The following is a 72,089-nucleotide window of genomic DNA, read 5'->3' as shown; positions in this document are numbered from 1 at the left end:
GGATAGGTGTTATCCTGTCATGGAGACACCATTCTTTAATTATTCCTAGAGTTCCAAAGAGCATTTTGCATCATAGTACTGTGCTGTGACCTACCACATTTATTCACAGTCTTAACACAAAAAATCCTCAGATCTTTTAACAATAGTACATAGTGTTATAGTACATACTAGAACATACATCATAATCTCTAACAAAAATCCAACAGTGCACTCCTTAGCAAAAATAGCCACTATTCTTTACTTGTTCCAAATTATTTGTTCTAATTTGTGGGATGATGACCAATTTAGTTCATTGAATTTAAGCTGAACAATATTATATAATGTTTCTCTTTACCACCCTGAACAGACTTGCTGGATTCACTCAAACTTGATGTAACAACACGTTGGCATAAATATTGTTTGAAGTGTTGGGTGTAAGTACCGCCCTTATCTTAGAAGAGCTATAGGAGATAGATAAACTCAGATTAAAGGCACACATGGACATGGACTCATTGGTTGAAAAGGTTTTGCTCTGGAACTGTGTATGACAGAGTGAGAGGAGGATGAGAGGGAGTGAAGTTAGCTGGGTCATGGTTTAGCCACAGCCAGCAGCCAAGCCCCAGGCAACTGGATGGAGGAGCTGCTATTTATTGTGTCCCAGCACTCATGAACATCAACAAACTTAGAAAACAGTGTTCCTTCCCTATCTTTTTTTCTTATTTTTGTTTACCTCAAGGGTTAAAAACATCTTATATATCAAGAGTTTATGCAATCTGAACCATACTGGAAAATGTTATAATACTGCAATCTAATAACCTTGTCTCATGTGAATCAATATTTTTGTAGTTACATGAATATCTACAAGATTTTTATTTTTTTAAGCAGATGCAAAATGTTCATTAGTTGATTTTTTTACATTACAGATATGGACAGATGGATTTTTCTCAAATTCTTTATTTAACCTTGAGAGATTAAGAATACCCTTTGGCCATTGCTGGTTCTACTACAGAAGACCTCTTTGTATTTAATTTAAAAAGCTGAATCTTTAGCACAGATTTACTTTCTCTAAAGTACTGATTAAATACTATAGATCAAAGATGCTTTGAAATATTCATCTTTCTTAGTTGTCCAGCGTGTTGAATCCTACAGTGTCCTTTGTACTTCCTTGAGATTTTGAATACACCAGACTTCTCAAAGTTTCCTGCACTTGCCACTCCTCCTGTTGAGGAAATTTGTATCCATAACTTTGTGGTTTAGTAATGGCAGTAGCAGGATGAGCAGTAGTCTCTGAAATCCAGCCTACCATGCCATCAAGTTGTGATGCAAGAGAAGTTAAAGAACAGGATGCAAAACAGCATCTCCAGAAAATGTCTGTCTTTTCATACCAAGAGACATTAGCTTCCCCTCCTGCCTGATCTGTCCCTCTCCCAGAGGTTTCAATTTTGGACAGAAACAAAACAAAGAACTACACACAATATAAATAAATCCAAAACTGGTGGTCTTTAAAATAATCTGCCATGCAGTTTGGAGCATTGTTTGTGCTCTCTGTTATGAGGTGGTAGACATCAGCAAAATGGAAAAGTAGATAACCAGAGATGGAAATATCCTCTTTGACTGCTCCACATGAGTCAGTCAAGCTTCTCATGAGTACCCAGAGAGGGCAGAATACAATCCATGTTCACATTTGGTAATGTTTTGGTGAGGCAGTGATGAGAAAAAAATATTTTACTTAATTGTTTTGATTTTGAGATAGTTAATTTCATCTTTTCAGTAAGTCTGAGTCAGCCAAGTTGATTCCCTGTGATAGTTGCATGGGTCTTCTTCAAAGAAGGCAGAAAACAGAAATGTAATTCAGTGTCTCAGAGGTGGGAAAGGGAATTTCTCTGAGGCAACAGCTCTGAGCGGCTGGGAAACTTCTTGGAGGACTGTCAAGCTATTTCTTCTATTAACTAATTTTAGAGTTGTGTGTGTTTCTTTAAATGCATTCAGAAAATGTCACATCCTAAGCATAACAGGCAATAATCCAAATGACTATAATAAGAACAAAACTTGGCCATAACTTTTTAAAAAAATAATTTCAGGCTTCAGATTATTTGCTGTATAGCTCACATGAATTACGTCAGTTGCCAACACCACCATCAACAGCTTTTCCAAACAGTCGTTTTGTTTTGTATTATTACCAAACACTTTATCTTGACAGCATAATTAGTGATTTACTGCACCCAAACTGGGCTATGTTATTGCAGTCCCTGGACAGTAATCCCAGCTGATCACCCTGTACAGTCAACTGAGAGGTTGCTAGCTAATGGTCCAATACAAACTAAGTGCTGTTCACCATCTAATAAACACATTTGTTCATAGCACACTTACTAATAGGGGCACCACTAAAAAGAACATTCCTTAATCATGTATAATACCACTGGAGTATTTTTAGTGCATACTAAACAATCTTTTTACTCAAAAGAAGAACTAAGCATCCACTCTACTAAAAGTACACCCCACTTAATACACTCTGAGAACAGTATGTTCAAAATCGTGTTGAAATTAATTATTTCTGACATTTACCCCAAAATAACACTTTAACAAGCCTCTGCCTGTCTGCAGCTGCTCAGGTTGACATTATGGAAGAAGGCAGCTAGGTGGAGGAGTTGTTAATGTTATGGTGTTCACATTCTTGCAGCCACCATCAAGGCTGGACTAGAAGAGGTGTTAGCTTTATGCTCTGAGAAGAATTTTGGTGAATTGCTGAGATTACCCACAGGTTATAGAATTAAGGAGAAATATAATTATTTCTTAAGTCCATCATCCCATGCTCTGGGGTTTTTCTAGGCCATTTTGATTTATTTGCTTGTCCTTTGTACTTAAAATGCTGAAAGAAAAATTTAGCCAAAACTCTAAGAACTTGCATACCTGTAAATACTAACTGAAAATAGGGAAGTAACCTTCTCAATAGTAATTCTGTGACTTGAGCACCTTCTGATACCTCCTCTGCTGCAGTCTTTGGCACCAGAGCTGTGTGGCCCACTGCATGCTGTGGGTCCCTGTCCCTGCTGTTCTCAGCTCCGGATTGCAAAACAGTGAGGCTGCCATGGTATGAATTCATCACCCAAGCAAGGCTCATGGGACACAGAGGTAGAAGACAAATTTTGGAGTAGAGTCTGAAAAGAAAAGCCATAATCTCTTCAATAGACCCATTGGATAAAAAGGGGGTTGTAACTATCATGTATTATCAGTACTCAGAAGGGATCTGAGCCATCAAACCCAATTATTGAAGGAAAGAACATCTTAATTATGTTCTTCCCCCCCACACCTTACTGCTACCATAGATCTATTTAGGTGGAGTGACTGCAGGTAAATGCTCTCATTGCCCACAGCTCCTCAGTGAGATGTTGTCCTTTGTGGTCAGTGTCTTCTAACATTGGATATATCCTTGTGATATGCTTACACAGGATGGTTAGTGTCCATTTGTTTATCAGACAGATTCACAGAGTTCTTATGATTTGGAAGGACCTCTAAAGGTTGTCTGGTCCTACCTCACCTTGCTCAGGAACTGAAGCAGTTAAATCCAGTCACCCAGGACCATGTCTAGATGGCTTTTGAATGTTCCAGAGACACAGATAACAGTCTCCATGGGCAATCTGTGCCCTGATATTCAGAGAGAACCAGCTGTGTTTCAGGTTGAGTCTATTGTAATGGATTCTGTCTCTGAGCACCTTTGAAAAGAGCCTGGCTCCATCCTCTTTACACCTTCCCTGCAGGTGGGTGTTCACACTCATGAGATTCCCTGGAGCTTCCTCTAGGATAGACAGTCCTAGATCCCTTGGCCTTGCCTCCTATGTGAGGTATTCCTTTCCCCTTCTTCATCTCTATGGTCCTTAGCTGCTTTTCAGTATGAGTATATATATATATATATATATTTAAGCCATCAAATAGAATAGTTCTATAGTTCTATAAATTTCTAACTTTCCAAAAGAGCTAAGTAGATCCTATTAATGTCATCTTCCCAGGTTAGTGGAAAGGAAGCATTATAAAGTCTGAATAAAATAGCCACATTTCTACTGAGGGAGCACATTATATATTTTGTAGCTATTAATAATACTGAACTCTTAAGGGGAGTCAGTAATCACCTGCTCAATTCAGCATTAAAATTGTGGCTGATCTGTGGCAAACTTTGTATTTTCAAGTGGGTACACTGTCCACTAATGTTCTAAGCACATAGTATAAGAGTATTTATTTTTGCCTGCCAACTTCTTTCCAGCTGCTTTAAAGTCTATAAAACAAGTGGTAAAGAGACTTCAAATAAAATTTTTTACCTTTTTAACAGGTCCAGCACTGAGACTGCACCTCTGCAGCAGAGTTCAGCCAACTCCTCCAGAATGCTGGATATGTTGAATGTTTTCTAGGTCTGCAAACTCTGTTTCTTTCATGCCATTTTCCCTATCATTGCATCAAAATATTAGGTCATGTGGAAGGTTGATGTTGTGGTAGCCTGGAGAGCTCTGCTGCCAATGAAAGTAATTATTCAGCTTCCCCCACTTTCCAAAATATTTCCAAAATAGGTAAAGAACCATTCAAAGGCTGAGACGAAATTACCAAATGGAAGCTGCTGGCTTCTGGATGCTTCCTTTTTTTTTCTTTTTGTGATGGTAGTGATGGACACCTTCTTGTCCCACTTCTCAAAGCCATGCAGCAAGCTCTCTAGAGAGGCTGTTCATGAGGTGGCCCTGGAGCAAGCTGGATCTCTGGACTTGCATGCAGCAAGAAGAAAATTCCTGTGAGCCAGCTTGTACATGCTCCCCCTCCCTTTCTTCTCTCCAGCTCCTGGGAACACTTTCTGTGGCAGTAGTTTGTGGGCATTTCTGTGCTATTTTTTGTAAAGCAGATTTCTAAGTTTTAGACAGAAAATGTGGACTTTCATTTGATTCTGAACTAATAATTCTTGAAAATTTTAAATAGAAACAAAAACTGCATATGCTAGCTACAATTGTCCATATTTTTTCAACTACAGTTTAACTGTAGAACTGTGTAAAACTGTTTAACTGTGGAAAACGATGCAAAGTCGTTTTGAAGCAGGACCTCTTCCCCAACTGAGCATCAGGATGGGAGTTGGAAAAGCCCATCAGAGAACCTTCCTGGGGCAGCTCCTGTAAAGCAGGCAGCAAGCAGCTGTTGTACGCCAGCAGCAGCAGAAGGTGCCTGTTAACACAACCAGCCGCATGGTGGAGCTAGGTTTGAGGAGACGGAGGTCAAAGCATCCCAGGAGATGCTCCTTCTGGCTTGGGAAAAGAGGTGCTGTCTCCCAGAGTGCTGGCAGGTTTCCTGCTTGTTATCTTCCGAACATAAATGATCAGTAGGCTTTCAAAGAGAGAGCAAACACACAGAGAAAAAACAGTTGTCAACAAAGAAAAGGTTTAGCAAGCTCTCCAGCAAAGCCAAATAGCAAGATTGAGTGCCAGCCAGCACATTGCACCTAACTGCTGCAATGGAAACATAAGATTAGGGGAAGACTTTAATTTTCCATATATTGAATATCATTACTAATTTCCACCAAGAAACCATATTTCATCAGGATCTAAAACACAGCCTATGACTTGGAATAAGGCTGCACTTTATTTGAACATGGATGGCTGTGATTGAGAGGTTTGACTGAGAGGTAGTATCCCAAAAAAATGCATTAAAAATAAATAAATAAATAAATAAAGAGGATTACTGCAGCAATTCCTTTCAGACAACTTTTCTGTTCACTGCAAAGAAATCAGTTCAAAATCAATTGTTATGTTAAGTATCAGTTAACCACACCATTTGAAGGAGACATGGAATTTCTCTCTCCTGATGGACTTTCCCAGCAGCTAGGCAGAAGCTGTAGGTGGCACCATGGCACCTCTGCAGGAGGGCAGTCTGCTGCTGGGCAGTTCTGACCCATAACTGAGCTGGTGAACAGAAACCACAGACTCGGTGGAGACGCCACTTTTATGTCACGTTGCCATCTCCCTCCCTCCAGCAGCCCTCTGGCCCCTATACATTACCCATCCCTGGCTTTCCCCACCGGATAACCACTTATTCACCCTCTTCCTTCCACCATCACAAGCACTCCATTGTGCAGCTCTGATACCACTGGGTTTTGCTGGAGTTTTATTCTGGTTATCTTTTTTTAGAGAGGGCTAAGATCTGTGATTGAGCACAATGACTTGCTTAAGGAAAGGGACAGCCAAAGATATTATTAGTTCCTATTAAGTGGCAATGCCAAAACTTCACAGGATCAGGTTTTATATGACCGGATATATTTAGCAATTTAGCAGTACTGTAAGTGAGGAAGTGCATCATTTCCTGGGATTGTCCAGCCTTTGATGGAACTCTTGGAATGCAATGAATAATATTATTACAATACTGTACTTTCTTAAACATAGTGAACATAATTAAAGTCCCACCCACAGAGGTCAGATCCATCTGACTCACTATTGTTAAGAGTTAAGAGACTTCAATTTATTTTAACAATGGTTTGTTTAGAATATGAAGTCAATGGATTTCTTGCCTTTGTGGAAGGTGTCATTTTATTATGTCAGGGACAATGTGGAGTTCTGGAGTAAAGCTATAAATAGAATGGAACTATTAGATCTGGTTGTCACTTAATAAAAGTTAAATCTGCTTTGATTAAATCAGTGAAATTATTATTTGCATCAGTGTATTATCAGGTCTGGTATATTTAGGGTCTATACCCTTAAAGGAAGAATTGCTAAACCAATAACAGTGTAGACTGTATGAAACAATAACATTTTAAAAATTCAGGTTTCTTAGGTATTTTGTTAACTTCTTTCATCACAGTGAACTAGTTTAGAGGAAAAAAAAAATATTTCTCTTTTTTATGTCAATTTTACCATCTGGAACTTTTGCAAGAGCACAAAACGGGTGCACTGTATTTGTATTAAGCATTGCATTGGGACTTCTAAGGGGATCCTATCAGGAGAAAAATAGTTTAAACTATTATTATCAATAACAGCAAAATAATTATTAATGAAAACAATTAGTAAAAAGTAATCTCTATTTTTCAGCTGATTAGTGGATCCAAATAATGGATTTGATAGCTGTCTCTGTAAAATTAATTTCATGTGTTTGCTGATATTGCCACTTGGGTCCTGATCTTCAGAGGCATTTCAGTTTGGAAATCCAGGGCAAACCCAGTGCTTGTGTTTATTATTAGGAACCTAAAGAACTTTATGGAGTCAGAGGTCCTGCTAATGGAAACACATTAATGTGTACCTTACTCTGTTACTGTGAAGTCTGGTTGTCAGACTTAGAAAGAAAAACAGTGAAAACCAAACTTATTTTTTGCTCTTAAAATAAGGAACGAGGGGTAAAAGGTTCCATACAGCAATATGGAAGATAAGAGCAGGTGAGAGGCTTTCCACTCAGCTGCTCATGGTGCTGCAGATGCTTTTGTAGAGTGACCTAGGCAAGGTGCAGGGATGGACAGGACAGTCGGCAGCTGCAGTGGAGACAGGTGGGCAGCCCTCCTCACCCTCTCAGTGAAAGAACCACTAAGTGGCAAAAAAGCAGCAATTCCAGGCAATGCATCTTCTAGCTTTCTTAAGGCAAAGGGCTGAAGCAGCACAGAGACCTGACATCTCTGAAGGAGATGTTCTGTAACCCCACAAACCCAGTCTGCTCCACTGCCCACCACATGCCATCCCCATCATTTCCCCTGGGGAAGCTTAGGGCTGGCAATTCTTGTCCCCATGGTCACTCTGTTCTTTGTGGGCAAACCATCACCTTACTCCTGTCTGTATTTACTGATAACTGAATGAGGAGCAGATTTAATCAGCTGGGGCTACAAGTATATGTTATATTGCTTTTCTTTCATACTTGCATGAGAGAAACACATCAGCACATATTACTGCATGTAGTACTGGTGAATATGCTGGATAATCAAGGCAGAAGATGCTGGCAGCATCTGGCAGTATAAACAGCCAAGATGCAAAGGAGTAGAAGGGACAGTGCTCAAAGCCACTTCTCAAATCATTGTATGGATCTCTGCAATTTTTCTCCTCAAGCTGAAGGCGAGGGGAGTGTTGTGTTCAACACAACACTGGAATGAGTCTAGATTTCATTCATGATTGATTTTGCTGTCTTGCTTATATAACCCACCTAATCCTGCCTCCTAGCTTGGTAAATCACAGCTTGCAGTGCTCTTCTTAGGCATCAACCCAGAGGATCATGATGAAAAGCAAATCTCATTACCCATCAGCAGTGCAGGACATAGAAAATGGAAAGTAAAGAGAATTATAATGTTGCCACCTCTGTGGAATCAGTTTTCAATTCATTTTTATTCAGTATTAATTTGTAGACACACAAATGCACTGTGCCAGGGTATGGTGGTAAATGAGGTAGGAATTGGAGTACAGGATTTTCCATTTTAGTGGAGCCCAGATCTCAGGCTGAAGGTGTGGGATTAGTGGGTCAGGGGCCATGCTTATTCCAGTGTCCCCAGTTAAGCCCTCAAGTAAGTAGGCAGGATTTACAAAGAGATATTGAACCTTCCAGAACAGCACTCTCACTCACATGTCTTGGCCAATAATATCATTGTGTGGCACTTAAAAATATGCTCTTATTTATTGATCTAAGCATCAGATGAACTCTTCTGGCAATTTATTCCCAGTGGGAAGACAGAGTATCTGGAACATCTGACTTTATACACCCTCCCTTGGTACTGGGGAGGTGCAGGTTTATCTTTCATTCTTTTGTGTGAAAACAAGGACAGTGCTGAAAATACATGGGGCAGGAGGGCAGGGGAAGGCAAGGCTGGCCCCTAATTCACTCACTTCAGTCACCACATTATATGAGTAACTTTGGTCTTGTTTCTTGAGACAAGTTTCTTATTTCTTCAGTTGGGCTTTTTCTTGGAGTAATTTGCTCTTTGTTGGGATTGAAGTAGGGTTGGGCCAAACAGACCCACAGGGAGGAAGGGAAAGGGGAAGAGAAGAAGCACTAGGGTCACAGTCATTCACAGGAACATTTAATCCTCAGAGTGTCTGAGGAAGTGATGCTAGCTGAATATTGGCTGTCCTCCAACAGTCTTCACCTGGAAAACTGCCCTGCCGAGGAAGTTTGATCTAAGTGTTCAAACCATCTCCTGCAGGCCTCAAAGATGGAGTAAAGTCAGGTCTCCTAGGGACACAGCACCCTCTTTCCTAGGCTGTCCTTCCCTGAGAGCTGAATCCAGCTCTTGACAAAGCAGAGACCTGGGATCATTGCTCCAGCCTGCAAATGCCAGATGGAAGCAATACTGTCAGAGTGTACATGACCCCATCTCTCTTCAACCAATTCTAATTAGGAACCTTGTGTTTTGCAGCAGTAGCAGAACAAATGCAATCAGGAAGGCCCTGTGAAATCAATTTTTGTTTAATTATTCATTGCATATTTCTATGCTGTATTGAGAAAATAATTCCAAATCCTATAGTACCCAGCTACTTTCAGCTGTTTTCCTGAAGGCAAGCATGTGACTGGTTTCAATTGCTACTGTAAATATACAATTATTTATAAACTACCTCAGAGGGGCCATATGGTCCTCTTTTGAATAAAAATGCACAGACGGAGATGAAAAAAAAATCAGTGAAAGAGAGGCATAGTAAATTGATATGTAGCAAACCATCTGCTTCCATGTGCAAGTGATGTTATTACAAACTGCAGGAGGCAGTTAAGACAACTGTAGAGAGCCAACACCTTCTTGATGTTTGCAGATCTGCTGGTCTTCTACCTAGTATCAATTTTGTGTTGTCGTTTGCTCCAGCAATATACCAGGAAAGCCATATTGGCTACCTGCTACATGCCTGGGACTAACAACCCTCTGTGGTTTCTCTTGCATATGCCTACCCAGTGAATCTCAATTTGATTTCAGTTGCTTTGATTTTTGCTGGGTCTATGAAACACACTTAGTATCACTAATTGACTGTGCTAAAATGAAAATGTTTTGAACAAGGTTATTTCTGCAAAACAGTAAGGAAACTGATGTAGACCTCATTTATTAAAATATTTTCCATACAGGTCCAAAACTTACTATGACTTTGGTTGGATGATGTCAGAGTAATGTTTGTTTTAGTTCTCAGTTATTAGAAGGGAGCTGTCAAAGCTGCAGTGATCTGGTTTATGTTATTGCTATCATGCTGTTGGGATACCATAAGTACAGGTGCCAAATGGGAGCATTGTTGATGTCACTTGGGTTACAGTGCAGAAATGTGAACCCTTAAATGGGTTGCTGGCTGCACAGAGAGAGGGTGGCTCAGTACCAGCAAAAGAGTAGTGTAGTTGGCTGTGGGTGTGAGCATGTTGTCCCATGCTTTGCTCCCTTCAATGTTACAAGAGCTAGGCTGCTGGCATTCCCTCAAAAGTACAAGGGCAATGACTGAAAACTATGGGTTTGTTACGGAAGAAAAGAAAGACAGGCAGGACAGCAATCATAGCACCAATCCTATGAGTTTGGAAACAGTTCAGTGAGCCTGTCTGGCACAGGCAGTGATTTACTTTTGCTCTCCCATGGTTTGTGAACTCATCTAGGAGCCAAGAAGCTGTCTCTGCCCTTCCTGGCCAGTTTCTGAGAGCAGGCAGGCAGAGAGTGAAGATCACCTCCGTGCATGAGGAAGGGAAGTCTCAAGTCTGAACTGCCCCCATGAAAATCCTACTGTGGCCACCCTGCCTGGGTAAGGGGGAGAGAAGAGACACTTGAAAATACTTGGGATCTTTATAAAAACTCAAGAAAAATATAATTTTCTTTAAAAAGGCAAACAGAATGATCATTTAAATAATATAAACAATGTGCATTTTCTGAATCATTATAGTTATCCTAATAATGTAACAACATTATGAATATTATAAGGATCAATATTACTAAAATTCATTAAAATGGCTTGTATTTTGACATGGGAATTCCAGCTATGGGGCAGAGACTGAGTCAGACAGAAAAAGAAGCATTAAGAAGGGCGTTATAAATAAACTGATTTGCCTTATTCTCTTCCCCACTCCTCAAGGCTGTCAAACAGAGGATCACAGTCAAGAAAGCCTTCAGGCCAACATCTCCTTGCCTGGCCAGCTCTGAGGAGATGTTGAGGCTCTTGGGGGCACTTTCTTCCTTTGCAGTGTGTTTTGTGCCTCTCTTCAGAGTACATGGAACAGAGACTTCACCATCTTGACTGTCTATTGAGGGGCATTTGGAAACCATCAGGAGAACCAGCAGCATAAAATGCTGAGATAAGAGAGCAGCACATTACTAAAAATGAAAGCATGGCTCACCTAGAGACCTATATTTCTAAACAAAGTTTTCTGACTCTCTGTCAGTCTTTCCTTATTTCAACCAGTAGTAAAGTTATGTATGTGCAAACTTTTCTTCTTACTCTCCTTGTAGGTTTCCCAGGTGAGGTGCAGCTTGCTGGAGCATCTCTTTACAGAGTTTACCAAACTTCTTTGTCTGTAAATCAGTGGACAGAAAAGATGGTCCTTCTAAAAGCACTATCTTCTGACTTGAAACAGGAAAAGCAGTGGGCATACAGCATCTTGCAGAGAAATTAAGGCTGCCACAAGCAGCATCAACCAGGCTGCTAAATGACATGCATGTATTAGTGCAGTGATATGGCTATTTTTTTTCAGCCGTTGAATCAAAACGTGTGGCTGTCTTATCCCAGCCCTAATGGTTTGAAAAGTGATTCCCAGTGAGGCTTGTGTTTGCCCTTCATTAACTTGCTTGGGTGAGGTGGATTTGTTTCATGGGTCATCAGAAACTTGGACATGGGAGTAACACTTTGGCTTCTGTGTGTTCAAATGTAAAACAATGGTGAAGGAGGAAATACTTTTGATGACCTAGTTTTTCTGCAGCTGAGAACAGATAGATATATTTTCTACAGCATGCAGTATTGCTGCAAAGTGGTGAAATGCTAAACTGCTTGTGTCTGCACTGATTTACCTCCTGACTTGTCATAAGAATGACAAATTTGTGTTAGGGATTATCTTCATGTGTAGCCTGCAATGACAAATCCTATAGGCAGTGATGGTATTGCCCTGCTGACTGTGGAGACAAAGAAAAATAGCAATAGCTAAGGACAGACATAAATATGAGTGTGTATGCAAAATAATGTTTGCCACAAGAACAGAGAAGACTTTGATGCCTAGTTGTGCAATTCTCAGTAGTCATCACTAGCCATGTTGGCTACCTCCTCACAGCTTGGGCCTTGTGCATTAGATGGCATTTCACTGCACTCCATCACCATGATTGCATTTGCCTTTAATTTTGTTTATCCTTGGTGAAGATTTGAAGTTTTATGGTCCTAAGAGACCTGGAGCTCATACAACTCCAGTGAATTTTTATTCCTAAAGATATTTTCCTTAGTAGTGCTGCCTGTTTTCCTGGGTTTTTGTTGACCCTCTGAATCATTTACGGAGTCGGTTTAGATACTTTTTAATTTCTTACCAAGGTTGAAACAAAAACAATATAAATACTTTATCAGCACTAAAAGATACAAAGGCTTGAAGCTTATCTAGCATTTCTCTAATCCCCTCCAACTTCTCAATGCAATTCATATACAACTTAGTAGAAATGCATTAAGGCAATTCTTCAGAAGCCTAAGACATTTTACCAGGTTATCTGAATCTAAGGCTAATTCCACAGATCACAGTGGACTTCACCCACTTCACAGCAGAGTGTGAACCTTGGGAAGTCTGTGGAAATAGTGCCTGGAAATAGCTCTTTGCATCTAATGACTTAATTAGTCTGGTGCCTACCATTTAATAGTGCTTGCTAATACTGCTTGTGAAATAAGCTCTGTACCAACTCAAGATGTTTGTGGCTAGATTTCTTTGTTCATAAAACTTGGCACTTGAAATTCTTGTGAGACATTAATTAATTATTTAAAAAATGCAGAGCATATGAGTGCTATACAGCTAATTTGATCCCTTGTAGCTATAGTGTAAGCCTTCTGTCTTGGACTCATCCATATCTTTCTGGAAGGCCTCTGGGATTGAAAATTTGCTGATGTGATCCTTAGCAAGGACACATGGATTCTTTTTTGTGGCTTTGAGCCATAGAACATCCCAAAGTTGGTACTTCCTCAGCAAGGCAGCAGGAGTGTCACCATCTGTGTGTTGAGACAATGCTGCCTTTGCTGGAGGTCCCCTGATGCAGCATCTATAAAGGTGTGGGGTTGAAAACATTGCATGTTCTTCTTAAGGGTAAATGCCCTCTTCCTGTCTGCCCCATTATGAAAAGTACCTCTTAGAGCTGGCTTTGACGAATCCTGCTCTTTGTGGGTGCTGTTTTCCTGTCTCAACTGTGCTAACCATATTATTTTCTCAAGGGTAAGTGGGTAGGTAAAGAGTGTGTTGCAAGACTTCTTTTTTAGCTGTTTGTTTTGACCTATTTTGTTTATTGGCATCTGGACTGTTTGTCCAGATGTGAGAAAAATAAAAAATACCCCCAAAAAGCTGCTTTCCAATTTTAGACAACTGTTTTGAGCCCTCAGAATGGTATTCAGTTGCCTGAGAGGAAGTATTGCTTGTTTTTGCAGTAAACAGAACTAGTGGTCTCTTGTGCTTGATGGAGGGTTATAATTTAAATATAGAAATGTTCTTGCTTGAATGAACTGATTTATTACTGTGCTCTCTTTGAGGACAGTGAAATTGTCCCTAGAGGGGTTAAGGTGCTGGTGATGTGTTTGTCTGATGTGCTGAGGTGCAGCCTCACTTGCTCAGTGTTTTAGCTGCCTGTGTGGCGTTTGCAGACTGCATGGGGTACATCTTCTGCTCTGGTGCACCTACTTATCATGGTATAGCTAAACTCATACTCTGGTCATCCAAGGTTTCTCCTCCCAGTTGTCCAGAGCAGGAGTCCTACCAAGGGCTGAATTTGCCCTGATGTAATTTGTAGCAGGCAGTGACATACCAGAACACTACATGAAGGAAGATGATTAGGTGGCATGCACTTATCTGAGCACATTTTCCACTCCTTAGAGGGCACTCTGCATCTCAGTGGACACTGGCTGCTTTGTACAAAAGATTTCAGGCCATTCTTTATTCTTTGGCCCAGAGCAGGGGTGAGAATATCATCCCCTCTCTGGGTGAGACTGGTCTGAATGGTACAGACAGTAATCACATGTTACTTCAGGACATCAGCATCCCGTGTGATGATAACATGTCTGCTTTTGTAGTGATGATGGATGTGTTTTGAAGCCATCAACACTGCTAGGACTCATTATTTTGTCTCTTTTTGTCAACTGAGTTTAATTGTTTCACAACCAGAATTCTTTGAGAAAATAATTTTTGCATCTCCTAGTACACGCATTAAGAGGGTTTATTCCACTAACTAAAGAGACTGTGGATCCTAGTTAAAATAATCTGCCTCTGGAAATTGAGAAGTTGACCCTGCTTGTTCTGCACAGAAAGATGCCAATTAGTTCTCTACTCAAATAAATTTTCAACAAAGACTTGAATGTTCCTGTGCCTGTTGCTTTACAAGATTGTTTATCAGTTTACATGGAGGCCACGCTGCCTTTTCAGAGTGCTGCTGGAGGACTGCCAGCGATAGTAACAGAAACTGTGCTCATTGTTTAAGTGCCACTGGATGCAGGAATGGCAGACTGATGCCTGCTTTCCTTTCATTTAGTGATGATCTAATTGCAAGAGATATATAATTCCTTGTTATGTCAGGGAAGTTGTTTCTCCAGCATCTGGTACTTGTCTGATTATCTGCAAACAGTATCTGAAAATTAATAGGAAATCCAGCTATTATGTAAGAAGTGCTACAGGGAACTGCCTGTACTAAGCCTGAGAAGACTTCAGAGACTGCAAGAACTGGCTTTGTCAGTGAACATATAATTTTCTTTTCTTTTCTTTTTATTTTTTTAACATCCTAGTAAATTATAGACTTTGGTTATGGCTTGTAGAAATGTGTTCTACAAATGTAGCATCTGTATGCTGCTGTTTTTACTGCAGCCATTGTACAGGTCATTAATCTGATCCCACATTGTAAAAATTTCTCCACCCTCTTCATGAGTTTCTTTGTTATCATAACACTTTCCAGTACCTTGATGCCTAACTCTGCAATGTTCCCTTATAATTACCTGGGGTAGAACAACATTTTTTTAATTCCCAATGCACTTGGCTCCTGCAGTGGTGCTGCTGAGCACCATGTTCACCCCATCTCTGCGACAGACTGCACATCCAGCTCTGCTGGGCTGGAGCTGATAGCTGGGGAGACATCTGGGCAACAGACCCTCCTCTCTCATCCTCTCAGCTGCTTACCTGGATGAGCCCATGACATGAGCCTGAAGAGGAAAAATGGCAGCTGCAGATGCTCCCACATCTGATACTTGGTTTGCACCTCTGTAATCACTAACACCTCTGTTCAAGGGTTGCTGCCATCCAGTGCTGTGCAAGGGGAATGGTTAAGCAAACCCCTCCTATGCAAGGTGAAGGGAGGTGGCAGGTTTGCCTGGGTTGTGGGGAAGGTCTATAGCAGGCAGTAACAAGCTATTGCAAAGCTTAAAGTGAGCACTGCTGGGAAAACAGTGGGGTTTGGAAAGAATAATTTCTGGGAACTTACCTGAGCATGGATCCTAAGACGTGTCCAGGAAGGAAGACCACATGGGAGCATGTCATGGGCATGGTCAATACTTGGTACATTTAGAGTTTAGTCTGAAGTGATGATCTCCACCAAAAACTAGTTAAATTTCACCAGCTTTTAATAACTGGCAAGAGGACAGTGCTTAAGGGTTGCTGCCAAATGGGCAGACATTCTCCCAAGAGTACATGTCCTAGGTAACCCAAAATGCTAATGCATTCCACACCCATCTGTGTCCAAAAAATCATTACTGCCTGTTTATGGCCCAGCAGCACAGCCAGAACCACAAGTGTGGGACAGTCAGGAGGTGCCAATCCCTTTAAAAGGTTCGGATCTGATTCGGATTTTCCCTTTGTCTTCCTATATGCAGTTGGCAGTGGGGGCTGGTGTCTTTGACACTTGCCAGTTTGGGTGTCTCTTTGATCCTGTGGAGTTTCTGAGATTTAGCAGTTTTGTATTTAGTGATTATTCACTGCTATTATTGCCTGATGCTATTTCACTTGTTAGCATTCACTTGAATATACTGGTATTAGTTCTTTTTCGGTGGAAATTGATTGGTTGGAACTAACTAAGGGGTGGTAACTCATTTTAGAATGTCCGTGTCTTTTAATTGTCTTAAACTAAGAAAATTTGGCTGGCATGAGGAAGGGGATCTGGTTACCTCTGGGGAAAGGACCTGACATTTTAAGCCAGGTAGCATTTTTAAGGAGGGGATGTGGTTCTTGTCTCCAGGGTACATTCTAACTCGTGTCGATGATGCACTTTCCTCCATTTTTCCAGGACAGCAGCTTCAGTGGGCCCATAGCTCAGGGAACTCCCAATGTGGCTTTATCTGCAGATTGAGGAAGGGCTGGCCTGTGCCACCCCAGCCACCACAGTTTACTTTCCCAGCCATATTGTCTAAGCCTTGGCTGACCAGCACCATTTTCCAAGAATACCAATAACCTCACATTTTCCAGGCAACAAACTGTGAGAACGTTGAGGCACACTAAGCCAGCAGCACTGTCCCTTGCCAGTACCATGATATTTAGTAACACAGACAGCTTAAAGAATCTCCATGTTCCATAACTGTAAACTAAGGAGAAATGCATGGCACTTCATATTTGTGAAACACAGATGCTGGGTTGCTTGAAAACTTCTGTCTAACCACACTGGGATCTGTGCTAGGAAGTCAGTATTGCAGCCAGAGATCCTTAACACAACTGACTGCAAAAATAAAGGGTACTGTCCTCCTGCATGGGGCTGAGAACAAGGAAGGAAGCTTCCTCACAGGAAACAAAACCCATGTTCAGTTTGTGGTTAGAAAGTCTTAGAAATGGATATATCACTTGTGCCTGTTCCTACTATCTCCACTTTCTCCACACTTCCTAAAGCTGGCATGAGTTCTTACTCCCAGCTTTTAGTGTAATAATGAGACATCTTAACAGTGGCTTGAATTTGGGCTTCAGCTTGAAGACTAAATGCAATTTCACATGAATTTAAGTCAAACTAAGACCCCAGATGAACCATATGGAGGGAGTGTCTTGCTTGCCCTAGGAAATAGTAATTATTCTTTTTTTTTTTTTTTTACTCATAAACAGGGACTGGTCAGATGTAGTCTAAGAGATCTGTCTGACTTTAGAGATTCAAGCCAAAAGTGGCTGGAAAGGAGATTGGTCTTTTTAACTTTGGCTGTGTGGTTTTAGGTGAACTTGAGGTGAAGCTGTCAGACTGCACTGCAGAAGGCAATATATTTGTGGTAGTCTGCAAGCAAAGAAACAAAGAACTATAGTTTCTCTTTTCTCCTTTGGTCCATAAATTATATACCTATGTCTTAAGATATGACTATGAGAGGATTAAGTTTGGCTGGGTAGAGAAGTGTGTGCAAATGTATGCCAAACAGAAGAGACTATTAGACCAGTCCAGTGCAGAAGCTTGTACCTCTGTGCTCCCAAGTTTAGGGCTTTAAGATATATCCTGGGCTTAGAGACCAGACAATGGCTTCCAAAGATCCTCTGACACACAAATCATCCCATCTCTTCTCCTGCAGGGAAGCCTGGGGAGTTGTACTCATCCCATGCAGTCAAGTAAGCTCTTCACTTGTTTGGACTCTAGCCAAGAGGCATTTTTGTAGGTGGTCACTATAATCTGAACACTAATAAAATTAGAGATCAAAGGCAAAAAAGTTAGTACTTTCCAGACCCTTTAAAGTCTTGACAGAGGTACCTTGGCAGAAGAAGCTGCCTAAGATATTACTGTCTTTGGGTATCCTCCTCATACATTTGCTAATGGCTTCTGCTTCCATAGCTAGAAAAGTCTGGCAGGGGTTTAGTCATTTCAGGCACCAGTTTGACATTTTCTCCATCGCAACTTAACAGCAACCCTTTAAGTTAAATTGCCTGATTTGACCTTGAAACAGACTGGCAAGCACTCAGACAGTCTTCAAGGAGCAGGCAGAAACTCAAGTACTGGCCTTGAGGAATCCTGTCATCTTCAGCAACTGCAGGCTGTCACAACCATCTGCCCCATCAGGTCCCTGTAAAACTATCACAAACTTCACCTTAATGTTTCATAGCTATTTGTTGATGCTTTGCTCTATATACTGCACCAGATCTAATATAGTTTGCTTTGCAAAAGCAGCATGCCCTAAATTCAGTGAAAATACTCGGATAAGGAGCAAGAGAGCATTTGCTACTTACGCCATTAAAATGATACATTGTCATCCCTTTGGAAGAGAATGAGTATGGCCCCAACATTAATTCAGATCACAATTTTAATGTTTAAAAACTAAGAGGTAACAGAGAGATCATAGAACTTGATACATTTTATTTACACATAGAAACTGAAAAACGGTGTTGTTTATTTAGACATGAGCAGCACAAAGTTAACAGGTGATGTTAACAGGAGTAAATGTTACCGATGACTCACTTCAACAATCTATTAGAGATGAGCTTGAATCAAGCATACATCATTCAAACAACATTGTTTATACTGGATCTGTGTGAGCCTTAGCATATGTTGGGACACTAAAAACAGGTTTCTATAAACAATGTAAAGTTCAAGTCTAGTGGAAAAATACCTTTACAGTTTATATTTTGTTGGCTATAACATTGAAAACAAAACATACATTGGTATTAATTTGAAAAGCTCTGTAGAACTGACTGTATATAGTTTTTTTTTCCCCTCAGATTTGTGCTCATGATAAAAGCAAATGTTATTTCAAGTTTCATTTTCATCCAAGCCCATAAAGTAAACACAGAAAAAAACCCCACAATTATTTTTAGATGCATTTCTTAACCTCCATTTTTCAGCAGCCCTGAAAAAACATTTCCATGCTTTACTAGTGAGAAAGTCTATGCAAGGCCTCTGATGGATGCACTCTCAGAACATACCCAGCCCTCCCCTCCCTCATTCTCATCCCTGGACACACAGCTATCCAACAACCTCTGCCTGTTCACAGGGTGGGAGATGCAAGCAGTCCCTGGCCAGGGAAGCTCTTGGCAGCCTCAGGTGCCAGTGTTTTGATTGCATGAGAGCAGCAGGTTCTGAGGCAGAGCAGCCACAGAACTCTGCAGAAAGGGAGGGGGCTGGAAATGACACCAATTACTCTGGTTGCTGCCAACCCCTGGCTTGTCAAACTTTTTTTTTCTTAACTACTGGCATTTCTGATGGCTGAAAATGGAAATGCAGAAGCTCTTCCCTGACTTCTGTTTGTACTAGTTGGGTAAATGCATGCCTGGGTACAACATGGCACAGTGCTAGGTCAAACTGCTGGCTGCAGTTTGCCATGGTTTCTTCTATAAAGCCTTTTCAGCACTTTACTACCAACTGACCTCAGCTGAGGAGGTAAGCAGTATCTGGGTACCAAAGGGGCCCTTTAACAAGGGAGGTATTCTACCCAACAGGAAGACTGGCAAACTTGCTGTTGAGAAAACAGGGAGTCACTGGAATTAATCCCAGCAATTTAACTGGACATTTTATTTATCTTTTTACTTTAGGGATGTAATTATAATTCCAAGTTTAGGATTTAACTTGTGAACTCTTGGGAGGAAGAAAAGGATATACATTTTGCTAAGAAGCTAAAGTATTTGTTTTTCTATTAAAATTATTCTTAATATGCAGAGCCTATCTCAACACTTCTATTCATAGGGGATAAACAACTGCAAAAATATACAGCATCCTATTTATTTACAATATGTATGTACATAAAAATGAAATTTCCTACAATACAACACAACTGCATAGATTTGTCTTCAGAAACGTAGGTATGTGTACAATTTGTGAATTCTAGACTTTCCAGTCCTGTACCTTTTATTAATTCATTACCTTTTTTTTTTTTCACAGTTTGTTACAGAAATCCTTACATTAGATACAAATAAAACATTCTTTGCTGTAGGTTATAGGAAATAAGGATTTTCTGACGCCAGGGGCTCTGGGGATTTGTTTATGAAAGCACCGTGGCGCCAGCTGATAAAGCCATCTCATGGAGCTGCTGATGGAGCTGAGTACATTCTGTGGTGCCTTTCTCCTACAGGCACTGGGGTGGGGCACTAGGACTGGAGGTGGGACACCACCACGAGAAGTTTAATTTTAGCTCTTAGCCTTAATGTAAGGTTCGAGCAAAGAAATATGTAAATTTAAAGATAAGCTAGACATACCATTAATTGTTACTGTTTAATACTCAATCAGAGAGCTGTGTTGCGCTTATGCATTGTAAGGCAGATGCACAGACAAAAGCCACACATCATCCAACCCACACTGGCATGTGTGACCTATTACAGGTGGAGCACAGGCTTTGGGTTCATATGTGGCTCAGAAGAGCAGCCCTGGGAGTGGATGAACATTCCCATCCCTGACCTCACGGGATGACACCAGCTGCTGTGCCCTAGGCTTGCACATGTGCCAGACATCACTTGGTCCGTGTCAGCTCTACAAAAGGTCTGTGCTGGTGCACAGATTTGGCATTGGCCCTCTGACCAGGAGCAAGCATCACCCAGAGAGGTCACTGCCCCGAGATACTGTTCCCAAATATCAATTTACTGTGTTTTACTACCTAGGCATGTTTTCCATTGGACAGAGAAGGGCAGATCTATTACCGTTGCTTTAAGCCCGTAACTATTTTCTTTGCAATGTGCTGTGGACTAGGAGACGCAACAAGGCAGTCTTTTAAGTGTAGGATTAACTCTTACAATCTTATTTTTAATCCCTGCTTCTAATTAGTCCTCCCTTGTCCCTCACCACTCAACTGTTGTAACTACACACAAGAATTTTAAAGTTTTTGTTGCAGTTATTAGGAGCAATTTTGCATCCAGTCGATGACACTTGCAGTGCTCACAATAGTGATAAACTCTCTATGAAAAGAAAGCATGCTATCACCTACTAAGTAGATATGGTATTCTGGATCCTATTAATTTTACAACAGAGAAACTTCTACAGCATTTCACTGTGCTTTTAAAATCCTAACTAATATGTGGGACTCATACAATCGTGGCTACAAGTTCACTATTCCAAATGAACTGAATAACAGCAGTACATTTTACAGATAACCTCATACAAATATTGTCATCCATCACTGATGTTGACAGTTACAGCAGGGTCTATTGCATTCTGTTAAGAATGTATAAACCTGATGAGAAAACAAAAAGCACGTTATTTCACGTTCATTACCACAGACATCAATAAACACATGATTCCTTTCCATAAATATCTATAAATATGATGCCAGTAAATTAGTCTAAGCAAAATTCCCTCTTTTTTTTTTTTTTTCTTTTTTTTTTTCCTTTTTTAAGAGACCCAGAAACAGAGTCTGTTTAAAGACTTAATATTTTGGGTATCTGTTTTTCAGTATATAAGACATGCTTTGGTGGTTCAGTACCTTGGGTAAATTCACTTCTATGCACACTCAGCTCATTCTCCCTACTTATTCAGTAAAACTCCAGTATACAAATAAACTGGGGAAAAGGAGAAGGCAGAATAGCAAAGAGGAGAGAGAGTAATAGTGATGGAGGAGACTTAGGAAGATGAACAATCAGTGACCCAACAGCCCTTCAAGTCGAAGGAAGTTGGGTGCCAAAACTCAAGGGTTCATATTTCAAACAGCAGACTATAGACTATTTGGGGGGAGAAGGAAGGAGGAGGGAGATGTCACATATGTGACCTTGCTGGAACCCTGTGCAACAGATCAGACCTCTAGCTCATACCTGGATACTTGAAAGTCATTCCCAGGATCTCATCTCTCACAACCCCCCAGTGCACAGAGCTGTGCTGCTCATTGATCAGTAGTAGATGAAAGATAAAGGGGAAGAAAGCAGGAGAGCTCGGTAGCATCTTGAGGATAACACTGTACAGCATTCTCAGGTCTGAGTCAGGATTTAAGGATAAATCCAGAGAGATAATAAGGGACCTCAAAACTTGAAATGCAATCTCAGCAAGCTGAGTCAGAGAATGGAGTGAGATGCTGGGCTTCTGCTGCAGTGGCCTGCAAAACGAAAATGACAAATTTACATCCCAAGCTGAGAAGATGTCTGGAAGGAGGTGCAAAGAAGAACAAAGCACAGGCTCCCCAGAGCTTGCCTAACACCTGGTCTTGAAGGCTATGGTACAGACTTCTCTTTAAATAAGGGCAGGGATCAGTACTATAAGGGGACAGCGCAGAGAGAACTGGTGACCTGCACCATCACAGGCAAAGGTCTGAGACCAGCCACAGTAAAGTACAAGGGATCTTAGCACAGGGATCCCAGGTACCTCAGTGGTTTGTGTGTTAAAGGCTGGGCTAGGGGCTGCCTGGGAGAAGGATGACACACCAGACACCTTGCTGGGAGAACATTTCCGGTGTTGTTCTTGCTACTGGGCTACTCCAGGTACTTGGGCAGCCTGTGGAATACACTCTGCCTTATTTCTGGATCACAGTGAATACTCGTCAGAGGCAAGCACCTCACTGCCTATGCTAAGGTACAGATTTGGATGTCTGGGCTTAGTAGGCTTAGTTTCAGCAGCATGAACCATCAGCATCTCAATGCCCAAATTCCTAGGATGGCCCCAAACTAACCTCTCTGGATATTATCCTTAGAAACCAACTTTCAGGGTCCTGAGATATGTTCTGTGATCTCAACTCTCAGTGGCTTCAAGCCATGTGGCACAAAGCAATGGCAACTGAGGCAATTCAGTAGGTCACAGAAATACCAATACCCCAGATAATGTGTCCCTAACTTTAAAAAGAGGAAGTTGCAATGACAGGCTCCTCACAGCTGATGATGGTCTGCTTCCTCAGTTACAAAGGGAGTTTTCAATGAAGCAGCTACTGAGAACAAGAGGGTCACTGCATACTGACAGGTATGGCTTGAGCATACCAAGGGCATCACAGCCCTTGGGCATGAAGTGGGGCTTCCTTTAGCCATCAGTTCTTTCTGTGGGAGCCATGTTCATATTCTGAGACACTTTTTGGCTTGCACAGTGAATGACACAAAGTGAACATGTTTACGCTGCTGGCAGTGCACTAATAGCAGATGTCTGCTCAGGACGGTGAGTGATCACCTGCTTAGCTTTTGAGTCTCTACAAGTGGTTCTCTACACCAGCTATAAGGCATTAGGCAAATGCTTATTCTGTGGACAACTGTTGCAAGTTACAGAGTTTCTGCTAGTAGCAATTCAATATCTTCTAACTGTTACGGAGAACTAATGAAAAATGTAAATGAAATCTTTCAAATATAAAAAGTATTTCTGTTCATTTAAAGAAATGTTGCAGATTTCAATTTACATTAAAAATCTAGTAGTTCAGCAGAGTGAGTCAAATCCTGCTCCCACTGCTGTCAAAGACCCCACTGACTTCAGTGGGAGGAGGGTAAGACACAAGAGAGGAGCCAGTCCCTACAAGGTATGGAAAAGGCATGAGGTATGATTAAATGCGTAGGTTTTGATAAAATTGGAGCTTGTTGGGTTTGGTGGTTTTTTTTTGTTTTTTTTTTTTTTCTGAGAGCAATGGGGCATTACTAATCAGTTTAATACTGAAGAAAATGCAGACTTCTTATGGAAATCTCCAAGTGTCTGCTTCTCTTTAGACTCAAGGATTCATGGTTGGGGGTCAAGTTCTGGTCAGCCTCCAACTCAAGTGTGCCAGAGGAATAGTGGCTGGTGGTGGTGGCTGTCTTTCTCCTGCTCCCTGCTCCACATCACAAAGACACACACACAGACACACACACACAGTCTGTTCCCCAAAGCCATGAATGGGCCAAGCCCTGGGGCTAGTTCACCCCCCCAAAACATCAGAGAGAAGCACCAGATTTAGGACCTACGCTTACACAGCGCTCAGCTACGCTCTCGTGGTGCTTTTCATGCCTGTATCCAGAATGCTACACTTAACCCAGTGAGGCAAATGGTGCCTGAAACAGCAACAGAACAAACAAACAAACCAACAAACCAGATGCATACAATTAGAGAGCAGAGTTTTGGCTAAAAGAGGGGGGAAGGATGTGAATGGACAACACTCCAATTGGAATTGATAGCAACAGGCACTGCTGCCCTAAAGGAGCAGAGCTTGTGGCTGGAGGGCAAAGGATAATAATGGAACAATGCAATTCATGGGTGGAAGAGGGGAAACTAATTGTGATGAATTTCTATGAGCGATGCTTATAATCTCATGGACAATTAACACAGACTTTTTGCTGATCGGAGAGTGATATGCCTGTTGGAAGAATGGGTCTGTTTTCTGTGAGGAAATACTTCCATGACAGTATTTTCAGTACTGGATAATCATTATTTGGATTTGATTTGAGTAAACTCACAAAAGGTGGAATAGACAACAGAACGGATGGTTGCGATTTTGGTGTGTAGCAAACAGGGGTATCTTCTTTTGAGAAGAAGGTGAACTTCAGTGGCCTTCATCACTGCCTCCTGATTGTACCCAGTCATAGATGACCAAGGGAATGCTCACTAGGGAAAACAATACCCCCAGTGCCAAGAAAAGAGAAGCCTGGAACAAAAAAAAGGAGAGAAGATTAATGAATAAAAAGAAAAGACAATAAAGTATATTAACTTATCTTAAAGAGATGTACAAGGTGATGTGTCAAAATTATCAGTTAAAATGAGCTAGCACTTCTGGTAAAGACAAGACCCACAGATAATTAAACAGATTAGCATCATTAATAATTACATGCTGAACACCAAACTAATTTTTTTTTCTCCTTTCAATTCACTTCTTAAACACTGATCATCCCTAAAGAGGATTAAGTGAGTCTGTTTTTAGGACTGATCAGCTCTGCTCTTTTCAAAGCCTCACAGAAATCACTATATTCTTCCCATTGGACACGTGTTCATCAAAGTTCAGCAGTTTTGTCATGGGACCTGTGGATGCAGCCAAAGTGGAACATGTTTTTTACCTGTCTGCTTAGAGAAGAGGTCTGATTGTACAATGCTTCCAGTGCATGCCCTGTTAGACTGGGAATACACAGGAGTGTTGCATCTTTTCAGCTGCAGCACTCTCTGGGGCTCACAGGAAATCTTTCCAAGGTCCATTCCTATCTGCTCATGCATGCCAAACAGCTAACATAACACTTCAGCTGACTGCTTCATGTGGAACCACCCTAAGTCTGACTCAGGTCCATTAGAGCCACGAGGAATACTGCAAACGGAGCACTTTGCATGCTTTCTGGATCAGCACACAAGCAGAGAGAGCTGCTGTGCTGAAAGGCTTGCTGAAGTGGGCTGGAGGGCTTCTTGCACCCTGCTGATGGCTACTGCTGCTTGCCAGCCAGGGAAATGCCTCATCCCATAGAGAAGGGCCTCCCCAAAACACAAGATGCATGGCATGGCCCCTGCACCAGGGGACTCCCAGGGTAAGCAAAGGAGAAGGGCGAGCACAGCTGCCAGCTGACTGGAGCACAGAGGGAATGTAATGTAAAGGAGCTCACACACATGTTCAGATTAGGTCTGCTTTGCACCTAGCATATTAAAGAGAATGATGAGGTGGAAGTGTTGCACTGATGGGAATGGAATGCATACCCAAATCCTCTGAGTCAACTTTGATCCATCCTGCTGTGTAATTTTTAAATACAACGATGAAGGAAGAATGAAAATCAGCATATTGGCAGAAGTGACCCCTGCAAAATTAAAATGAATGAGTTTTGTTAACTGTCAGTAACAGCGAGGTATTGTGTTGCTGATTAGCAACTGTTTTTTTATTAGTAGTACAAAACCAGGATACTCTACCTACAACTCCAAAAATATCCTTCATGGATGGGATAAAAATGACTAACAGGTTGATGATAACCAAAAGAACAAAAGTAACCAAAACATGACGGCATAAGTCAAATTTTGTTTTTCTGGCCATCTCGAATAATGATGAACGTACCTGTAGGGGGAGAGAGAGAGACAGAGAGGAAGTTTTCTGTCAAGAATAGTCTATGAGCCAGTTCAAAGCTTCCCATGTTTACTTTAACTAGTTCTTGATGTGACAAGTGCTGCACAGATCTGGGTTGCCTGAAGTAATGTCCTTTGAAATACTCCTTAAAATTAATTTATTATTTCAGAACCGTAGGTACATGTGCATGTGCAGTAGGATATTCCTCTCTTTTCAACATGCCTTTTTGAATCCTTCTCCATTTAAAAAGGAACTTCACCTCTGAGCCTGCTCCAGTAAAGTGGTGTGATGTAAGAGAGGACCCTTGCAGATTCAATTTAAAACAGGTTTATTACCAAAAGCGATTTATTTATTTATTTATTCATTTACTGCACAGAGAACTTCTCCAGAAGTTAGTAGGAGTCTGGCATGATAAAAGACTAATCCAAGCTCAAGCTGATTTTGTAGTCTCAGCCACCACTGGACTGTGTTTGAAGGAATGTGCTGTGTACAGCTGCTGTCAAGTTCCAAACCAAGCAGACCTTTATACTTACAGTGAAGAACAGCACAGGCACGGTGAGTATCACCGCCACGATCACTGCCAAGCGCACCGTCAGGATGAGGATGTCATCTTTGCTCTGGTATTTGTGAAGCAGATCTGACTGCACATTCTCTATGGGAAAGACAGTAAGGTAAGTGTTCTGGCAAAAAAGGGAAATTAGTTCACAAAAATCATTGCTTAACAACAGGCTTCTTGAACAACAAGTGATTTATCTGTAAACAAAAGAGTATGGAATGAAACATCCTTGAGTTAAAACAGTGCTTTGAACAAAATCCCAATAATCCTATTATTCCAGATTAATCCTTTGGAGGCCTGATTTAGGAATGCATCTTAATTCATGACAGCACATGCCTAAGTCTAAGGTAATTTTCACTGTAGGAAAGACAACAGTGAGACATACATGAAAGCTTGCTTACATATATACATATATACAAAAATAGGTGAAGTGAAATCAGCTATTTTTTATTGGTTCTGTGGATTATTTTTTAAGTTTTAAATTATATAAAAATAAACACATGCACTGCAATGGCTGAACTTAATATAAACTGCAAGGTCTTGAGCTAAATTAGTCTAAACAGCAAATAAACTTCCAGCAAAAAGCAGTGCCCCTGTCCTCAACTGAGAACAAAACCTGTCTTGGGTCAGCTCTCAGCAGGACGCTCTGACATTTGCACTCAAATCCTTCAGCAGCTCCTCTGAGAGCTGCCAACAGAGCCTGCAGCTCAGCTCCATGCTGGCCAGCAGCCCCAGCAGCCAAGACAAATCACAGGGGGTGCTTAACGGGGAGGTGCTGGCATTATTTAATACAATCTCCTGCCAAAATGTTTCCTTGAAGCAGTGATAAATAGTGCAGAGAAGATCTACATGTACTAACCAGCAGGAAAACCAAGTTGCTGAGGGACCTACGTGTTTGCTTTGCAATTTTTAAATATCCAGGAGCAATAATCTAAAGGGGTGGCTGTTAAGCATGCCACCAAACACACCTGCAGCCCATTTTTATACCCATGTTTTGTTTCTGCCTGCTAATCTTAGAAAGCTGGTGGTAAAATATAACAGCTCTTAAAGGGAACTCAGTGGCCACTTCTAATTTACCATCTTTGGCACTTGGCAAAACCTCATGTATTCCTGGAGGCAGAGGAATCTGTCCTGTGGCAAAATGCCTACACTCCCCCCAGGGCGTCCTTCTGGGTAGAGACCACAGGTTAACACCACCTAGGCAGTGCTTGAATCCCCACCAGGAGAAAGAAAATGCTCTCCCACCTCCCTGCAGATCAGGAGTGGGGTTTTCAAGCCGGGCACATGCACAGCTTCTGCAACACAGAGCTTACTCTGCTCCTGCAAGCACAGACTGCAACTTCTGTACCGCTCACGGGCTGCAGCCAGGTAGGAAGTGAAGGGCAAGGCTTACAGTTGAAGGTCTGTTTTCCTTTCAGCTAGATACACCACAGAGCCCAACCACACTGTGACCTTTTAGGGGAAGAAAAACACCTCTTTTCTGTAATTCTGCAATGTAAATATAGTCATCACTGCAACACTTTTGAGAACACAGCAAACAGACAAGTACTATTGGTGTAAAGAAGAAATGGTCACAATAAAAATACTGTTCTTACCCAGGTAAGGGTAGAGAAGAGGGTTAGAACACTGTAAGTGAAAATATGAAAGGTAAAGTCTTTTTGGTCTCAAGGGGAAGAAGGAGGAATTCTACATTCCTTCAGTGCCTTTTTTTTTGCAGCCTGTCACTGCACTGACACTGCAGAAGCCCCAGCAGAGCTCTCCACAGCTTCTACCTGTGGGCTCTCAATGCTGGAGAGCAGGGATGCCTAATATGGGGAGAGGCACACAAGACACCCCAGGGATTCCTCCGCCATTCCCCCTCGGGAGGGCCAGAAGGACGCAGCCCCTACCTCCTCCATGGACTCCAGACCCTCGTCCTTGAGGGATGTGGGAGATTCCCAGAGAGGAGCGCCACAGATCTGCCTCCTCAGATCCCTGGGGCAATCACATCAGAATCTCCTCCCTGCCAAAGCGAAGGGGTCCATGCTGATTTACACCCACTTGCTCCCTGGGGCTGCTAATTTGATGCATCTCTACGAAAATGTGTTAGGTGGGAGCAGCTGGATGAGAACGGCTGATGCTGTTGTCACTTGCAGCCTATTTGTGGGTTTATTGGGAAAATTAGAACAGATGACCTCAAGTTACTTCAACACATGTATACTCAAGGCCTCATAATCAGAATGAGAGTCTGAGAAAGCAAATATGAGATAGGTACACCTTTGGAAAAAAAATGCCACGGTTCATATTTACTTTTTTTTTTTTTTCTCTTGCAACTGGTGGCTCACAAGGGACAGTATAATGAATGAGTAGGTCATAACAAAAATGCCACTTGGAATAGGGTGGTGAAGACTGATGGGTGACTCTGAGGTAAAAGGCAAACATCAGCTTTGTCACCTGTCTTGTAACCCCTTAACGGTCCATGGAAAAAGACACCATTCTCATGATACTGGAACATGAGAGTTCCATGGGGAACATTCCCAGGAGTTTCTGGGCAACATTCATATTTTATCCTACTTTACAGAACAATTGTGCCTTTAGGGCATACATATTGTATCTTTTAGTGATACAACATAATTTTTTTGTCAGCTGAACTGATACGCATGTAAAGAGACAGGGTGGGAGTCTCACACACTGAGATAACCATTCTTTGGTGGCTGAGCTGGGACAATGCTCAAAGTTTCCCCCCCTTCACTGCCAGTTTATTTAACCAAGACCTAAAGAGGTCAGCTCTAGGGACAAAGGGAAAATATTTGGTTTGCTGTCTCTATGATGAAAGTGTTACTAAGAAAGTGAAAAAGCTGTGATGGCCGATTTGTTACTCATTTCCTAGGACCTGCACTCAAATCTGTCTCAATCTTTGCAAATATGCATGCTTCAGCCATTACCAATGCACACATCATTCAGGTGAGAACCTTGGAACAAAATCTTAGTGGGGGCCAGCTAATCCCCAATTCTGTAAAATCTCTCCTTCATATTTTGGGAATGCCTTTTGCAAATAATAATTTCACTTGTGCTTTTCATCCACAGGGGAAAAGGAGGAAAGGATTTATACCTTCAATATGAGAACTTTAAGGAAAATTATTTGGAAAAGTGTTTTAATATAAGTGATGGGACTTCCCAGCTGGGATACACTATTGATTTTACATGTATCCTCTTTCTACTCTGATCAGTAAAGAACTGCATACTTACCGTAGAAAGTCAAATAGCCAAATATGGCAGTCATAAAGTACATCAGAAACATGGCAAAAAATGAGATATTTGAAACCAACTGCATTTTTTTCTGTGAACGGCTGGAGAAAGAACAAGAAAAGAACACATAAGAATGGTTGGGCTGGATTTTTCCATAGCTGTTTCAAAATGTATTAGGTGTTTGTATAAGCATAGTAATTCTGGGGAGACTCATGAATACATTTTCATTTAAAACAGAAACTCACTGACAGCTGCACAAAAAAGAAAAGGACTTGGGAAAAGGACCCTGCTTGGAGCTTAGTGAAAAAATAGTGGCTGTGACCTGTGGGTCTGCTCCATGTCTGTATCTGCTTAAACAATGAAACCATGTGGAGAGAGGATGACCCTGAAACACTCTGATAATCAAATTAAAAGGTCAAAATGCAGGAAGTATAAAATTATACAGAGAGAAAAACACACCCCAAGAATAACTGGATAGAAATATTTGTGTCCCCATGGATAAAAAATACTGGATTTATGCTGACCAGTAAATAGGTTAAAGTGTAAACATTTAATCTTTAGATATTTATTCTGAAACATTCACACTCCAGTACCTAAACTTAAGACTTTTAAACCCACACAAGGATGCCCTAATAGGTACCCAGGAACCTGCTCAAGTCACTTGAAATTTGAAGCACCCAGCAAGTGTCTGAAGGCTGAGAGCAGTCATGGGTCTGACTGACCCTGACCTCTCCCCTGGGGCTTCCCCATGGTCCAGGACCCCACTGTAGCTGCCCAGGGCTGTCAGCAGTGTCACAGCAGGGATGTGTCCTGCTCCCCACAGCCCATACCAGGTGAAGGTGTCAGTGAGACAGCAGTACCAACAAAGGTCTTTTAGTATCAGTAAGGCTGAAAGCACTTTAGTTTTCCTGGTACTGCAACAGATTTTTAGTTGCACAAATGCTGCAGAACAAATGCTGTTAGCAGAACACACGCCTCTCCTATGCCAAATATCAGCCTCCAGAACTTGGCTCTCCCCAGGCTGCTGTGTACTTCCAGGGAAAAATCCCAAGTATTGCATTATTCTCCACCTCCCTGGCCCCTGCCCCAGGGGCACAGCAAGCCTGGGAGGCCAGATTTCCTCGCTGACGCTTGTTGAGTGTTACTAAAGCACACCTCTGAGTGGCACAAATGATTCAGAGCAGCTCTGTGCTAACATTTTCCATGTAAAACCGTTCAAAATAATAAACTGTTAAAAAAATAAAAAGAAAGGCTTACTCTTTAAGTTCGCTGTAAATCGGGAGGACTGATGGGTGGCACACAAACGCAAAAGCAATGGTAGGCAAAGCGTACACGGTCTGTTCAGAGAGAATTCCAGAAAATAAGTTAAGAAAAAGTATTTCCCCCAGTGGTGTGAAGAAATGTTCCATGTTCAACTACCTCAGCTCCCAGCTCGCTGGACTCTTCAACTGAACATTGAGAGCCTTCCTGAGAAGGCAGAAGACCTGTCAATTAGGATGTATTTAATGAAATGTGGAAAACAGCACGCTTGCAACAGGAGGACAAAGTCTGCGTTGGTGGTGTGAGTGCAGCACTGACTGTGCTGCAGAGCACAGAGCTGGATGCCACACTGCTGCTGGCTTTGCCCACTGGGATGGGACTGCCTGCCCAGCTAGTGCCAGCATTACTAGCACAGTGTCAGGTGTGAAAGGGACGGATGGTGTCACCGCTACGCTACCCTGCCTTGGCATGGAGAGGGGCGCGCACCCATGGTGCTAAGGCTGAAGTCCTCAAGAGGAAGCCCGAATCCAGACTGTAAGAAAAGAGAACAGGAATGCAGAACTTACAAATAAATGGATATTTAAGGCACCAGACTGAATCCCTTGATTTCCCAGGCCAACAAAAGGACTAGGAAGGCTGTGGAGGAAGCATGCTTTTTCTTGGGGAAAGAGAAAGACCATTAGGTCACCAGAAAATGCAGGAGGTCTCCAAGTGGGACCTCAGACCCTTCTCCACTAAGAACTTGAGTGAGTTGCAGTCCTCAGCCAAACTTCAAAAATGGCATCAGTGCTCAGGCACTTCCATTCTCCTGAAGGAACAGGATGAGCAGAGGTCACAGGAAATTACAGGTCCTCCTCTAAGGACAACATGAGTCCATTCTATATGCTGTCCTGCCCTCTGAGATGTGCTTGTGCTGGTCACAGGCATCCCCTTCCCACACTTGACATCCTGTGGTGCACCCTAGGCCTGACAGATTCAGTAAATGCACTGGTTGCTCTCCAGAGGTCTTTCCTTGCCCAGGCCTTTGCCCCCTCTCTCTCAGAGCACAGTACTGCTGTGGTGTCTCCATCTGCAGGGATATTCAGAAGATCCCTGGACACAGTGCTGGGTGGCCCTGCCTCAGCACAGGGGTTCAACCAGGAGACCTCCAGGTCTCTGCCAACCTGGATATCCTTCTGTTCTGTGAAACTGTCCTGTCTCTCCTCTCACACACTGAAGTTGCTAAAATAACTGGCAAATTGCTGGCCCTGATGGACCAGTCCTTCTGAGGTGCCTCCACTGGCTCTGAGGCAAATGCTGACACCCACTGCAGAAGACAACTACCCTTCAATGCTTTTTGAAATAAACCTGCACCTAAGCTGCCATGGCACAAGATAACTAATTCTTAGTCCATCATGCCAGATCTGGAGTGATGGGTACTCCCAATCAAAGAAAAGTTTTTCACTTGGTTTCTTCAACTGAAGCTGTCAGGATAAATTTTCAAAGTATATATTTTGTGCACGCCTCTGCTATAAATGTGGATTCCTTATGAATGTGACTAAGACCTTGAGGACCATGCCCTGATGGATAAGGTGCTGTTTCACTGGGAGCAGTGCATCCCAGCACAGCTGACAGGAGCCATCCTCCTGCTCCCACAGTTACAGACAGCTGCCCTCTCACATTCTCTTACACCAGCTTTTTCTGCAGCTGTGTGGTGATGAAGTATCCAGCCGAAAGGCAACCAAATTTTTACTGGATTATCTTTCAACCATATCCTTTTCACAATCCAGTTCACCACATGGCTACAGAAACATGTGCCTTGTTACAAAGAAGTGGTTTGTGTGCAGAAGGACAGAGATTATGGGCTTTGGATGCAGGCATGGCCTCCTCAGCCTCTCCTGAGCAATAGCCTAAAGGCACAGTTGCAGCATGGATAGTAAGCAGCAGTGGAAAGGAAAAACTTCCTAAAGAAAGCAGTTATTGTTCAGTGGTAGCTTGGGCTCACAGCCTTAACATATCTACTACCAGGGCAGGAGAAGACTGCAAAGAGGCACATGCCCATGGCATCTCTGTAAGACTGGGCAAGGAGACCCACTGCATTTACCACGGGATCACAAGTGCAACCATGGAGAATCAGGCCCTTTGTGCTGATCAGAATAACAACATGAGGTGTCAGTGCATATATTATGTGAATTAAAAGTAAGTATTATAAAAAGAAACATACCTTGGAATTAAAGATAACATACTTTGGCTTACACGTATGTTCTGAACTATTTGATAGGATAGATAATGTTGCATTTAGCCCTTGTCCATCACAGGGAATTTGAAACTTCTTGTAAATAACCTAGAATAAGTGCAGAAAATAGCAAATAGGTAAAACAATAATAAAAAGCAAATTAAAATTAAAATATCAGGGTAATTGTGGGCATCCTGGCCTGTATCAGCAATAGGGTGGCCAGCAGGGGTAGGGCAGTGATAATTTCTCTGTACTCAGCACTGGTGAGACCTTCCCTCAAGTGCTGTGCCCAGTTCTGGGTCCCTCATTACAAAAAGGACATTGAGGTGCTGGAGCATGGCCAGAGAAGGGCAACAGAGCTGGTAAAGGGCCTAGAGTGAGTCACAAGAGGAGCTGCTGAGGAAGCTGGAGATGCTTAGCCTGCAGAAAAAGAGGCTGAGCAGGGACCTTATCACTCTCTACAACTGCCTGATAGGAGGCTCTAGCCAGGTGGAGCTCAGCCTCTTCTTCCAGGTAACAAGTGACAGGACAAGAGGAAATGATCTTAAGTTGCAACAGAGGGTGTTCAAATTGGACATTAGGATTTTTTTTTTCACAGGAATGGTTGTAAAGCATTAGAAAGACTACCCAGGGAATTGGTGCAGTCACTATCCCTAGAAGTGCTCAAAAAACACACAAGTGAATGTTTCACTTGAGGAATTCTATGGAATTCTAGGAATTGTTCACATAACAATTCTATGATTCTAAGTGACTCATCCGACAAAGAAAGTGAGCTGAACTTACCACTACCAGGAAAAATACCATGCAGCTTAATGAAAATCCACTGGTATAGCCAAGGTATCCTGAAAGAAATTAAGAGGAAGTCTCATACAGAATAATTTTATTATTCTTATCTTAGTCTTTACTGATCTCTGCTTCTTCATGAGAAGCTCAAATGTATTAAACATTTAATATAAATTAATATGTCTGGGCAAGACAAAAGCATGTCCTGCAGGTGTGGGAGTCTCCTGAAATCTTTCAAGTATTCTAGCTTTTGGGCAAGCCTGAACCTTGCTCTGACCTGTTGTGACTTCCTCAGGGTCACCTTTACCACAGTTTAACTAACCTTACTTTTAAAAGATGCTGTGGTAATTGAAAAAACCAGAAATCATGCAATTGCAATCTGAATGTGATCCAGGTTCCCTCAGTCACATCAGCTGAGTTTGGGCTTTTGTCACAAAAGGAAGATCCCAAATGGACTTTGGTGCCAAATGTTGTTACCAGAGTGGTTTTAAAAAAATACACCATGTACTTACTGGCATCTCAGTAGGTGTGGATTCAAACTATTCTTTGTACATATCTCACTTCAAAGTCCAAGACTTCCAATTAACCTCACCAGTAAAAATTTTGATGCTGATAGAAAAGTAACATTTTTTGTAATCTCACCATTTGTGAACCTGTTTTTATGAATCGCACATAAAACTAAATTACCTTATGAAATGAAGACCCTCTTAACTATATTTTTTAAAATAAATTTCCACAGTTGTGTGGCTTATACTGGACTCAATCACTGTGATAATTTAGGCCTACTTGTTTCAAAATGCTCAGAACACAGATTATTTCTGGATCAGGGAGGCTGCTTAGATAACAATGAGAGCATATTTTTCTTATTATAGTTGAATTGTCAGTTTGGCCATGAGTGGCATGATGTCTGGGTTCCTTTTCTGATACTCAGCATTTTCATCTTACCTAAGTTCTTCAGGAGACATAAAGGGAGGATTATACAAAATGTCACTGTGACAACAAGAATCCGCCCATCCACGTACCATTCCCTGCATAAAACATTAAAAGCAAAACATACCATGAGCACATCTCAAACATTTTCTGGTTTTCCTTGCTCAGTCATCCTCTTTGATTGCTATACTGAGGGAACTATCTTTGGTCTCCTTACTCTACAAGCTCCTACAAAAGGAGAGAAGGGACCACATCTTGGCTTTGTAGACTCATAAAGTAGCTGTGGCACAGCTCTGACTCAGGCAGGGCAGATTTTCAGGGTCACCAAAGTATTATCCTACCATGGAGACTGGTGCATGGGTCTGAGAGGCAGAACCACCACCTCTGTAACCTGACACAAGCCACCCTGCCATGATGACAAATGATTGTGCAAAGGGCCCAGAGAGCACATTGGGGCTGGGGGGCCACCACGAGTCATTTGCCAAACCACCCAGGCATGGGACTGGAGCAGCAAACCAGCTATAGCACACTGGCATGTACTAGCTGACCCAAGTCTGCATCTCCTCTACCAAAGTGCTTTGCATCCTATTGTAAATAAAGAAAGATAAGAAGGAGCAGTGTTAGTGATGTTCTGTATGACCTATTTTCATTGCTTGCTCCAGTATAGTAGGAAAGCCTGAAGAATGGAATCTCTACCATCTTCCCCTACACTGCAGCACACTGTATAATCCAGTGCAAGGGGTATTCACTAGTATAAAAAAATGCCACCCCTTCATAAAGTGCAGAAATCTTACTATTGTATTCTGCAGTTGTCATATGCTAGTATCAAAGAATTTCACTCTGTGAACATTGTTTCAGGGGCAAAATCATGTAAGAGGCTGAGAACTCAGGGAAGCACATAGTATCTTTAACCTGCATTGTTCCCAATATCTCAAGTGTTGCCTAACACTATAAAATATAGGATTCTATGATAAGACCTTTGTATATAACAAAATGCTTCATGAAAAGCTGGTGTGCAAAAAGGGCAACTAAAGCTTTCATTTCCTATCCATCTTCTCCTTCCCAAATTTGTCTTGTCTTTTATTAACCTCCTGAGATATTCCTTTGAAAATCTACTTTGATAAATCTAAAGGGTATCCAATACTTCACAGCTTTTGTAAACATAAGCTTAAACTTTACTATAAATGTTAAATTCTACAGTCTAAGTACCAGAACTAATTCAACTTACAAAAAAGTTTCTTCTTTTCCCATTAGAAACTTAATGGCAGAAGGTAGCTCATTTTTGACTATGAAGAGATAGCTCAACATTGCTGGAAGAAGAAGAAGAAAATTTTAGAAAACGGGTAAATTAGTTTGTGGAACAAGTACCAAGAAGCATCCTTAATCTTTTCCCACATGAGTGTCTGATGATAGAAGAGCCCCCCAAAATATGACTGACTGTAAATTACTGATCACTCAGTAATGCAGTATGTTTAAAGGGCTGCAGGCAAAATGATAACCACAACAATACTGAGCAGCATGAAGATCCCTGGATATCATGGAGAGAAGGAACCTGACTTGTTTGTAGCTGTAAAATTATTGAGATATTCCTGGGCTTTGTTATTGAATATTCCTTATTTCCTTTACCTCCAATATTCTGAAGAGATGTAGCTCCAAAGACAATCATTTTCCCTGGAGTACCAAAGACCTGCTCACCAAGCTTTTCATACACCATGCAGCCTGCAGGAGAAGAAGAGAAAGGTAACAAACTACTGAAAGCTGTTGAGTCAAAGCACTTACAATTCCTTTTCAGCCAAGCACCCATCTATGCAGCCAAACCTGCCCTTTGCAAGTAAACAGAGAGCTCTCTTGTAATTTCTAGGGCTGAAAATTATGTAGGAATGTTTTCTTGATTTCTAGAAATGTTATTGTTGGCTACCAGCCACTTCTGAAATTGAAGTTTTTAATGAGAGTCTTACACCCCTTTAATGAGTCTGTCTATACCCTGAGTGACATGCTAAGTTCATCCTCATCCCAGCATATTAAGTTTTGCACCTGCAATGAGAGTAATGTAGGAAGGCTCCTCTCCAGAAAAAACCCAACACAGCAGGATCCACAAGTCAGCCCTGGCAGCCTGGACACACACTACTGCCAATCTGCAGCTCTGCCTGCCCTGACCAAATGATCAAATGAGGACAGCCACTGGTTTAGAGGATCATTTATGGCTTCTAATGACAAAGCCTTAACTTGTGAATTCTCAATGTTGCATGTTTTTAGTACAGCAGGAAAAGGTGTAAAATGTAACTAAAATTTCTTTTCAACTATCTGTCAAGCTTGTGAAACTCCTCTATTAATTGTTTTTTTTTACTCGGCTCTGATGTAGGCTTTTAAGAAGACTGGGCATTGTGAAGATGGTGAGATACACAGGAACAGCAAAAAAATTACTGCAGATATTATACTGGGCAGATGTTTTTTAAAATATATCCCATTATTTGGGATAATTATATATTAATTATTATTATAATATAATAATATATAATATAAATTATAATTATCTGGTTTTCTCTATATTATCTTACAGCTGATATTTCTGTTTTGAAGTTCATGTAAAAAGTAAGCTTGAGATTAAATGTATCAACAACAGAGAAAACAGGACTTAGATTTTGGGAAGTAATGGGGCACAAATGTACCCACATTGAGGAACCTGTACCTAGCTGAAATAGGCAGCTGCTGACATCACACATGCTGCAACAATAATAATGTGTGTCCAAATAGCATATTTAAATATTACACTATTCTTGTGCTCAGATTATTTTTTTAAATATGGCTTCAGACATTGTTAACAAGGAAAGAGGCTCTTGGACTTCAGAGCACATTGTAATTTGATATAATACTGTAGGCAACTTCTAATTTCTATGTTTATACAGTGTATCTGTGTTACAGTTACACTTCTCTCTGTGAAGGAACTTCTATTTTATTCTAAAGAGAACTCACCACAAAGAGTATCAGGAGTTTCACACTAACCACTAAGGACAAACTATTACCAGGTAAGCTTCACTATAGGCAAAGATTCATTATATTTCATTTGCAATTTGATTTGTAATGCAAAGAAACTATATGAGCTGTTCCTTTTAGCTCATTGAAGATAACATTTCTGGGCAGCAGAATTCATTCTTTGTCATAAGTTTTTCTCTTTACAGTGATGCTGTTCTCCATTGCCATGCCACAAATTCTTCAAATTCTTGTTAATTCTAGGCTTCTCTTCTGACCCAAAGTGTGTCAGATTTTCCTATCCCATCAGCAAAGTGATAGAAACCCCATCTTACATATCTTACACAAAGCACCTGGCCTCATTTGAACACTTGTCACCTCTTTACTTTTACATTCTACTGAATGGTGTAACTTCTTAGATTACCTGTTTCCTTTGAACACACCAACAGGAGATGTATTGAATAAATAGAAAGCAGTGTGACCGAAACCAAAAGCAGCCTAAAAAAGAATGAAAAATAAAGTTTACCATATGAGGTCTGACATTACAATATTTCATGTCAGGTCATGTTCCTATTGATTCTGAGATAATTTGTTATTCTTCTGACAATGCAAAAAGCCCTAAAATACATGTGATTCACATCCTGCTTGCAGTTCCACAATGAAAGTAGAAAACTCTGCAAGTAGAGGGATACAACCAAATAAAACTTAGTAGAGCTGTAGAGCATAGACTCTTAGTGAGTCACACCTCCCCATACTGAAAAAAGCAAAAATAAAGTTACTTTATCTGATAGGAATGAAGATTAATCAGAGCACAGACAAGTCAGATATGTCACTCAAAATCCATTCTAAGGTGTTTTTTTCTGGAAGCAGAGTGAAAATTTAACAGAGAGTCCTGTATTTAAGGACTTCCATAACAAATGAAAGCATCTTTTCCCAGGACAGGTTTCATATGCTGCCAAAGGGGTCCCCAAATGGCTTTTTATGTGCCCAAGGAGGAGGAAGATGTGGGCAATTAAGGCATGACTGGCTTCCCTTGGGAATAAAGGCTGCAAGCAAACACTTGTACTTTGTCCAGGTAGGGATTCATGTTCACTCACTGATGTCAGTGCTGGTCTGACATGATCCATAAATTAACTTCACACAGAAGAATTGCAGGAAGTAATGACCAAACTGTTTGTGTAGGGAACTTGAAGGCACAAATGATAATTAGTCAGTGCTGGGGGCCAAGTGCATAAAAGCACATTTTCTCATTGCTCAATGTCTTGAATCCAAGCACCATGTGTGCCTTCCTCTCCAACACTCTGACACACAAAGACCTGATGATGTTTTCATGATGTGTGCGAAGAGCATTCAGACAATCTGCTGGCAATTCCTCCCTTTATTATGACAACCACCCTCCGGACATCAAGAAAAACAAGGCTAAAATTCAAGAGAAAACAAACTGCTGCCATAGATAGGCAGCAACACATCTTTTTCATAGGAATACATAGAAAGAACAGAATGAGAAGCCTCCTCCCCCCACTATTTTATTAGTTTAGACTGGAAATATTTTAGTGCCAAATAATGACCAGCTAGTTTCTTGGGGCCAGATGAGCAGGGAGAAACATAAAGAGGTAATAGGAGGAACTGTCCTTTCACCAGCAAAAAATGATGGTGAACAACAACACACTCTTTGTACAGCCCTAAGGGTGTTTCTCCTTGAGAAGGTGGAGAAGGGAAGGAGGACTGTGCTGGCTGAGGTCACTCTGGTCCATTTTTTATGGATGTGCTCCTGCCCGTGTTCCCTGCCGAGCGTTCCGCCCTGCCTGCAGACACAGTGCTCAGCCCCAGTGCTCAGCTGCTGGGGCTGACTCACTCCCAGCCCCAAATGGCTACAACTCTGCATGCCAGCATCCAGTCTGTCTTAATATTAAAAGCTTCTGTTTTTCAGGCACTGAGCTCATGGAGCCTCTGCAGTGGTAAAAATAACACTCCCAGGCAGCCAGGTATTTATCTGATCTGCAGTCCTCAGCTCCCCATAGGGTTCCTACAGACACTTGGCATTTTCATTAGCACTGTATGAAAAACTTGTTTGTGCTAGGACTTGGGTATGGACAGGAATACTTGTGCCAGAATCACCCCTTGGAAAGGAATTAAAATGTCCATGCCACTTGCTCTGTACAAATTCAAAACAGAAGGAGGGGAGCTTGTGCTGCAGTCCCAAAAGCATTCCCCTACTTCTTACTGTCTGCTTTCAAAGAAGTGCTGGTAGCTATGGAAGCCAACAGCAGATGCAAAAGTTATCTTCCCCCAAAAGAATAAACAGTTTAGGCCAGAGGACTGACACAGTGTTGGGAAGAACAAAGTGCTTCTGTAATGCCACTGCTGTCTTCTCCCAGATAAACTGAAACTTGTCCCTGCCCTCTGTGAAGTCCCAGGCCAGAAGACCTGTGAGGCTTATAAAGTCACAAGAATTATTTCACTGAGCAGTTCTGAACCCTCAAAAGGTGCAGAGGATGGAAAAGCACAGGGTTTGCTCTCACACAGCCTCCCTATGGGCTGGATTGATATCGATACTGACTGATATCAGTAACTATAATAAGTTCCTCTGAGTTCCTACTGTCACCAATTTTGCCTAGAAAGTACAATGCTTTGTTATGGCACTGTTAAGCAAATAAGATGTGACACTGCCATGTTTATTTTGCACATCTTATGCTCAGGATATCAGATCTGAATTGATTCAGATGTTCATGGCAGTGCACATTTCACACTGCAGGAGCCTAAAACTTGTGAGAGTGGAAAACAGGCTGGGCCTGCTTCATTAGTGCTGAAAATGCTCCCTTAATTTTTCTGCATCTGCAGAATTTTCAGGGATGGTGCATGTCAATACTGGATAAAGCAACCTAGAACCTTTCCAGAACTGTGCTACTCAAAAGCAGTGAATTTAACATCTTTTTCATGTGCAAAAAGCAGAGAAAGTATTGTTAGGACTTAATCACCTGCAGAGCAGAAATGATTTATCTGTGACAGTGACAGCAGAACTATACATTTATGGGGAAAATGAATGAATTAGAGTGTAAGAAAAAAAATCTATCACTAATAGACTAGGTTTAATGCTGAGATTATGGCATGAGAGCAGAACATTTAAAGCAGTTCAACTTTCAAGCCTAACTACAGACACCACGTTAGGATCCTGCATCTCCAAGCTTCAAAGAGGGAAGCTCTACTAGCCTGCTTAGTTAGGCCCTCCTAACTTACTTCCCTTGATCTCAGCTGGCTGCTCTATTTCAAGGCCAACAGATCTAAAGGTATCATGAATCTAATGAAAAATGCTATCCACTTTTAAATACACAGAGTTAATTTTATAGAGAACAATGCTGTCATTTACTGAATGAGACCTCCACATTCATGTTTGGCAGTTTTTTGTACAATATGTTGGTGCAGATCTACACACTCAGGTTGAGCTTAGTCACCAACACACCTTGCTAGAAGTTCCTCTGTGTTGATGCCTGTCTGATCTACGTCACTTAAAAGAAACTGTGTTTGTACATCCTTTGGAACAAACACGTCACTTAACTCTCATAAAAACTTCTGAAAGAATGAGAAGAGGATGTGTTTATGGTTTATAAAAAACTAAAGCAGTAAGGAGAAATTGAGGCTGTTCCTATGCTGAGAGCCTATTATCACAGAAGAGGTAACTTCTTTTTCTCTCCTTATAGTGATGCCTTTTCAGGGCTACCTAAAAATAGAGGCCTAAGGCATCAACAGCAGTTATTGCAACCATCAGTTTGTACTCTCAGAGATGGAGCATGGGTGGAATATTACATACAGGTTAAAGTACTAGGTAAAAAAAGCAGCAAAAGTAAAATAAACCATGTCACTCTGCTAACAAAAGATGTAAATTACAGCCCAGCCTAGCTTAGTGACAACACAATAATGAGACATTCTACGCTCCTAAAGTAAATGCATTAACTCCTTTGATTACTCTTAGATTTTTCCAACCACAGTGAACTGTAAGCTAGCAGCATGACTCTAGCTATCCTGGCACAAAACTCCAGAGCAGATGGCTATATGTACCACTTTGGCCATTTACTCTGCTTTATCTACGACTCAAATTATGTATTTCCCAAAATCTACAAAAGTTCTATTTTTTTAGATTTGACATTCAAGAAATGACATCTCTTTAAAGCAATCTCTAAACTCAATAACTATGTTTAATAATTCCCAAATATTGTAAATTATTGTATTTCTTCTCTCAATGAACATTTATCACTGAAATCTGCACACAATTCCCAACTGATTTCTTAACGTTTCAAAATGAAACGTCTCGTACCGAGATCCAGAATAACACTTAGTCATTCAATGGCACTGTTTCATTTTTAAACTATTAAATTCTGCTTTATAAAAAGCCTCCTTTTTTTCCTGGAGTTAAGCAGTCTACCTCAATTCTTTTCTATACTAAAATCTTGGCTGTATTTATGTTGGCTTTCAAGGATTCTCACTGAATAAACTGTAGGAGTGAGATGAAAACATTATATGCAACATATAAAGGAATATAAATATTCTTGCTTTAAAAAGAGTGTTTATTATACCACGCTTTGAACAAAGCTCTGGAGTTCCTGTGACACAAGGAAGAACTAGGTACTAACTCACTGCAACTATTACTACTGAATATTTTTGATGTCTATGTAGCTTGCAGAGCACAGGAAAAATCCCTGCCTATGTCTGTAGTAAATAACATGGACTTAATTTTCTCTAGCACTACAAGTAGTGGCTTTTTCCACAAAAAGATTTTACTAAAAAAAGATGTCCGAAACTTGTAGCTAATATTTTCAGGCTTGAATGCTGCACCTGATTATACATGGACTATAAATCCCTCCACTTGCTGGCAGTGCATGCATTCTTTAAAACACAGTGAAATTCCATGGAGATCAGCTACTCACCACATGAATACTTACAGAAAAAGGAGAATTCCTGTGTTGGCCAAGGCAAAAGCAAGACCCAAAATCCCACTGCCCATAATTGCATTGCTGAGGTTGAAGACGGACATTCCCAGTGAAGTAGTTCCTGGGATCTGGAGAAATAAAGACAGATGTGTCAGAAACAGCTTGGAACAGAGCAGGGAAATACAACCCTGCTTCAAAACCCATGGTTTGTGATGTATCAGACATAAGTAACTACTGCTATGGAAACAATTTAATAAAAAGTGTTTGAAAGAGGAGAAAGTGTTGCTGAACTCTGTCACAGACAGATTTTGTAAACTGACCTAAATGGTACAGGCGACACACAGCTCACACTGCACTTTCAGTTTTAAACCCCATCTTCCACTACATCTGAGAAACATCCTGGACGTGTAATTTATATATGGTAAAGCCACAAGAAACCACCACAACTTCCTGCCTAACACAGGCCAGAGGGGTTCCCTTGCCTCAACCCAACCAATATGCTTGGGGGTTTTGTCTTGGGGTTTCATTTAAGTGCTGATCCCAGGCAGTTCCTACTGGAAAATGAATTCAGTTATAGTTGTGTGTGCCCAGCACTTCTGAACAATGTCTGAAGGCCTTTCATATACACAACATGCAATTCATCTTGACAGAGAACAGAGCAGTGAGAGAGACTTACATATTCATCACATTTCTTCTTCTCAAGGTGACTGTTTGTGAGACTTCTTCTGCTTTCTCGATCCGAAATAAACTTACTGAAAAAAGTCAGAAGAATTTATTTCCAGCAAGTGCTTAGAAGATATGAACACATTCATTCCATATGCAGCATGTGACTACAAAATACACAATGTACAAAAGCTGTATGTAAAAAGAGGTGAAACTCATAACTGTTCAATGAGCCAGATTATGCCTCACTGAGGCAGCGTACATTGGGAATCAATAAAGGTAACATCAGCAGAAGATCAGAATAAATGTGTACATATACAAAATATATGTATATACAAAATGCCTGAAAGAAAAGGAAAGAAGGAGAATCTTTCCTTAGGAAAGAAGCAGAATCAATTTTGTGGATGGAAAAGTAATTTGTTTGCACAGAAGCTAAGAGGAGATACTTTTCCAGGGTGCTGCAGAAGCACATGTTGACCCCTCTGCTCCCAGCCCCAGCATGTGGGGTGAGCATAACCAACACCACTCTACAAGGCAAGCAGCCATCCTCTGCAGCTGAGTGAACTGTACTTACTCCTTTCCCTCGTTATCAGGCCCTGAAGGTCCTGTGAAGCAAGTACAACAAGAAAGCAGACTTCTTCCCCTCCCTATCGACCTCAAGACTCCTGGGCACCAGCTCAATTACTTCCTGCCTTGCCAGGCTGGATGGTCCCAGGGACACAGCCCATTAGATAGTGCTGATGACCCTTCCACAGAAGAGGAAAGCATAACAGCATCCTGGGCACTGACTATAAAATCAAGCAGTTTTAAGTCCTAAGTGGGGAACTTGGGACTGCCACTGGCCAAAGACAAGCCCCTGTCCTCTGCATCCTCCAAGGATTATGGGAGAGCTTATATCCTTTTACAAGATTTTTGAGTCGAGATTATGACTGTATACTGATAAAATAAACCATAGATTAAGATCTGACCCCATCTGCTGAGGATCCAGGTGACTAGAAATTTCAAGTCAAATTGTCCTGTAAATTCTGTATTATGCTTCTTACAGATTATACTGCTTTGATTCTGTTTGTTTAAATCCTGTGTCATTCCAATCATAAATGCTGTGCTACACTAATCATAACACCCTGCTAAAAAATAAAACTTTAATTGTAACTATGAACTACTGTCATCATCATTCTGCCAAGAATCCCTAAAAGATTTCATCTGTCCCCTCCCTGTCAGGTGGCATTGCAAAACTCTACATTGCCACTAAAACCTTAAGTTGCCACATAGGGTTGGTATGGCTGGAGTGAAGAGGAGGAAGATGTGACACACATGCCAGTGCTGGCTGGACAGTCCTGAACCAGGCAATTTGGTCTGCTGGTACACTGTTCTGGGATTTCCACGTGTCTTTCAAAACTCCGTGTTGAATTCATCATACTGCAAAATTAAACATTCCTGTGCAGGGAAACATAGACTAAACAGCTTTTCTTTCTCTTTACCCTTTACTTGTTCTGTGTCCTTGATGTATCCACATTTAAGAACTTACTGTCCCTCTGTGGCAGTGCTGGCATCCTTGGGATTTACGACACTTCTGATTTGGACAAGCTGTTATGTTCTCACAGATCGTCTCTTCAGCAAACATTTTAGTTTGTATAAAGCATTCTTTCAGCTTTTCATCTTTTGAAGGTTTATGCACAATTAAGTCCCTGGCATCTTTGCTAATCCACAGATGGTTCTTAGTCTGCACTGGCTAATGCCTCAGCCATCGTACACGTCACATACCTAACCAGGGGCTGTCACCAAGTGTCAGAGCCCATTTTAGCTGTAGCTACATTAAGCTGGCTCTTCTTAAATTGAAACAGACAAACAACACTGAACACAAACAGCAGCACTGCTGGTCCTTTCCCACAGTGGGAAACATCTACTGGCCAGGGATGTATAGTTCAAACTGTGACTCAAGACTTTGCATCATCTCAGTACATAGAGCAATATTGAGGCTGGTAATAAATCCATAAGCTTGTAAAGACAGAACTTGAGCAAACTTCCTTTCTGCCCCAGCTGTGGCCTAATTACTAGTGATATGTATGCTAGAATAGCTTCTAAGGCTATACCAAAATCATGCAGCTATAATGCTGCTGACTTGGCTTCCACAGCTGATACACTGTGCCTTGTGTCTTTAACACTGTGTTTATGCCTCAGATCCGGCCATAGATGGCAAAATGTAAGCAGTATTTTAGCTGTTTTTTTTTCAATTTTGACTCCTGCCCATTGGTCTGCTTTGATTTCCTTTATATCAATAAAAAAGGACTATAGACTTCTCCTGTATTGTTAAAATACTAACTTCAGCAACTAATTTGCTACAAAATATAGACATGATATCAGATTTACCAGCCCTAACACAGTTGGAATAGATGGCTGAACCTCCCCCACCGTTTTATGAAGTGAAAAGCAACCACTTCCAAGATAGACTGATCCAGAATTAGCTTTCCAAAGCTCACCTTGTAGGTATTTCATCCTCATGGAACAAAATCTCAACCTGATTCAGAGCATGTGCTTTTTCTCTTTCATGTCTGTTTAAAGCCCATCTCTTGAACGCAGGCAGCAGAGTGTGAACAGTTTGAAAAAGACATTCCAGCTCTCTCTCGAAACACCCTGCAGGCAATTTGTACAGGCAGGAGCACAGAGAAAAGTTTTGTCTCTTTTGGATTTGTAACTGCTGCTGGGAACATCTGTGGACTTTGCCTTCTTCTGTCATTTATGGAGACCATGTGTCATTTTAGATTTTGTCAAGAGTTATGATAGAAGTCACTAGTCTGCTCCCTCCAGTTCTGCTCATCCCCCTGCAGCCAGTTCCCCCTTAATAATTACAGAAATAACAAATTTGTAGATACTATTATTATTGCCTTCTGGTATTAAAGTTCCATGAACATTATTGTTAAAAAACTAATAGATGATAAAGACAACACTTGAGTAACATTGCTTAAATATAAAAGTGACCACGGGACTTTCCATTAGAATTGACTTCTGACAGAATAAACAGCTTCTGCACAGCTGGCCATCTTCCATGGCCAACAAACATGTTATTTCCTTTTGGATGGGACTTTGAGGGATCTAATCTGATTTGATAGATTGATCCAAAGTACTTTCTCCTGAGTTAGTTCTAGAGTAAAAATGGAGTGGGCTTGCTGCCCAGCTGGGCTCCTCATCCACCCTGTGTTTCCCACATCACACTGCACATTTCTCCATTTATGCTGAGTGATCTGTACAGGAGGGCAAAGTCAGACATGGGAATGCAGGTGCTGGGATCCCAAACCATCAGGCACAGAGCACTGAGCCCAGCTTTCTAATGGGGGATTTCCCAGCCCCTGCCTCCCAGCCCCAGGACAGCTTGCCCAGACAGCTCAGCAGCAATGCAGAACAGGGGGATGTGGGCTCTGCCTGTGCTGCATTTGCATCTGCAGGTAACTTAACCTGCAAATCCAAGGCTGCCTTGGGACAATACTCAGTGAGGCCACACCATAGCACAGACAAGCTTTCCATTGAAAAATATTACTGATCTTAAATGAAATAAAATAAATTTTTTAAAAATTAGGGTGAAAGGTAATCCAATGAATTCAGCAAAAACAAATTTTATCAAGATATTGCTTTTTATAAATTGTTTTTTTTCATTTCAGGGTGGTTTTTTTTCCCTAGAGCATATGAAAGGAAACATATGTTGGAATACTGGAATTTCTAGTTAAACCATGCCATGCATCTGCTCTGCTTAATAGACGTGCTTAGAAAACAAGCCATTCATTGTCACAGAATGTTGTGTTTTTGACCTTTATGAATATGACACAAATTAAGTGAAATGCCTGTTTATGCCAGCCTCTCCCAGCCCTCCCAAGGATCAGAGGCCACTGTGAGAGGTGCTGTGGCAATGCACTGTAGAACTGTCTGTGCCATCAAAGCCTGGAGACTCCCTGACAAGCATGAAATCCATTTGCACTGTTTGTTGTCTTCATTTCAAATGCTTTACCCATCACTGAAAGACAAAACCTGTTCTTACATATTTCTGCTTTCCTGTTTTGTTTCCTGTATCACAGCTGAGTATGAAAAGACTATACAAAACTTTTCAGATACACTAATGAAATATCCTGGCCAAGATATTATGAGCTCATCCTTGTGATGCATGAAGCCTCACAGCTGGCCTGGAAAGAATAGCTTAATCTAATTATTTTCCTGGTTTGAATTAGTGCAAAGTAGAAACTCAGCCTTATTGATAAAGTGGTTTAAAAGGATGATGTTTAACTATGGTTTCCAAATTTAATTTATTTAAGGATTTCAATGAGAAATGTTTGATTAAGGTGATACCCCTAAGCTAACCACTTTGGCTAAGCAGTCAGCCAAAAACCATTTAGCCATCTCAGATAGTTTAAACATAATTAAATTAAAATGGTATTTTACAGTGACTTAAACATTTGTTAGGGAAAGCTAGTTTTGCCAAGATGGCAGAACTTTATCTTAGGCAGCTTCCTAAACTGCATGTTAACTTCAGCAGTGGCAAAGATTTCCAGGGCAGGCATGAACAAGAAATGCTTGATCTGACTTACACTATAAAACTTGGACCAGATCTTAGCATACCTACTAACAACCTTGTTAACTGAACAAGGGGTGCTGATAACTTACTAGCAGCTACAAACCAAAACACACATTCAGACACCAGCTTCCTGAGAGCATTGTCAATAGTTAAGGAGCAAGTTATCTAAATACTGATTTACAATGATGTGTAAGATGGCAAAGTTTTATAGACAGGAGACATAGATAAAAGTCACAAAATCCATGTCTGGGTTTCATGCAAATCTCTGAATTCACATTTTCAGAAGACATTCTCATTCAATATCTGCATACAAAGAAAAACCCCTCTTAGTACAGCCTCTTCAAATCAACATCCCCTCCCTACATATAACTATATATTAGGCCCAGAAAAGGCTGGAAAGCCAAAGGAACATACAGGATTCCTTCCCAAGATCAAGAAATATTTGGAGTTTACAGCCAGATTTGGAATCAGCTTGTGCCTGGTGTACCATCTCCAAATGCCCCTTAAAAAGTTGCTCTACACAGAGCTTGAAAAACTACATCCTGAGAGAAAAAAAAATTTAAAATTAAATACAGAGTGCAAAATCAAACAAGTTGAAACAACAAAAAGGTAAGCTAGTTGAAAATTACAGATCTAATCTAAAGCTCAAGTGAAATCAACAGAAAAAGTCCCTGATTTTGATGGACCTGGGCATTTTACAAGGCCTCACATCATGTGCCAGGCAACACAGTATGTGTTGTTCCCTATGCCTGTTAACCTCTCACTCCACAGAGTGTTTGCCAAAATAGTTATCAAAAGGGACTAACCACATCCTTTCAGGATGTGTTCAGCACGGGTGCAGAGCAGGATATGCCCCCCTGCTCGTCACACCTGGAGGTGCTTGCACAGTGGCTGCAGGTGGCTCAGGGACAGCTCAGCCCAGGACATGCTTGCAGGGCTGCACTGGAAGCTGTGGGCAGGGCCAGCTGCCATGAAACTCTTGGTTTGGACATGGAGGGGAACATGAACAAACTGGGATGTACAGGGCCAAAGAGTCATGCACGGGATGCAAACAGCTGTCCCATGAGTGCCTGGGCAGAGGGCTAAGAGAACCACAGCAGGCTATACCTACAGCCAGATGATAGCTCCTCCTTCTGCAGAGGAAGCAAGCTGTCCAGAAAGGAACAGAAAATTGTGGAATATGTTAACCTGCCCTCAGAGCCAGAACAGCAATCAGAAATTCTGCCTCTGAGTTTCTGACGCTCTTTCTTCACTCTACTTTTCTTGTTCCTTTTGCAGGCAGCCTGGATCCAACCCAGATCTTGCCATGCTTACTGTGCCCTAACTCCACAAAGCACATTGTGACCACAGAGGACCAGGCACATACAGCACGCTCCTTCCCCACCCTCCATAAACATTCACCAACAATGAAGTGCCAGCAGGGTTTTTCCCCATAACAGTTACTGATGGCATCAGCCAAAGCGCTGGGGAGGCACAGCTAGCCCCGTGTAGCCACTCCTTGTCTCAAGGATATAAATCCTCAACAGGCTCCAGGGAGTGAATTTACTGCTGTCAGCCCCTAAGCTCCTCTCCTTACAACATGAACCAGCAGGAAAGCAAGCAGGTTCATACTGGAACAGTTTTGTTTTGGCAAAGTTGGAGGGGTTTTTGTCTTTCTCCTGCCTTTTTTTTTTTTTTTTTTTTTAACAGAAGTGGTTTGTGTTTCGTTCTGGCACTTTCCATCAAAGCAATTGCATCAGAAAATTCCTGACCAGCTCTAATCTCCATCAGCGCAGCTGCGCTGCGGTCACAGCACCACCCACCCTGCTGGTGACGGCCCCAGGACCTCCCCCAGGGGCACAGGCTGCTCTCTCCTGCCCCCCTGCCACCAGCCCTGGTGCCCTGCTCTGTCCCACTGTATGGCTGGCTGGTTTTGCTACCTGAATGCTGTGGGCAATGCTGGGTGCTTATTCCCACAACTGTCACCAAGATCCGCGTCCACCCACGCAGCTGTGGGTCCCAAAACTGACTCTAACCTCACCTGGGGAAAAACAGCTCTGAATTTTATTTTAACACTAGAGAGTGAGATTCTCATGTAGCTGGAGAGGATACTGCCAACAGGAAAAAAAGGCAAGAGAAGAAGATTTTAAAGATCATAAAACAGGTGGAGGCAGCCCCGCAGAAGGCAGCAGAATGATGTGCCAGCACAGACTTCCCAGCAGGGCTGGATCCCTGTGCAGGCACTACTGGCTCTGTGCTCCACCTTGGGTTGCAGTATTTGAACAGGAAGTTTGATCAAAACAGAGCTTCCTATTTTACAGCTCACAAATACAAGCAGGGTCTGTCAGCAGGTCTTTGCTGTAAACTGGATGGCTCAGCACCTGTTGGAGGCTGCCAGGAAGGGCTGGAGAACTGCTCGCCAGTGGAAAAGGCAGCTCTTCAGAAATGACTGTAAGTTATGGAAAAAGCCAACAGCCTAATAATTGCATCAATAATAATGGTAACTCATAATTTTCACCAAAACTGATGCATTTTTTAAACTTGATCTGAGTTAGGTGTAAGACTCCCACCATCTTCTTGCCACCTCTGCCTCAAGGGAGCAAATTGCTGCCTAGTTTATCTTGCCAAATTGCAAACACAGACTGGAACCACATCTGCTGCCAACCACACCAGCTGTAATTCCCCAGAAGCCTGGATACATGAAGGTGACCAGTGAAGTTAAAATTGTCATATCACAGATCAAAGGTCATCTAAGAGACTTCCCCAAAATTATGCCACCATATTGTTATTACTTCTATGCTGTGTGCAAGCAGACATCTAAAATTTTGGCTTTTTTGCTGCATTATATACTTGTGAATTTTATTAGACTAATTTGAAATATTCAAAATGATGAATAAATTGCTACTCTGTTTGCTTTATCTGCTATTGCAGCCTATGCCCAACAGATGTTACATATGAAATTTAAATTACATCTTCAAATGGAGCATGACTTGGTAATGAATAATTCAAGACATATACTGAAAATTAGAATGCTGTTTTTAAACAGTGTGTTTCTTAGCAGAGGCAACGTCAGTGGAAAAATACTCACCTATTTATCTGGCCATTTTCCACCTCTGTGAAATCATTTGAATCATTGCTGATGTTATCATCTTCAGGGACAGTCATATTCTGCAATTCAGTCAGTTCTAATCCAGCTTTGAAATGCATGCTGGGTGAGGAACTGTGCCTATCCAAGTAGTTCTTCAAATACTAGTGTTTGGTTGGTATCTCGTGGGTAAACTGCAGCCACAGTGTCAGCAACCTAAATAAAACAAAAAAATCCAAGATGTATACCACCATCAGGAGGCAATATCACCAGGAGAAACCAGTGAAACCTGCACAGGAGAGACATCCATACCAACCACTTTTGCATTGTTAGATGGACCTCAGGTTATGACCCAAATACACTGCAGAACAGTAGTAACCTTGTATGTCTTAATGAGATCAACCTCACTAACCTTATAAATTTACCCTGTCTTGCAATCAATTGCTGAAGACAGTATATTTTTTTTAAACTTGTGAGCAAACCAAGCCTGTTTGTTTCAGGAAAAATATTAACCTCCTACAAATTATGGAATAAAAATTATTTGCTTGTCCAAGTCCTAATTCAATATCTGGTGCTTGTCTTTTGTGTGTTCTCCATTCTTTCTTAAAAATATAAAATACATGCTGATGCTGATGCTAAGAGGGATAGAAAGAGGGACAGAGTTACCCCAGCACTGTGTTCTACTGATACATGCATTCCAACCTGTTAAGGATTTTTGGAAAAGCAGAGGATGCAGTGGATGCTTTGTTTAAGTTTTTGGATGGTCAAACTTTTAATGAACAAGGAAACAGAAAAAAACTAAATCCCTAAATTCATGTATCACAGAAAGAAAGAGCAATGTATAACTTTTATCAAGCAGTTTTTTTCCTAGAGATCAGGTGATCTCTCCTCTGATAGATGTGTTCCATAAAAGCACAGAGAATAACACCAAAGGCAGATCAGAGAAGTATGCTACAGTGACATACTTTTCTCATCAGCAATCAGCAAATCAACTGAAAGACCAATATTTTCTGGAGCCCAACCACTCTCGGCTGAGCTACAACTCCAGCGTGGTAGTGAGGCAACAGCATGTTACTCACAAACAAGCTCTTGCACCACAGCTCTCTCCATTTCCACTTTGTGAATGAATTTCCTGCAGTATTGCCAAACAGCAATTCAGCCTGGGGTACATGGTGAATGCTCAGATACCAGATTAATTCGGGAATATTTTTAAATTCTCAGGGCTACCTCAAAGCCATCAAACTGTTTGCAGGCAACTGAAGAGGCATGAGCACCCCCAGGCTCTTGCAGGGCGAGACAGGAGGATGCAGTTCACTTGTTCAGTTATGACATCTGCCTTTTTCAAATTAAGTCTGCAGAAGCCAGTGCTTCTGTTTTATACCACATCCCCACCACGGAGAAGATGGCTTTGCAAACGAACAGTTTTTTCCTTGTAAATACTTTCTCAGAAATGCCATATTTAAGTTTACACGTGCTCTTACCAATTCCTCAAGAGCCCACCCTGTCCAACCTTCAGGTGCCAGGTTTAAAAGTTAACAGCACAGCAGGGCAGGATCCTTCTCTTCAACTGAAGGAGCAGCTAGGCATGTGATTATAGTGGCAACAACACCTGGTTCAAGGGTAGAGTTTGGGGCGTGTGAACTGGGTACTTTTCAACTCCTCTGCAAAAGATTTCCACTACAGATACCAGGAGAAAACTGCTCAGGTATTAAAATGTTGGCACAATAAAAAAAAAAAAAAGAAAAAAAAGATTCAGGTTGCTGATAAATAAATGCAGACTGGCAAGCAGAGGGTGGTTTTAGCATTCTGGAACAGTCTTCCTGGAGGCTGCAGGGATAAAATAGTCTACCTATTTTGGAAGAGATGCACAATCTTCTTATAAAAGGATAAAGCCACAGGAGATGGTGACTGCTGAGGTGGCAAGGACCAAGCCCACTGAATTCTGATGTTTCTTGTGACCAGGAGTTCCTAAAATAAACAATTTCTTAAGAGACCTGGAAACCCCTGCACCAGGATCTGTGTCTCTTGGCATTTTAAATCCTGTGTAAAGGTTCACGTGAGATTCAAGCAGAGAAGCTTTTCCTTTGGGCACCGTTTTGCATCGTGATGCCCAGGAGGATTTTCAGAACTGCCCTGACATTGCCTGTGCTAAATGAATTCCCCTGAAGTGTTTCAAAGCAGGTGCTGAAATTAGCAGTGGTGTGAGGTAAGCAGTGCCCAGCAGAGGCGGCTGCACAGCGCCCTGCCGTGTGCCTCCAGTTCACCCTCTGCCCCTGAAACACCAACACTGCTCCCTGCTTCACTCCCAGGGAACCTCTGCAGCCTGAAGTGACAAGCTTCGCCTGTTTCAACCAAAACCCTGCTTCTACAGAACACTAATGGAATGAAGACTTTACACAAGGGCATGTAGTGATAGGACAAGGCAGAATGGCTTTAAACTGAAAGAGGACACGTTTAAGTTAGGAAGAAATTCTTTACTGTGAGGTTGGTGAGGCACTGGACCACCAAAACAAAACCCTGAAACAAAAAAATCCTGAATGAAATAATGCACAGCACTTCCAAGTATGAGAAAGCCTGATGTCAGTGTCAAAACATGAGATGGGTGAGGAGAGTGGTGGGGCTGGGAGCTTAAGTTTTCATTGCCGTGCTATGAACTCATCACAGACCTTTGGCAAAGTAGAACCAACATGTCCTCTGCATCTCCACCTATAAAATTAAGATAACAGCCATACTAACACTCAGTTTTTGAAGTGCTTGAAGATTCAGAGACAAAGGGTCATACAAGTGTGATACCTGGAATAAAACACTATGCAAATCACAAAATTTTTGCAATGATAACTTTATCTTAGAGATAAACAGAGAAAAACCTTTGTCACAGCTTATTCCTCTGGGCACTCTCCACAGTCAATGGAGTGTAGGTGGCCACATGAATTTCATCCTCAAACCACCTACTCTAACCTTCAAGTTCACCCATGTGACAAATCACAGTCTAAATACAATCTAAAATCCCAAAGGTTAGGGTTCATGTCAACTAGTGTCATTCCCTACAAGCCAAGTTTCCACGGCAGGCCTGTCACTTGGCCTCTTCAGGGGAGCCTGGTGCTGCTGGAGGATAACCCCCAGACCCATGGGAGGGGTCTGCAGTCACACGGAGTTGTTTCCTGCAATTGCAATAGCTTTGCTCCCAAAAGGAGATTCAAGGCTGGGATAACTGAGCTAAGCAAGCTGCCACCTCAGGTGTACGCGCCACTAGTGCAGGGAGAAAGAAACCCAAAACTCCTTCAACTAATAAGAATTCACCATATGTTGATACTGAGCTATATTGAGCTATATTTTGTACTTTTATGGCCTTTTCATTCAAGAAATGTCTTAAAAGAAATGCAAATAAAAATGTTATGTTGGCAAGAGTTCTTAGGCTGAGCTTTATTCCTAATTCACATTGAAAGACAGGAAATAATCACGTGAATAGTGACTGCAGAAATCCCAATTACTTCAGGCACTGTACCTATTACTCTGTCCACCCTTAAACCTCTCAAAAGGAAAACATCCAGAGACCTGCCATCAAACCTCTCTTTCCAGACACACACCTAGTCAATCATACAGGACAAATCAGAATTTTGCTCTTACTTGCTTTACTTGCTCTTTTGTTCTACCCAGATGGGCAAGCACTCCTTCTTGAAGAAGACATTACTCAAGAGAAAACCAGCAAAGAGCTAATGACTCTTCAAAATGAACCTCAAGGATCTGTGTTTGCTAGCTGATCCAGCTCCTCTGTTTAGTAGAAAAAGCACTGCTCTGGCCTAGCAGCTTATCTTTTTCTTTAAACATCCCATGATAGGTCTTGTTAAAGTCATTACAGATAATTTATTTGTTGTGTGCTCCTTTTCCTATGGGAAAGATTACAACTGGTCACAACTTCAGGAGGACTACGAGATGACACAAGAAGATAAAATGAGTTTATTATTTTCAAGGATACCAAGACCTTCACAAGCCATTAAAACACATTCCACGAACTCTGGTCATTTTCTCTGTTGACTTGTGAAATACAAAAAAATAAAACTCCAGTTTCCTGGAGCTTCCTGTTAAAATTCCACAAGAGCAGTAATGAGATCAAGAATTTTATGGGTTTTTTTAAAAAAAGAGATAGTACTGACACTCTATTTCTTCTGGTTCATGCATGAATCCTTTCTAGGCCACATGTAGAAGAGGTATAATCTCAGAAAACACTTCACTGGAAGTTGTGTTTCTAGAAAGAACATCATCACTCTTGGTAGTAACCACAACACCTTAATTCACACGCCATTTTCACATGCCATATCCTGTATACGACACAGTTCCAAAAGTGTCATCTTAAGGCACATGGCTGCTCAAAAGCTGACCCAGTATGTGACAGGCATTTGGGTAAGTGCTCAAGCTGGACAAGACCAAGTCCATCTCTGGGTATGGTTTTTGCAATGTGCCCTTTCACAGGGCGCTTCACTCACTGCGCGCTTCCCGCGGCCAAATGGTGTCTGGACTGGTAAACACCCGAGACACACTAAGCACTTTTAGCTATGGAATTCAAGGTAATTTTCTCAAAAGACAAAATGTGACTCAATTTTCTTCTCAAAGGGAGTTTTGCCAAGAACTCCTCTTGCTTACAAGTCATCAGAACCCTGCACTTGAGTTTCACACAAGCTGATTTTATTCCCGCAAAGCCTGAGATGTGATACGTCTTTCTTTGCTCATACTTTTGAAAGTTCTTTCAAAGAAGAAGAGAAATATGACCAGTAAGACACCATGGATTATAAATAATGAAACACAGAGACTGAAACTCTGCATATGGGCTATTCACTTAAAGGACAAAAAGCAAGAATAGGCTTTATACGTAACAGTATCACACTGGGAGGCAAGGAAGCAACTATCTCCTTTTTGTTCTGCATTGATGACATCTGACATGAGGGACATCAAGCTCCAGATTTACTCCTCATCTACAGAAAGGACAAAATGGGCAGATTAGAGAAGAGCCACTGAGATAACAAAGAGTTTGGAAATTAGACTGACTCACATCCACTGAGCAAACATCTGCAGTGCTTGAAATGTCATTGCCTCCAGCTCCTGAGCTCTGCCCCTCTGCAGCAGGCAGCAGCCACAGGAGCAGTGGAAGGAAGCAGGCTCACCCTGGCCCCAGTGGTGCCCCAGGTGCAACAGAGGACCAACAAAGTGCTGGCAAACAGTTAAAAGATAAGATGGGGGGTGGGAAAACAAGTGGCAGAAGTCTTGGGAAGCAAGCTCAGAAAAGGGTATTATAAAAATGCAAGTGATGAGAACAAATGTGTATTGTCAACATTTCTCTTGGCAGTGCATGACCTTGTGCTGCAACAGGAAAGTGTTCCTGCTCTGCCCCATCACTCTCCACACTGCCCTTCCATGCTGCCATAAAGAAAGGGAAGACAGTCCCAAATTAAGTCTCGACAGGCTACTCAGCTGATCAAAGGCAGGCAAATAAGAAACCATAAAATCCCAGTCTGATTCACCAAGTGATTCATTACTTTAGGCAAAACACTTAAGGATGAGCCATAAAGGAAAATGGTTTTAAGTACATTTTTGTTTAGAGCCCTTCCCAGTCAATTTGGGAAAGGCATTTGGCAGAGGAATACAGTCACATTTTTTCCTAATTATATTTCTTTGTGAAATCCTCTCGACAGTCTTGGTTTTCAGAAGAGATCCCACAACACACTGCCACAAATAAATGCGCTCTTGTCCTCCACAGAAAGTGGAAATGCCATATGAGTGGGGCTTTATGGGTCACTGCAACAAAATACACTATCCAGATGTATTTCTAAGGGTTAAACAGCAGCTCTGAAATTTAAATAAACTTCTGTACTACAGAAGGAAGAATGCCTTGTATAAGTTCATGTGTCACACACTTTTCCTCAGCCTCAGTTTACAAGTAATTTCTCTGCCTCAGTTTTCTTGACTGTAGAGACTCCAAGCAATATTTACCTGATAAGCTTGGGCAAATATTGTAAAAGTTATCTGGAAAACATGAAAAAGCTGCCATTTTTCCCAAGAGCAGCTGCTCAAACTTCTTGGATTGGATTAAGGTCACAGCAGTAAGTATCCATCAGAAAGAAAACTGAATTCAGGCTTAAAATATTTAAATATTTCCACAACACCCACTTGCTTTCACAATACAAACTTCTAAGTGATGGTTATTATCATGTTACTTGCTTGGCAGATTCCAGCAGAAATGAGCAAGATGCTAAAAAGAGAGAGAAGAGCACAGAAGAGAGTCCCATTTCTGCTCGGTCACCACTCTTACACTGCTAAGAACAAGCTCCCAAACAGCAAACACAGATAAAATGTAGGACAAAGACCCAGGATGAGCAGCCTGCAAGCAGGAAGGCTGAGAGAGCACTGCATCCTTTAAAACCCTTGTAAAAAGCAGGATTTGGGCACGAAGGACAATTGTTCCTCCACGTTTTACAGCAATCTGCAGAAAGCCCCAAACTCGGGGGATAATCCTCTTCACACGGGAATGTGCAGCTTGGTGCTCACTGCCAACAACTGTCTGCCATCCTCAGCCAGCCTGGAGAGCCCAGTTGGTCCAACCACAGCATAAATAGTCTCAAGTGACAAGACAGAGGATGCTGCAGTGTGCTTCAGTGAAGTGCTCTCTCTATGGTGCCTCTTAAAAAGAAAAAAAACCCGACCTTCCGAAAAGGCAAAGTCAGACAGGAGACATTCGGTATGACAGTGAAGCAGATCCCAATTTAGCCGGTGAATTTCCACCGAGCCTCAGCAGAAGGCCTCTGCCTCCCAGCAATATGGCAGCTCCGAGCTTGCACGCAGGTTTTGCAAAGCGGATTTCAGCGCCATTTCGGCAGGGGCTCCTAGCCTGGGAAGGGCAGCTATTGATACCTACATCCTTCAGCAACAGATGGATTCTCCTCAGAGAGGCTTTTTAAACAAAGTTAGTGTTTTGGTAGCAAATGCAGTAAAATTCAGATGAAGGATGCTGTTTCTTTCTCCCCCAGTAGCTGTTTTTACTTCTGATCTATGAAGGTTAGACTCAGAATGAAGCAGATTTTTGCTCTGCTTTTCATTCCTGCAATACATTTTATCAACTAACACGTATCTTTTTCTTACACTTTACTTTCAGAACAATGTCTGTTCTACGTTATTTTGCCTTTCGAGCACAAGTAAATGCCAAACAAACCTGAAGGTGAACGAAGCACAGCACAGGTTCCCATTTATAATTCGGACAAGAGATTGGCAGAAATGCCCCACATCAGTCTGGGACTCTGAACAGCCTAGGGACGGTGGCACAGGGAAACTACAGCTTCACCCTCCATAAAACCAGCTGCCAGATCCACGTCTATTTCACTCCTTCCAAGGCCACATACACAAAGCACGTTTTACACACCTCACCTTTCCTCTCACAAGGAAACAGACACATCCCAGCTACAGGTTGCACTACGAACTCTGCGAAACAATGGAACCAGCCCCCTGCCACAAAGGCGAGCTGGAGAACACACACGTGAGCCAATGCACCCCGGGCACTCTTCACTCGGGCCTCTTTTTGTTCTCTCCCGTGCTCGCCGAAAGCGCCCACCCCAGCTGCTACTATGAATTTACGGGCACCACGCACACGCGTGCGCGCCCTGGGCCCAGCCTGCATTTTCCGAATGCCGTAAAACTTGCACTGACCCCACGGCAGCGCTGGGTTTAAGGGAAAGGCAGGAATGTTCTCCGGGCACGGCTGCACGGCGGCCGCGCGCTTTGCGGGGGCTGCGGCACCCGCGACCCGGCCGTCAAAAGGGGCGAACTCATCTATCATTATTTTTTTTTGTTTTTCGCTGCCAGCGAAAGCCCGTAGCCGCAGACTGCCAGGTTTTTGTTTCCGCGGGATTTATCTGTTCGTCCGTGGGTTTTTTCCATGCTCGGCTCACAGCCGGCGAGGGCAGCATCGCCCCCCGCCTCCGGCGCGGCAGATGCCGCATGGCCGCCCCGTCCGCCCCGCCGGCTGCCCCGGCCCGGCCCGCGCTGCGCCCAGACAAAGGGGGCCGGGGAGCCTCCGCTGCTTCCAGCGCTGCCTACCTTCCCCAGGAGCCCAGGGACCCTCCGAGAAGCGATCCGCCTTTCCGCAGGGATCCGGCTGGAGAACGCCGGCAAATAATTACAGGGATGAAAATAAAATAATATAAAATTTAATTAAAAAAAAAAAAAGAAGAAGAAGAAGAAAAAGAAAAAGGGGCGAGGAGGGGGGAAATGAAAGCGGCGCAAACCGCGAGGAAGATGCCCTTGGTCCCCTCCTCCTGCTGCGGGTGTGCGCGCACGGAGGGGGCGGGCTGGCGGGAGCACGCCGTGCGCGCCGCCAGGTGCCGCGGGGCCGAGCGCTCGCTCCTGTCCGGGCAGGAGGACACGCACTGCTCCCCGGCCCCAGGGACCTAAAGCACCTTTCCTCTTTATTTTATTTATTTAATTTTTTTTTTACACTTTTTTCAACGGACAATCATTTTTTTCTCTCTTTTTTCACTCCACGGTTGGACACAGGAGAATCCCTCCCGACATCCAGGCTGGATTTTTGTGGCTTGAAATGCCTACGGAAGATCTGGCATTATTGTCTTGGCATTATTATTTTCTGTTTTGTCATGCAAAATGTGTGTGCTGAAAATGCTGCTGCCTGTGCAAGAGGTCAGAGCATTTCCTGCTGGAGCAAGACACTTCCTCAAAATGAATGGGGATTTCAATGCTCAGATGATTTGCTGTAGCTTGTTATTTCCATAGTAGTATCTAGAAAGTATGAGTTTTTTGGCTTGGGAAAAACTTTTCAAGAACTAACCTGAAGCAAGATACTGCATCTGTCCTTGGCTCCCCCTTCCCCTGGAAACACATGACTTGCATGGGATATCACAAGGCAAAGAATGAAAGGGTGATGGAGCCTGTGGGTTTGGGCACAGTTTGCCTGGCCACCCATGGAGGGTAATGGCTTCTGGGAAGCTTTCATGGCAACTATTTCAGAAGATTCTTGAGGTGCTTGCTCTGGAATTTCCAGTACTGGGTCTGCTAAATGTCAGGCCAAAAAGGCAGATGACACACATGAAGAACTTTGGTTTTCAAATTACTGACTTTGCATATACAAATTGGATTCCTGTTTTGGTGCTTTCACCACGTTTTTTTCTTTTTTTTTTCCAGTAGGGCAGTTCACAGAATCATAGAACAGTTTGGGTTGGAAGGACCTCTAAAGGTCACCTAGTCCAACCCCTGGCAATGAACAGGGACATCCTCAACTACATCAAGTTGCTCAGAGCCCCACCAAGCCTGACTCTGAATGTTTTCAGGGATGGAGCATTCACCACCCCTCTGGGCTGTGGGAGCCCAGGGCATACCCCTGGCCTCCTTGGGGGTTTCAAAACCCCCCTGGCAAGGGCCTCAAAGACCTCTGAGTGAGACCCTGGTGTCACAGGTGCTGAGTTCTGACCCCTGGGGAAAGTTGTCAGCACAAGGAGAATGGAAACAAGCTGCCAAAATTAGGAAGTGTAAATTAGATTGTTAGAACATAGATAAATAGACTTTTGGGAATGTTTATGATAAGGGACACGTGGCCAAGATGGAGAATTTGGGGGGTGGACACCTCTTCCTCCTTCTCCATGTCATCCATGTTGGGTGACACGTTGGCACTCTTGAATTGGATGGGGTCAGGGCTGGACCATTTAATAAAATTGTATTGTATTGGGAAATTTTTGTAAACATGTAATACGTAGTACAAACTATATAAGATAAGCCCTGCCTTCACCAGGCAGATTCCACCATGGATGCCAGGCTGAGCAGACCGCTGCTGGCCAGGCAAAAAGTCCCAGAGATAAGAAATAATAAACAATCCTTGGAACAAGACAAAACCGTCTCCGGCAGTCTCTCTTCGGCGGCTTCGGGGAAAACCAGGGTTTGAACCACCTTCGTGTCCCTCTGGGGTGATCCCAGGGCAAAGGAGAAACCCCAGACTGGGACACTGGGCAACCTCTTCCAGTGTTTCACCACCCTCCTTTTCCTTACATCGAATCTAAATTGACCCTCCTTCAGTTTAAAACCATCACCTTTTGTCCTATTGCAGACAAACTAAAAAGTTTGTCACTCTCTTTCTTATAGGCCCCCTTTAGGTACTGAAAGGCCACAATAAGGTCTCCTTGGAGACTTCTTTACCCCAGGCTGAACAGCACCAACTCTTTCAGCGTTTCTCCTAGGACAGGTGCTCCATACCTATGATCATCATCATGGCCCTTCTGCTCTAATAGCCCCATGTGTCTCCTGTGCTCTGGGGACTCCGGGGTTCTCTGTGCAAACAGTAATTTAATTAACACCTATTGCACCCTGCTAGCACAAGAGCCATATCATCCCAGTATTGAGGGTGAAGCTTGAGGAAGAGCTAGATGAACAAGGACATTAAGGCAAGGGCAGATCTTTCAGCCTTACTCATACGATGAAACCTCTCACATCAGAATCCTATGCAGTTCCAGAAAAACTTGAAATTGACAGAAGATGTGGAACTGGGTTCCGAGTCAGAGATTTCACTCCCCACCTAGCCTTCTGTGCATGGTACCATGCCTGAAAGCGAAGAGGCAAATGGTTGCAATTCACTCTGACTCGATTAGACTTGCATATTATAAACTGGGAATCAATCTCTCCCCAGATTATTAAACACAAATGTGTATTATATAGTGGATGAGGTCAGGTGTTGTTGCTGCAGGGAATAAGAGGAAACCACTTCTGTTTCTTTAAAACAAAAGGTGTATCAGGCTATCAGGTGAATGATCATTGATTTGATGTGTTCTGCTACCTTCTTTCCTTTTATAGTTGCAAAGGCAGGTTATTTGATTCTTACCTTGTCATGTGCATCCTTAGAATGGAGGTAATTATTTTTCATAGAATTTTGAAAAAAATATTTCTTAAAAATAAGTCTTAACTGAGTTCCACATAAATGATAGCACTTCTCAAGAATGTAAGCTATTTTACTTGGCATTTTTAGTGTTTCAAATTTCTCCACTCTCCCTCTCGATATCTCTCTGATTTTTTATCACTCTTGATTCTGTTTGCCTTGATGTACTGTGAAACTTTGATGCTTGTGGCAAGCATCTTCTAGTTCTAGTTTTATGGTTTCTTGTAAGCTTTTTTTTCAACGGGTTTTCATGACAGTCACTCCTTATTGTCCCTATTCTCTCCTCCTGTGTCTTTCTCTTTATTCTTTTCACTCATTATCTCATTCCTATTTCTGGTTTAGAGATATACCACAAAGATGCAGGAATTTACTGTAATATTTTTCTTTCTGTTGCCCATCTTAAACTGGTATTACATGGGCATCCATCTCAAATCTCTTCTTGGATGCCTTTCAATGTGCTTTTATTTAGTAAAAATGGATCCTCTTTTCTTTCCTTTCCTCTGAAATAACCCTGAGCCTTTCTCTGTTTGTGGTATCACCATTCTCATCCTGCTTTTGCTCAGACTTGCAACTTCCAAATATCCTTTAGATTATATTTTGCCTGCCTAATATGAATCAACAGCCATGTTCATTTTCAGAACTACCCTCTGAAGTGCAATGTTCTTCCAGAGTCTGGAAAATTCCCTTCTGTACTGTCCTTCAAAAATTTATGCTTATTGACTAACTTACACTTACAAGTGGAAACTGCTGGTATGTAACAAAAAAATCTGTCTACATAACAAAAGTGAACTTAAATCAAAAGACATCAAATACTTCTTTGGTTGACTAAATTATTGCACGTGTGAACATTTAGCAATTTTCTTCATGCAGTTTCAGAATGCTGTTTGATTTGGCGCTCATTTTGTTGAAAGTGGGGCTTGTTTGGCTTCTTTGTTGTATTTTGCTTCCAAATTGCAGCAAAGCCTACCAGACATTCCAGACACAATTCCTGCACCTGAAACAAAGCTGATGACAGAGCATCATTAATTTTGTATGATTATCCATTCAACTATTTTACCCTGGGCTAAATATATGGCTACAGCCCAGGGGAATGGAGTTGCTGGAGCTGGAGGTGGCTGTGCCTGGGGCAGAGGAATTCGTGGCTGATGTGATGAGCCTGACAGGTGGAGCTGGAGGTGCTTACAGAGTTCTCTTCACCTCTATTTTAGTACATCCGTCATTGGCATGCTTGAACTTATGTGTTAGTGCTTGTGTTAAAGAGAGGAGAATAAAAGAGAACAGATCAGAGGTGTAAAACCAGCTGAAGGAGAAAATCCAGTGTTTTTCAGAGAAGGTGCCTGCTGCCAGAAAGTGACCTTGAACAACTTTGAAGTCTCTGCCTGCCGTTCAAGAATAGTGATGAAGCACAGGGTGTAAGTAATAGCTATTTTTGCACAAGTACTACACCTAAATTAAGTTGAACTAAAATGCACATAGAATTTTGTGACCTTTTTTCTCTTGTTCACTTTTTTTGATTTTTGGAAAGAGGAATTTGTGTCCATTTGCTGCGGAGAGTCAACAAGCTTAGGTTTGATAACACAGTGTCTTAGCCATGGGGTGCTCACAGAAGGGGGCAGTACTGGTCCTCTGAAAGGAAGTAATTAGACAGTGAGATCCCTTTCTCACTGAGGTTTTGCAGAGACTGTGAGCTCAAAAAGTCTTGGGGATGTGATGCAAGGACAAACAAAATACTGGTACCCACTTAATCTGCGTGTAGTTCAAGCCCAAACACACCATGGGGCTTGCTGAGGTGGGTGAAGTCTTTCAGGGTGGAACAGCAAGCTATTGACTGCACAGTACAAATTTATTCTTGGAAATAAACTAAATGTTTCAACAAATATCTATGGATTCTCTAGTCTGCCATGCCAGGATTTGCTAGCAAACAAAAGTAAAGGTTTGGGGGCTATCTATCACCATGTTAAAAGCCTTCTGGTGCTAGCAGGGTCCTGACACTGAGTCTGTGTCATTAGCAGAGGGGGATATTTTCCTGGCAGCCAAGTGAGCAAGGGAGAACATCATTGACTACGATGCATAATGTACGATCTGTACATGACTGGTCTTGTGTGATACTCTGAAAAGAACTGCCCACACTTGTCACAGATTTCGTGAACACTGATAGCATCAACTCTGTTTAAACATGTGTTCAGCCGCCTCCATCTCTGCATGTTGAGACAATCAGTTTTCCAGGGCTGCAAAATCTTGCATGCATGTCTGTGATGCTGTGACCATGAGATGTTATCACTCGTTGGTTTCCTGGCCAAAGTATGGTATACAACTATATGGTGATGAGTAATCCACATTTAATAGGAGTTGTCCTCTGCACTTCCTCTTTAGATTCAGGAATTCACCCAATAAACCAGGTAGTTGTGCTTTTTCTCCTTAACTCCTGTTCATCTGCTCTAACTCTTTTCTTTGATCAGAATAAGTGTTTTACTGGGATACAAAGTTTTCAAACTTCTTGCATGAGGCTAAGGAAACAGCAGTGGCTAAAATAAAAGAGATTTACAAATATGATAAATGCCTGCAGTGATAGTAAAAGCTTCATTTAAACACATTTTAAAAGTAGGTGTAACAAAATGCTCTTTTATTTACTTGCCTTTAAGGTGTTGCTGCTTGACGTCAGTTTATAGCACTATAGACCAGTTTATATGGTCTGAGTAGACCATATAAACTTTGATCTTTTTGAAAGGAGTAAATTCAGACTGTGGTGACCAGGATGCTGAATTGTGTTACAACACAGAGATCCTCTTTTCTTTTCTCCAGAAAAGAATGGGGTTTGCCATTCCATTTGTATAGAGTAACTTCAAGGGCTTGCTTAGCATTTTGAGTGATAATACCTGTGATGTCATGTTGTCAGAAATTGTCCTGGCAAATTGCAACTTCCAGTTCCAGCATATACAGCAGAGCTACTGAGAATGGGATGTGTCTAGAAACATGAGATCATTCATAGCTATTGGGAATTAAATTATCCTAAAAATGCTTAGTTATGTATTGTATTAAATTATACTAAATACAATTCGTTTAATCTAGAACTGGCCTGCTAGTGCAGAGCCCAGTAATGAAATTATCCTCTGTTTAAAAAGATAGATTAAAAAGATAGATAGATAGATAGATAGATAGATAGATAGATAGATAGATAGATAGATAGATAGATAGATAGATAGATATGAAAGAAAAGAAATGAAAACTTAGTTCAGAATTTAGGGGCCAAATATTAAATATCTAAATCCATAACACTAATTAAAAGCTTTTGAAGTTGATGAGCATATCTCACTTCTGCCTAAATCCATGGGTGTTGAGGGAAATCAGTATCTTCAGAAAGCAGAGTGCTCATTCACCTGCCTGTGTGTGAAATTAGAAGTTGACTTGTAAGTATACAGTTTGTACGTACTGATCTTAGTGTAACCCTGCAAAAATGTGGTCTGCTGACCTCATCACGTATCATGAAACATTATAACATGGGAGAATTTGGAAAAAATGAATTAATTTTTTTTTTTACAATTCCCATCTAATAAGATAAGATTTTCAGGATGGTGAAAAAATAATGAATTATTTAAATCAACACAGTAAGCAAGCAACAAAAAAAGCTTAGATTTACACACAAGAAATACAGACTCAGGGAATAGAGGACTACATTAAAATGAAGTCTGTTAAGAATATCTTCATGGCAAATACTTTTTAAAAGAATAAAATAAAATAAAATAAAATAAAATAAAATAAAATAAAATAAAATAAAATAAAATAAAATAAAATAAAATAAAATAAAATAAAATAAAATAAAATGAAATAAAGCTATTGACATACCTGAGGGCATTTCAGGAATTGTGGCTGAAATCTGGCAGAAATAGTCAGTTTATTTAAAATTTGACGTTGCTAACACATCTGTAAGACCAGGCAGATGCCCCATGTGGTACCCAGGACCCATCCCATACTTCTTCTAGTATTTACATTAGCTTATGCAATTCTGTAAAATACAAACATATTCAATATTCATGAAATATAAATTAAATCAGTGAAAACATAATTTATCTCATCATTTACAAGGCTTTGAGTATTGCATATTCCATGCAAGTCCTAGATTGTGACAGTGCTGGAGGCTGGGGCCATGTTCAGTGGTTATGAAAAGTGCAGTTCTTTAATTACATGTTTATGGAAGAGCAAAGTTCCATAGAAAAAAAATATTAAACTAATAAATTAAACACATTGGAATTTCATGTTATAAATACAGCAAGACTTCCTGATCTGCTCAGGACAGGGAAGTTTCAAGCCCTGCTGGTGTGGCTGCTTCCCCTGAGCCTCCCATGTGCAGGGAGCAGGTAACACCAGTTGTGCCTCACAGACAGGCTATTGAGCTCAACCTGATGAGAAAAAAAGGCAAATAGGCAAAAATGTCAAAGTATGCAGCTCTATTAGCAGTCATGCTTAAACACATTCTGAGGTACCTGTGTAGTAACCTATTTCTCTCCCTGGTTTTGGGCTTTATGTAGCAGCTGTCATTACAGTAATGAAGTGATTAGATCTGCTCTGTTGCCTAATTACAGGACTAGAAATGGCATGCGCTCCTGCAATCTAGTTAAGTACTCTATATCTGAATCCTCTGATTTCAAGGATAGTGTTTGGGAAATTACCTTTAGAGCACATAATTATTTTTTTTAAGTGCACTTGATTGAAGTGAGGAGTCTATCATATTGCAGAATTATTGATTACATTAAGTACTTTGAACTTACACAGTTTTTTTAATCTCAGAATCTTAGTATTTTGCTACAAGGGGCAAGTATTATTAGTCCCATTGCAAATTGAAAAGTTGGGGGAAAAAGGAGAATACATTATTTATTTAGGATTCCCATCAAATGTTACAGCAAGACTAGCTAGATCAAGACTAGATACCCTTTTCTTTAATGTCCTTGAGAGGTTGCTACAAGAAGGGGGACCTTTTGTCACATTTCTTTTGGATGAAAGGATCTTCCATGCAGGTCCTGGTGCTGTAGGTTTTGGGTATACAATGAAAGTGCTCAGTCTCCATCTGGATACAGCACCTTCAACTTTTATTTCCCAGAACAGTTCCCCACTCTTTGTACAATTCTATATAGTCATATTAATGACAGAAGCACAGTGTTACAAGGGAGAAAACTTCACATGTCTGCCTAAATTACTGATATCTACCTCTTCTGAGGTAGGACTGCCTTCATACCAGCATCCTTGGAGATAGAAAACCAAACCTGCTCCTTAGCAGCATCTGTTTTATTGCCTTCCAGCAGCTGTATATTTGCCCACCTAAAATTTATTTCAACACTGTGGGCTTGAACCCCTCTCGTGTCTGGGCTTGCATCCCTTAGTGCCATATGTGGGACAGTTGGTGTGACCAGAAGTTGAATATCTGAATGAAGACTCCCTGCCTTGTCCTCTCCTGACAAATGTGTGCTGGCAGAAGATGCTGTTCACTTAGCAATGCATACAACTAAATGTGTCCCCTCTTACAGAAACAAGGTGATCATTATCAGTGGAACATACACAGCTCAAGCATTGCCAGAGTGTACTCTTCGTGCTGGAAAGAAGATTCAGTAGTTTTGATTCCCACTGCTTTCACTCATCTACAGGTCCCTTCTGTTTCACCACCTGTTTCTTGTTGCTTAGTCAGAAGATGACGAAAACAGGTAACAGTAACATTTCAACAAGAATATGTCAGAAGTACAGTGCAATTAAATTTCAAAGACTCGTGTAAAAGTCTAAATGTTGATTTTAAAAATTGTATCCTGAGGAAACTGATAGTAGATGAAGTTCTTAGAAGATCAGGGTGAACAAATGCTCTGCTAGTAGATCTGGTGTATAAAGCTCTGAGTAACCAGACGACAAAATATACATTACAATAGGTAGGATATATAAATTTACATTATTATTTTATAGCTAAAATTTAGAGGTATGTAAAGTATAATCTATATTAGCTGATGCTACTATAGCTCTTATAATAAATACATTTAAAAAAAAAATCCAAGAATGGGTTTAGAACTTGTATTGCATGCAGGAGCTTGACTGTAGTTTGCTAAGTGTACATAGTCCAAAATGGCCATTTGAAAATGCTGTCTTCCTAATTCCTTGCCTTGGCAGAAAGCCATAGCCTGATCCTGTAAATTTTGTGCATTCAGGTATTGAAGTCATATTGGACATATTGTTATGTACAGTGTACAATGTCCAATGTGCTTTTAGTATTACCATCATGGCTTAATGCAGAGGTAAAAGGAAGGCATAACAGCATTTTACAAATGTCTTCTGAAATATTCATGTCCATCACAAATGCTACCCAGTTCAGGTTGTGGATGCTTTTCTAGAAGATTGTAGTCCAAAATTGCTGTTTTCAGAGAGAGTGGTGGTGCCAGTTTTGCAGAGTCCATCACCCCACTATGCATGTGCAGGGGGGCTGTGAGAAGTGGCCTATCAGGCAATTGTAGTCATTGTTAGGGCTGGCCAGAAGCTTCCTGAAGACAATGAAGGCAGGGAGATACATAAAGCAAACACTCTGCTGAAGCACTTTCTGAAATTTGGTCCATTATGGGAAGTCCAGGACGCAATGGTATAAATAATTTGTCAGAAGTTTCAAGGGCCCAGGGACAAGGAGCAGTCTGTGCAGGAGCACACCTCCCTACTAAGCTGTGGTTGCAGGACCATCTCATTTCCTCCCAGACAGGCTGGGGCACACATCCTGGTTAGGAATAACATCATCCCAAGCCTTGAGCTTGGATCTATTCACAGAAGGGCTGTTGCAAAGGCAGAAATGGGCAGGTGGTGCACAGGCAGCTTTGCTCCCCAAAGCCTGAGCTAGCATTTTTAACTCATGAGAGTTGTCTACAACAACTTGTCTGGGACCTGACTTCCCACTGGAAGAGTTTGGACGAGAGATTTTTAATCCCACCTCTTCATGTCCCCTTTCCAGACTGGGTGCTCAAGAGTCCCCATGGCACTGCTGTTTCCCTTCCCCAGAGCCAGACCCTCCCTGGGCCTCAGTGGGGGCACACCATGACAGGAGCAGAGGGCACAGAGCTGTCAGACCTGGTGAGGGCTGCCTCCTAACACGGGGGACCAGGCTGGTGCTGCTAACCTTGGGTAAGACTCAGACAGGATGCTCTACATGCTGACCTGGAGGGAGCGTGGTAGCTCGTTGCACTCCCTGCAGCAGCAACCACAGCCCTGCAGGAGCTACACAGCTCTCTGGGTTATCAGACTCTGATTATTCCTGCATTCCAGGTAAATGGCACTGTTCTGCAATTTTCCTTGGGTTTTGCACTTTTTGTTTTTTGCATTTAAGTCTGTGCTTAGAGCAAAGTTGAGAGTTGGGGAAATCTGGATGCCAAGTGGAAGATTTGTGACAGAAAAAAGTAGCCAAGCTCAGTCACAAACTCATCTCCTCTCTTCTTGGTTGAGACAGGAAAATCCGGTCCCCCAACTCACCCCCAAGCCATCTAATGCTTGGAGCATTCCTGGCATAGGAAGTGTCAAGATTTTGATTATGGTTTTAAGAATGCCAAACCAGGACCTTAAATGAAAGAGGGATTGGACTTTGAGGCATGCCCACTGCCACAAACAAAAGCAGCAGCCTGTATTACAGGGAACCAGGAAACCAAAAATATGGCATATGAGAACTTGAGTCACGTGCATAATTCTGTTTAAAAATGTTTTGGGTTTAACCAGGGGGAGTGACTGATTATCAATTGCTGAGAACCTCACCCTGTGCAAGCAGAGAGGCAGTGTCCATGAATGATCAAGAAGCTCTCAAAGCTTACAGCACTATGCAGTTATTACAGTCTGAGCATTTTTTAAGCAGAGCAAATATTTGCCTTCAATTTCACGGCTAGCTGTTGCTGGTGACACACGCAGCCTCTATGGGCACCAGCACTCACTGGCTCCTTGTTTGCCTTTTGCTTTTCTGGCAGAAGGGTTTGGGGCCAACGTGTAGTATTACAAATATAAAATTATTTGCTTTTCTCTGACGTTCATCTGGTTTGAAATGGCTACTGGTGCTTTTCATTTAATTTCTCATGTGGATTAAACAAACACGTGCCACTCACAACAAACACTGCTGCTCATGACTCATTAAGTTGTGTTTCCTAACCAGGTAATCAATTGCCTGAAAATGTTGCGACAACAGAGTTGATGACCTGTGTAATGTGAAAATGAGGGTAATGCAACCAAGGGCCTCCTTCTTCAGGCCTTTTGCACACAGTGCTGCGTTGGGACTTCTAAAAATGGAGGGATATTTTCCTCATCATTTTAATCTCATGCTTGGAAAATTTTTGGATTGAAATTTATGTTTTTCTCCCTGCCCTTTTCCTTACCCTTTATTTAGGCTAACTTGCACCATAGATAACATTATGTCACATTACATAATGAGAAAGGTGGAGCACCAATATCATTAATTAGGGACAGACAAAACTTTCCTTTTCAATACCTTCAGTCCATATCTCTTTTCTGATTAAAAGACCACACTGCCAGCTCACCTGTATTGCCCCATATGCTGATCCAGACCTCACCCCAGCAAGCCCCATGGACACAGGGACAGTAAGCACACCCTACACCTTCCCTCATTTTTGTGATAATATGCAAAATCTAGGGGTCTATCTGGGGCTGTTTGAGTGTGGATACTGATTTGTATGCTCTCTTACAGTTTCGAAGTCCACACCGCACATTTGGAGAATGAAATTAAATTTAAAAAAATAACGATATATATGTATATATATATTTTTATAAATAACATCTAGTGTTGAACTTGGAAAATATTCATCTACTAACAAAAGTGACTGCCATCCCCCTGCATTTATCCAGTCTAAAAATACTGTGTCATACAGAATTCACTCATATTTCATTTGTGAGTCTATAATTTTCTCTAAGAATTTATTTCTTGCTGTGGAAGTGTTTCTTTTCTCACTATGCCAGTGACGCTAGTGCTTGAAGTGTTTATATCGTTGTCATGCTGCTGCAGTAAAACTTGCCCTTGTTTTTCGACTCATCTGGATTATTGTGTGTTAGCACATCAGGAGAGATGGCAACAAACCAGGACACAATTCATGGAGATGGGGTGCACTAACACGCTCTGGCAAGAAGAGGTTTGCACACTGGGTAAAGCAAACTTCTGAGCACACATGGCCATCTCTGGGTAAGATGTAGAAGCAAATTTCAGAGCTTGGCAGAAGTAGAGAGGAGCTGCTCTAAGCCAAATTGGGTGTGTGTAAGTTTGGCCACCCAGCAGAAAAGGTGTCTGGTACTTGCTCAGCAAAATTGAGAGAGTTGGTAAGTTTATCCCTTGAAGTGTGGGGAGGGATAATGTATCACCTGCCTGATATGAGAATGGGAAAGAAACAGTCAGTGATGTACAGTGAAACTTAGTTTCATGGCAAACTTTAGTTTTCTCTTTCTATTTCAAATCTATACAAGAGCTTGTGTTCATGCAAGCTTTTTATATTTCTAATTTTTTTAATTACACCAATTAATCTAATAAAATATGTAATCCCTACTTACAAAACCTGTCTTGTTTATTTCTTATGCCTTTTGGCTATAATGATGCTTCATCTTTTGACACAAATATGTGTTGAATACATCTTATTTTTATATATATGACAGCATATTCTCATCTTTCATATTATATCATACAAAAAGGACAATATGTTCTTGTGAGAAAGTTTATGAAGGGAAGTCACAAAATTAAATTCAGATTCCTATGATTTTAAAATGAACTTCTCTGAGAACATGTGTTCCTCTGCTACACTGCAGTTTTTCTACAGTCCTGTTTACAATGTACAGAGAGATTTCAATGTTATTTCATTGACATCTAAATTGAACAGTCTTCAGTTTATTTCTGTTTCCCCTGTATTTGGTTTTGGATATATAGATTTGTCTGTTTTCTGTTGTGCTGTTCCAGGAGATAGGTATGCCCCTTTCAGACAAGTGGGAAGTGATTTATCTTTGGTAGAAATACATTATGACATATAACTCTCTTATTGATCTATCATGCTGTTATCCTCAGATGTGCTTTCCTTGCAGAACTGCTTTCTGTGTTAAAGAAATGAGCAGCTGAAATTCTG

General features: G+C 41.6%; 1 protein-coding gene across 2 annotated transcripts; it reads right to left on the bottom strand.

Moving 5' to 3' along the window:
- Positions 1-18,359: 18,359 nt before the first annotated feature.
- Positions 18,360-51,198, bottom strand: SLC38A1 (solute carrier family 38 member 1). Of its 2 annotated transcripts, XR_013774005.1 has the most exons (16): positions 51,066-51,198; positions 43,451-43,526; positions 42,787-42,902; positions 38,274-38,347; positions 36,506-36,598; positions 36,108-36,189; positions 34,895-34,977; positions 33,950-34,008; positions 33,155-33,274; positions 30,949-31,028; positions 29,692-29,792; positions 26,441-26,559; positions 25,757-25,898; positions 25,550-25,647; positions 24,334-24,521; positions 18,360-21,179 (listed from the first exon to the last, which is right to left on the bottom strand). XR_013774005.1 is itself a non-coding variant. In XM_079303953.1 (15 exons), the coding sequence occupies exons 1-15, from the start codon at positions 51,182-51,184 to the stop codon at positions 24,420-24,422; spliced, it is 1,464 nt and encodes a 487-aa protein (XP_079160079.1). In that variant the 5' UTR covers positions 51,185-51,198; the 3' UTR covers positions 18,360-24,419. The 2 variants fall into 2 exon arrangements, 1 of the variants encoding a protein (XP_079160079.1); XM_079303953.1 differs by having other exon boundaries at positions 18,360-24,521.
- Between the last annotated feature and the right edge of the window lie 20,891 nt (positions 51,199-72,089).

The sequence above is a fragment of the Erithacus rubecula genome, assembly GCF_903797595.1.
Source record: "Erithacus rubecula genome assembly, chromosome: 4".
Classification (NCBI taxonomy): Eukaryota; Metazoa; Chordata; class Aves; order Passeriformes; family Muscicapidae; genus Erithacus; species Erithacus rubecula.
Note: the sequence above shows the minus strand (reverse complement) of the source record. Positions and strands in the feature narration are given on the sequence as shown.

Bases quoted from the DNA above. Each gene is read 5' to 3' on its own strand.
- SLC38A1 (XM_079303953.1), bottom strand. From the start codon at position 51,184: ATGCATTTCAAAGCTGGATTAGAACTGACTGAATTGCAGAATATGACT. The intron at 42,903-43,450 runs GTAAGTCTCTCT...TTATTTCTCCAG, and splicing joins AGAAGAAATGTGATGAATAT to ATCCCAGGAACTACTTCACT. The intron at 31,029-33,154 runs GTATGTTTCTTT...CTCTCTGAACAG, and splicing joins ATGTTATCTTTAATTCCAAG to ACCGTGTACGCTTTGCCTAC.